The sequence below is a fragment of the Medicago sativa genome, chromosome 6, assembly GCF_051527215.1.
Source record: "Medicago sativa cultivar Bolivia chromosome 6, Bolivia_mono, whole genome shotgun sequence".
Classification (NCBI taxonomy): domain Eukaryota; kingdom Viridiplantae; phylum Streptophyta; class Magnoliopsida; order Fabales; family Fabaceae; genus Medicago; species Medicago sativa.
In genome coordinates this window covers 77,462,473-77,534,446 of record NC_140754.1, presented here as the reverse complement: position 1 = coordinate 77,534,446, position 71,974 = coordinate 77,462,473, and the positions used below count along the sequence as shown (strand labels likewise).

The window sequence follows — 71,974 nt, the reverse complement described above, 5'->3', positions numbered from 1 at the left end:
CAGTTTAAAAACATGGTCAGGATATTTAATATCCTCAAATCCAGGAGGTTGCTTGACATACACTTCTTCTTCTATGACACCATTTAGAAATGCACTCTTGACATCCATTTGATATAATATTATGCCATGATTAACTGCATAGGAAAGAAGTAACCTGATTGCTTCCAATCTTGCAACTGGAGCAAACGTTTCAGTGTAATCAATGCCTTCTTGTTGACTATATCCTTGTGCAACAAGCCTGGCTTTGTTTCTTGTTACTTCACCTTGCTCATTCAGCTTGTTTCTGAATACCCATTTTGTTCCAATAATGTTCTTGTGCTGAGGTTTGGGTACCAGATCCCACACATCATTCCTTTGAAATTGATTCAACTCTTCTTGCATAGCTAGGATCCATCCATCATCTGAAAGTGCTTCATCAACTGTTGTAGGTTCAATCATTGAGATTAGTCCAATCATTGACTCCTCTTGTCTGAAATGTGATCTTGTTCTTCTTGGACTATCTTTGTTTCCAATGATTAGCTCCTCAGGATGAGAAGACTTGTGTTTGAATGTGTTTCTGGGAGGATTTGCTTGATGTGAGCCATCTTGTGCTTCATCAGAAGCAGCTTCATCTTGCGCTTCTGATGTGGGTTCAGCTTCTGGACTATCTTCAGATTCAGCTATCTGATCAGGTTCTGGAGTAGCTTCAGGAACCTGTATCTCTGCAAAACTTTCACCTTGCTTTGAAGTTTTATCTTCAAGCTCCTTGTCATCAAATTTAACGTGCATAGATTCTTCAACACAGAGTGTTTCTGAATTATACACTCTGTATGCCTTTGACCTTTCAGAGTAACCTAAAAAGATTCCTCTTTGGGCCTTGGCATCAAATTTCTTTAGGTAGAGCTTGTTGTTCAGAATGTAACATGTACATCCAAATTGATGAAAGTAAGAGATATTGGGTTTTCTTCCTTTAAAGAGTTCATATGCTGTTTTCTCCAAAATAGGTCTAATATAGATCCTGTTTTGAACATAGCATGCTGTATTCACTGCTTCTGCCCAAAAATGTTTTGGTAAATTGTTTTCATGAATCATGGTTCTGGCCATTTCTTGTAAAGTTCTATTCTTTCTCTCTACAACCCCATTTTGTTGTGGTGTTCTAGGAGAAGAGAATTCATGGAAAATTCCATGTTTTTCACAAAAAGCTTCAAATGGCTCATTTTCAAATTCTCCACCATGATCACTTCTGACTTTCAAAATTTTTGATTCTTTTTCAGATTGAATTTGAGTGCAGAAGCTACTGAATACATCACACGCAACATCTTTACTCTTTATGAATTTTACCCAAGTCCATCTGCTGTAATCATCAACAATGACTAATCCATATCTACTTCCATATAAGGATGCAGTACTCACTGGTCCAAATAAATCAATATGGAGTAATTCTAAAGGTCTTGAGGTTGAAACAATGTCTTTGGTTTTAAAAGATGATTTCACAATTTTCCCTCTCTGACATGCACCACAGAGTTCATCTGAATGATAGTTGTTATACCCTAATTTTGGACCTAAAAAATACTTGTTCAATTCTTCTTTTCTTGCATTATAAGTCATCTGATATGTCTCGGATCAATTGCATCTTTCTCTGCATTTTATTTCAATGTTATTTGCAAAATTTACATGCAAGGGTATTTTAGTCATTTCCTATGTCAAAAATGTCTCTCAGTCTTTCAAAATTTTGTTTGAGTCTTTTCAAGTGGTGTGAATAAGTCTTTGTTTCATTCTATGTCGAAACCCTCGTCAAAAAATTGCATTTGAAGTCATTTTGAGTCAATTTTGCCCCTAGGGGCATTTTGGTCTTTTCATGTGTCAAAACTTTGTTCAAGTCTTAAAAATTGTCTCTGAGTCTTGTATAAGTTCATGCTTTAATTTCCTGTTAAAAATCCATTTTAAAATTTCATCTGAGTCATTTTTAGTCGTTTTAAGCCCCTAGGGGCATTTTGGTCATTTCACATAATATTTCTGATTCGTTTTAATCTGCTTTGTTGTTTTTAATCGTCTCATTTTACGTTATTTTTCAATTTACTTTTTCAATTCAATTTTAGTTTTAATTTTCATTTTAGTCCGCGCACTTTTGTCATTTACGTTTTAATCCCTTTTAAGTTTGTTAGAGTCCAAGTGCCATGTGTCCAAATGTTATTGGTCCTTAAGAGTTTGTTACAAGTCTAGTGCCACATGTCTCTATCCTATTGGTCCAAGGTCTATGACTTAGCCTATAAATTGGTCAAAGAGTCAATTCATTCATTCACCAATCATTTTTACAAAATTCCACAAAAAAAGAAAGTCAAAAATTTTTCTTTCTTTTTCCTCTTCTCTCTTCAATCACGTGTTCCTTTTCTTCTCCACCATAACCAATTTTCTAACCACCTCCCTCCACCACTCAACCACCATAACAACCCTCTCTCTCACCTCTAACTAACTAAAACCACCATAACCAATTCTTAACAACCTTCCACCTCTTTCCACCACCACAAACCACCACCATCTTCATCAATCTTCACCACTTCCACCTCCAATCACGTAAATTTTTCAGCCATCATCATCATCATCATCATCATACAACCATTATCTTCATCACAAAACCTTCATCATCATCTCAATTTCGAATTCATCATCAAGTTTCAATCCGAACCAAATCATGAACACAACTCGGAATTGCGGTATTCATCTTCATTCACAAACAACAATTTCAGTGCTGCAATATTAGACTCATTCCAAATATCAAAATCAGCAAGTTCGATTCAAGTTTAGAGGAACTGGATCGGAATCACAGCAGCAAGAGGAATCCAGAACAAAACTAGAAGCAATTTGTGAAAAATCAAGAGAAGGAACAAAGTCGTTTTCGTGGAGAATAAAGGTAATCAACCGTTCCGTTTCGCTGCGTTTTCATCCCCCATGCTTGCTTGATTACGTGCTCTTCTCTGTTTGAAATGATTGGAAAAGATAGATGCTAAAATAGATAGATCTAGAGATTATCTTTGTTTCTTGTTGAAAAGTAATTGCGGATTCGTAATCTATACCGAAAAGGATGTTCGAATACGTGTTTGGTTTTAAAAATGGTGGAGTTCCGAAATTCCGACGCGGCGGTGCCACCGCCGGCCACCGCGTCGGAAAACTGTTTCTGGCCGAAGAAGAAGAAGTAGGGCGGTGCTGGTTTTATGGAAATGAGAGAGAGGAGAGCAGTTTTTGTTTTAACGTGAAAGTCCTTTTTTTATGCCAAACCAATTTTATACTCCCATTTTTGTTTAAACCCTTAACCCATGGGTCCAAACCGACCCAGTAGGGTTTACCCAAGCCCATTGCTACTTCCTACAGCCCATAACTGTCTCATGCCATGCCTGCTACGTGAACCCCCCCTTTTCCTGCATGTTTCACTAATTTCTCGCTATTTACACCCCCCCGCATGTTTCAAAATCTTTGATAAAATTCCTAAAAAATTTTCATGTATTCTTGATCATTTTCTTGACATTTTTTTGGTGTTTTTATGTGTTAAATCTTGGTTAAAAAATATGTAGTATTTTCTTGTTAAAAGTTTATCATTTTTTGTTAAAAATTGTGAAGTTTTACATGTGTTTGTGTCTAAAAAATTCTCTAAAAATTCCAAAAATTTTCACACATATTTCTTGATAGTTTTGTGGTATTTTTGTGATAATTGTTGCATGTTAAAATTGATAAAAATATATGTGGAGTTTTCTTGTGATTTTATGTTACTTTTTGTTAATTTCTTGTGAAATTCTTGCATGTTCTTGATCCCAAAATCTTGCTATGGTATATTGACCCTTGATATGAGAATTTGCAATGTGTATGCCTCTGATTTGGTGCTATTCTTTACTGTTTTGGAGTTTGATTTGTTAATTTCTTGTTTTACAAGTCATGTAAATAATTGTTTGTGGAAATAAAGTGTAAAATATGCTTAAAATGTGTCATAATTCTTGGTGTAATATTGTCTTATAATTTTCATGTCATAGCTGAAATAAAACTTTTTGAAGATTGTCATGGCATGAAAATTATAGGCCTTATGATTGTGGGAATTTTATGACAAAGTTTAGGCATATTTTACCACTTTTGTGTGCTAGGATTTCTACTTTTTTTGTCAAGTTTCATTACTTTCCTATGCTATTTTACTTGCATCCATTTCAATCCTTATTATTCCTTGTGCCACTAACCATTTTGTTTCATGTTTCATGCATCTCCACAAGCTTACTTCATTCTTCCATTATAGTTTCATTTCTTGCACTTTAATTCCCATATTAATACTTAGAATGTAACATCTAGGAAATCTTGTATTTTACTTTCATGCAATTTTAATTTCTTGGCAAAGAGGCCATAGAATGTACCTAGGCCAATGATGTAAAGGACAATGGACTCTAATGATGTACACCGACACAAGCACCGACACATGCACACACTTCACTTTAGATAAATAGCTAGAATATGCATGTTTAGATGTATGTTTAGGATTGTATGTTTAGATGAATGCCTAGGCTTTATACCTAGAAAAACCAATTTCCAAAAAATATGAACAAACTTCACTCAAACCATTTTCCAAATAAACCTTGGGATCAAAATCCCATTGTATTTTCCTTTTTCATTTTCTTAATCAAATTTCAATGAAAATAATCATGTTTAGACCATATTTTGCAAATGACTAATTCAACCTCACAATTTCTTAATTCTCATGCCTTTAAGGCCTCTCAATCTCCATTCTTCAAAATCCCATTTTCAAACTTAAAATCAACCAACAAAAACAAAAACATTTTTGGAAGAGAACTACGGTGGATTTGATCCCTTAAACGGGTACGTAGGCAAGGAACAAAATTCCTTCAATTCAACTAAAATAAAAATCCAAAAACATTCTTCTCCCTCCAATTCTTCACTTAGAAACTCTTAGGTGTAAATAACATTTTCAAATAGCATTTAAAAATAAAGCGCGCGCGTAGAAATTAAAGACGGTTCCTATAGGATACTATAGTCGTTATGGGTGCCTAACACCTTCCCGTAGCGAAAACAACTCCCGGACCTCGATTCTCAAGGGTTTTGCTTACTTTTTCCCTTCCCAAGAAAAAAATAAGATATCACCGGTTTAAAAGGTTCAAACGTAATCAATGTTTGACACCCGAAAACCAAGATAAAACAGCTGGCGACTTCACTGGGGAGATTCGAGAGTTACGCCTAGTCTTTATTTCCACGCTTGTGCTTGTATTTTTACTTGTTTCTTTTACTTGCTTTCTTATGTGAATAAATGTTTAATTTCTTGCAAACGTGTGGGGTGAGAATATCAAAAGTCCTGCACCCGGGCTGAGTGAACTTAGGATTTAGGAGGGATATAATCGACAATTCATTCCGGGGGTTGCCTCGTGTTTTGGATTATGCGATCAATCCCACATAGCTGAGGCATTTTGGGGGTGATGTTGTCGGCGCGTGTTGTCGCGTTTAGGCACTTTACTTCTAATTGTTCTATGACGCTATGAACCGTAGATAACCAAACCCATCCATGGCCATTTTCTAGGATGTAGTGCGGAGGCTAAACCGAGTGTTGTCTCGAGTTTTAGTCGTTACGCGATACTACACTCAAGTTAGACCTTCCGCAGATAATCATGGAGCGAGTGTTGTCTCGTGACACCGTGATATGCGTCGGAGAGGTTGCAACTTGGGAGCCTTTTTTAGAACCCGGTTACTATCTCCTAAAGCCCTAGTTTCACCGGACACCGTGTCCACCCATAACTCCTCGACTTTGAACTTCAACCCACCATGTTTTCTCCGAACTTGAACATAATCATGCATTCATGCATACATGCATACATGCATAAACTTTTTCCATGCATTGTTATCGAAGGGCTTAGACAAGTTGAATTTGTACACATTGTAGGAATGAAGAGGACTAATTCCTACAAGTTCAAGGAAGTGGATTTGGCTAGTTTGAGAGATTTGGCACTCAAGATTGAGGATCCGACTGGTTTCCGACATCGTTACGGGGCTTTACTTCCTATTCTTCATACTAATGTGGATGAGAAGCTTGTGCACACTCTAGTGCAATTCTATGATCGGGACTATCGGTGCTTCACCTTTCCGGACTTTCAGCTGGTGCCTACTCTAGAGGCTTATTCTTCCTTGATGGATCTGTCTATTGCTAAGGGGGTACCTTTCTCAGGACTTGAGCCTCCTCTTACTCCATTGGTCATTGCTAAGGATCTCTATCTCAAGACCACCGATGTCTCCAAGAATCTTGTCACTAAGGCACGCATCCGAGGGTTCACTTCAGAGTATCTTCTTGGGAAAGCCAATCTCAATACCACTTGTCAGGACACTCTCGAGGCTATTCTTGCACTTCTTATCTATGGGCTTATTCTCTTTCCGAATCTTGATGGCTTCGTGGACATGAATGCTATTATGATCTTCCACTCCAAGAATCCGGTTCCTACTCTGCTAGCTGACACATACCATGCTATTCATGATCGTACTAGCAAGGGTCGTGGCTACATTCTTTGTTGTGTGCCTCTCCTCTATAGGTGGTTTATTTCGCACCTTCCGGAGTCTTTCCACGACAATCCGGAGAATTGGTCTATTTCACAGAGGATTATGGCTCTCACTCCTAATGAAGTGGTTTGGCTCACTCCCGCTTCTAGGGTTAAGGAAATTATCTTTGGTGGTGGGAAGTTTCTTAATGTACCTCTTCTTGGTACCCGGGGTGGAATCAACTATAACCCGGAGCTTGCTTTGCGACAATTTGGTTTTCCGATGAAAGATAAGCCCATCAATCTTGCTACAGCTCCTTACTTCTTTCACTACTCCAATGCTCCCACAGGCATAAGAGAGGATTTCATGGAAGCTTGGACTAAGCTTCGGAAGAAAGAGGTAAAGCATATGGGTGTAAGGTCCGGTATTGCTCATGAGGCCTATACACAGTGGGTGATAAACCAAGCTGAGGAGATTGGTATGCCTTACCCCTCTATGAGATATGTGTCTGCATCTGTTCCTACCATGCCTTTGCCTCTACTCCCACCTACCCAGGAGATGTATCAGGAGCATCTAGCTATGGAGAGTCGGGAGAAACATCAGTGGAGGTCTAGATACTATGAGGCTGAGAACTTGATCATGACTTTGGATGGAAAGGATGAGCAGAAGACTCATGAGGTCTTGACACTGAAGAAAGAGTTAGCTAAGGCTAAGAGGGAGATTGAAGAGAAAGATAGGTTGCTTATGAGAGACTCCAAGAGGGCTAGGGGTGCCCGTGACTTCTATGCACGATACTGCAGCTATGAGTCTGAGTCTGAGGATGATGCTTCCACTTCCTATGCTTGAGGACCTCCATTCCCTGTTGTTATTTCCATTTGTTCATGTTGGATTTGTCTTGTAAAACTATATGTTAGTTGTTTGATTCCCGTTTATGTTAATCATTGTTTAGTAATGTTTACAAGTTTTTAATTTGTCTGAAACCCTTCGATGACACAAAAAAGAGTCTTTTTGCATATGCATTAACACATTTCATGCATCATATGCATTCATTGGTCACAAAAAGCTTCTCTCGTGCTTACTGCCTCCTGGTTTTGTCCGCCGCAGTCTGAAAAGTGGCTTGTGCTCGCAAAGTGTATCAACCAGATAGAATTCACCAAACAAGATTTCACAAGAGAAGGATCATGGCTAACTTTGAAGAAGAAAATGCTCGGCTCCGTGCCGAATTGGCTGCTATGAAAGAAGACTTGGCTAAGGCTCATGACACTATGTCTGCTTTGCTGGCTGCACAAGAACAACCGGCCACATCTGTCCCAGTTTCTACTGAAGAAATTCCGTCTATCCCACTATCTACTGGGGCTACTGATGCTCGTTTTGTTATGCCCAATGGACGTCCTTATGGTCTCTCAGCTTACTATTCTCCTAATACTGCTGCTGGTGTCTCTGGTTTTGCTGGACAAGGACAGATTCCTGTATCTACTGCTATGCCTCAGGTGACTACTGTTGTTATCGACCCTATTGTACACACTGTGCAACAGGTAATCGATGTCGATACTCCGTGTGGACAAGATCCCGCAATGGAAGCTATGAGAAGACAGTTGATGGAGTTGGCTGGAGAACTCCGTGAGGTCAAGGCTAGCCGAGGAAACAATGGTGCTCCTGCTAAAGCTCGTGATCTATGCTTGGTGTCCCGATTTGAGGTTCCTAAGAAATTCAAAGAGCCAGAATTTGACAAATACAATGGGACTTCTTGTCCACACAACCATGTTATCCGGTATGTCCGAAAGATGGCTAACTACGCCGACAATGATGCACTAATGATCCACTGCTTTCAGAGTAGCTTGACAGATGATGCAGCAGATTGGTACACTAGTTTGAGCAAAGACAACATCCATACTTTTGAGGATCTGGCTGCCGCTTTTGAGAGTCAATATGAATTCAATACCCGTCTGAGGCCAAATAGAGACTCTCTTAAAGCCTTGTCTCAGAAATCAGATGAAACCTTCCGAGAATATGCTCAGAGGTGGAGAGGGGCAGCTGCCCGTGTTTCTCCTCGACTTGATGAGGAAGAGTTAACACAGACATTCCTGAAGACTCTGAAGAAGGAATATAAGGAGAGAATGATAGTCTCTGCCCCAAACAACTTCTCTGATATGGTTACAATGGGAACGCGTCTAGAGGAGGCCGTCCGAGATGGTATTATTGTCCTAGAGAAAGGTGAATCTTCAAACAGTGCATCAAAGAAGTATGGTAATGGTCATCATAAGAAGAAAGAATCTGATGTCGGGATGGTGTCTGGTAACCCATCTGCAGCTGCCACACAATTACCTATGCCTTATCATTACATGCAGTACTCTCAGCATCCTTTCTTCCCGCCATTCTACCAGCAATATCCTCTGCCACCGGGCCAACCACCAGTGCCCGTCAATGCCATCGCTCAGCAAGTGCAACAACAGCCTCCTGCTCAACAACAACAGCAGCAGCAACAGGGTCCCCGACCCAAATCCTCCTTTCCACCAATACCAATGCGGTATGGTGAGTTGCTCCCAACTTTACTGGCCAAAGGACACTGTGTCACTAGACCAGGCAGGCATCCGCCTAATCCATTGCCTCCCAGGTTCCGACAGGATCTAACATGTGAATTTCATCAGGGTGCTCAAGGCCATGATGTTGAGGGTTGCCTTGCTCTGAAGTATATTGTGAAAGACCTAATAGAAAAGGGACGGTTGACTTTTGAGAATAATGCTCCTCATGTCCTCGGCAATCCACTTCCAGACCATGCTGCTGTCAATATGATTGAGGCTTTTGAAAGGATTCCCGCTCCTCAAGAGGATCCCATGTTGGATGTCCGCAATGTCGTTACTCCTTTGGTGCCATTACATGTCAAACTTTGCCAGGCTTCTCTGTTCAAACATGATCATGATTCTTGTTCAGAATGTCTGCAGAATCCTATGGGCTGTTGTGTGGTGCAAAATGATATCCAGAGCCTGATGGATGACAAGTACTTGATTGCCAGTGATGTATGTGTGATTGTGCCAGTGTTCCATGACTCCCCTGTTGAAAGTGTATCTCAGATGAGAAATGTTGAGCCTTTGGTGATCAGGTTACCTGGTCCGGTATCTTATACCTCTACCAAAGCAGTTCCTTATAAGTACAGTGCAACCATGATCGAGAATGGAGTGGAAGTACCTCTGGTATCCCCAGCTGCAGTTGACAATGTTGCCAGTGAAATTACAACTCTGAGAAGCGGAAAAATCCGTCCACCCTTGTTTCAAAAGAAGGTGGTGACACCCATTGCCACAATAACACCACCAGTTGCTCCTCCTGTCAACAAGAACCCCGGCCCATCAGGCCAATCTATTGAAGAGTCCAATCTGGACGAAATTCTGAGGCTTATCAAGAAAAGTGACTATAAGATTGTTGACCAGCTGCTACAAACCCCATCAAAGATATCCATCTTGTCTCTGCTCATGAGCTCAGAAGCTCACAGGAAGGTGTTTATGAAGATACTTGAGCAAGCTTACGTTGATCACGAAGTCTCTGTGGAGCAATTCAATGGAATAGTGGGTAATATCACTGCTTGCAACAGTTTGGGATTCGGTGATGATGAACTCCCCGCAGCAGGGAAACATCACAACTTGGCTCTACATATCTCGGTGCACTGTGGATCTGATATGATATCCAACGTGTTGGTGGACACTGGATCATCGTTGAATGTAATGCCTGAGTCCACACTAAGGCAATTAAGTCATCACGGAATTTCTCTGAGGGGTAGCAGCTATCTGGTTAAAGCTTTTGATGGATCTCGCAAGGATGTTCTCGGGGAGGTGGACTTGCCAATTACCATTGGTCCCGAAACATTTCAGATTACCTTCCAAGTCATGGACATCAATGCTTCCTACAGTTGTCTCCTCGGAAGACCATGGATCCATGACGCTGGAGCGGTAACTTCCACTTTGCATCAGAAGCTCAAGTTCATGAGGAATGGTAAGATTGTCACTGTGCATGGTGAGGAAGCATATCTAGTTAGCCAAGTATCATCGTTCTCTTGTGTTGAAGCAGGGTCCGCTGAAGGGACGTCGTTTCAAGGATTGACTGTTGAGGGTGCAGAGCCCCGGAGGGCTGGTGCTAGCATGGCCTCACTGAAAGATGCCCAGAAGGCTGTTCAAGCAGGGCAAGCTGCTGGCTGGGGCAAGGTGATTCAGATCTTGGAAAACAAGCGTAAAGAGGGCCTTGGATTCTCTCCGACATCTGCTGTTTCAAAGGGAACCTTCTACAGTGCTGGGTTCATCAACGCTATTACTGAAGATGCTGCTGAAGGAGGTCATGTGCCTACATTTGTTATACCAGGAGGCACTGTGAGAAATTGGGAGGCCATTGATGTTCCCTTAGTCATGCATGCTTCCATGTAATGTGTCTTGTTGCTCATGTTTTTTGTTTTCAAAATAACAATCCTTTCGCTCTGCCCAAGGCGAAAGTGATATCATTGTAAGGGCGTGTTTGTTTCGGCATTGCCGTTTTCAATAAAAGTTGTCGTCTTTCTTACGACTCTTTGTTTTTTACTTTTTAGTGCCTTTTTCTTGGAAATAATGGTAATGCCAGAAAAAACCAAAACATCTGTATTTTCTTATTAATTTCAAAAATCTGCATGAAAAACTTTTTCTAATATCATCCCAATCATATTATGCAGATTGAACCATAATAAACCCGTTGAACACAGTGACCCTATGGTTCATCCAAATTTTGAATTCCCTGTATATGAAGCTGAAGATGAGGACGATGATGAAGAGATACCATATGAGATCACTCGACTGCTTGAGCAAGAAAGAAGAGCCATTCAGCCTCACCAGGAAGAGATTGAACTCATCAACCTGGGTACTGAAGAAAACAAGCGAGAGATCAAGATTGGTGCTGCACTTGAGCCAGAAGTGAAAAGGAAGATCATTCAGCTTCTCCATGATTATCCAGATGTCTTTGCATGGTCCTATGAAGATATGCCGGGTCTAGATCCCAAGATCATGGAACATCGGATACCGACAAGACCTGAATGTCCTCCTGTCAAACAGAAATTGAGAAGGTCTCGTCCAGACATGGCTCTTAAGATCAAGGCTGAAGTACAGAAGCAAATTAATGCGGGTTTCCTCATGACAGCTAAATATCCTGAGTGGATTGCCAACATTGTACCAGTACCAAAGAAAGATGGGAAAGTTCGAATGTGTGTCGATTACAGAGATCTGAACAAAGCCAGTCCAAAAGATAACTTCCCATTACCTCATATTGATGTGCTTGTTGACAGTACTGCTCAATCCAAAGTGTTCTCCTTTATGGATGGTTTCTCTGGTTATAATCAAATACGAATGTCTCCTGAAGATAGAGAAAAGACGTCCTTCATCACTCCGTGGGGAACGTTCTGTTATAAAGTGATGCCGTTTGGCTTGATAAATGCTAGTGCTACCTATCAAAGAGGTATGACAACTCTGTTTCATGATATGATTCACAAAGAGATTGAAGTATATGTTGATGATATGATTGTGAAGTCAAGTGATGAAGAGCAGCATGTTGTGTATTTAAAAAAGATGTTTGAAAGATTAAGAAAGTACAAGCTGCGGTTGAATCCTAACAAGTGCACATTCGGTGTACGATCTGGAAAGTTGCTTGGCTTCATTGTCAGTCAAAGAGGCATTGAAGTTGACCCTGACAAAGTCCGAGCCATCAGAGAGATGCCGGCCCCTCAAACTGAAAAGCAAGTCAGAGGTTTCCTCGGACGTCTGAACTATATTTCAAGATTCATATCTCACATGACTACTACTTGCGGACCAATTTTCAAATTGCTCAGAAAGAATCAGCCTGTTGTATGGAATGATGAATGTCAGGAAGCTTTTGATAGCATTAAAGAATACCTGTAAGAGCCACCTATCCTTGTCCCACCAGTGGAAGGAAGGCCTTTGATTATGTATCTGTCAGTGTTAGATGATTCAGTGGGTTGTGTTCTCGGTCAACAAGATGAGACTGGTAAGAAAGAGCATGCCATCTACTATCTGAGCAAGAAGTTCACCGACTGTGAGACTCGGTATACAATGCTTGAAAAGACTTGTTGTGCCTTAGCTTGGGCTGCCAAACGCCTGCGTCATTATATGGTGAATCATACAACTTGGTTGATATCCCGAATGGATCCAATCAAGTACATCTTTGAAAAGCCTGCTGTTACCGGAAAGATTGCGCGTTGGCAAATGTTGTTGTCTGAATATGATATTGTGTACAAGGCTCAGAAAGCAATCAAAGGAAGTGTCCTTGCTGAGCATCTTGCTTGTCAACCTCTTGATGATTACCAGCCAATTAAGTTTGATTTCCCTGATGAAGAGATCATGTATCTGAAAGCAAAAGACTATGAAGAACCACTGATCAATGAAGGGCCGGATCCCAATAGCAAATGGGGATTGGTGTTTGATGGAGCTGTTAATGTTTATGGTAAAGGAATTGGAGCCATCATTGTAACTCCGCAGGGGCACCACATTCCTTTCACCGCTCGAATAACTTTTGAATGCACAAACAACATAGCTGAATATGAAGCATGCATCTTGGGCATTGAAGAAGCCCTTGATCTGAGGATTAAGCACCTTAACATCTATGGAGATTCTGCACTTGTTATTAACCAGATAAAGGGTGAATGGGAGACTCATCATGAGAAGCTGATCCCATACCGCGACTATGCAAGACGTCTGTTGACATACTTTACCAAGGTTGAGCTGCACCACATCCCTCGGGATGAAAATCAGATGGCTGACGCTCTTGCTACTCTGTCTTCCATGTTTCGTGTGAATCACTGGAATGATGTGCCTGTGATCAAGGTGCAGCGTCTTGATAGACCCGCTCATGTGTTTACTATTGAAAATATGCCAGATCAAGCTGATGGAGATGTGAATGGTAAAAAGCCTTGGTACTACAACATCAAGCAATTCTTGCAGAATCGTGAATATCCACCTGGTGCTTCCAACAGGGATAAAAAGACTTTGAGACGATGGGCTAGCAGATTCCTTCTGGACGGAGAAATCCTATACAAGAGGAACTATGACATGGTCTTGTTGAGATGTGTTGATAAACAAGAAGCTGATAAATTGATGCATGATGTACATGATGGTACCTTTGGGACCCATGCTTCGGGTCACACCATGTCAAGAAAACTGTTAAGAGCCGGCTATTACTGGATAACCATGGAGCGTGACTGCCACAAACATGCCAAGAGATGCCACAAGTGTCAAATTTATGCTGATAAGATTCATGTGCCTCCACATGCTCTCAATGTTATATCTTCCCCATGGCCTTTCTCTATGTGGGGCATTGACATGATCGGAAGAATAGAACCAAAGGCTTCCAACGGACATCGTTTCATTCTAGTGGCAATTGACTATTTCACCAAGTGGGTTGAGGCTGCTTCCTATGCTAATGTGACCAAGCAAGTGGTTGTCAAATTTATCAAGAATAACATCATCTGTCGATATGGTGTTCCCAACAAGATCATCACTGACAATGGTTCCAATCTGAACAATAGCATGATGCAAGCTTTATGTGTAGAATTCAAAATTGAGCATCACAACTCTTCTCCTTACAGACCTTAGATGAATGGTGCAGTTGAGGCCGCTAACAAGAACATCAAGAAAATTGTTCAGAAGATGGTCACTACTTACAAAGACTGGCATGAAATGTTACCTTTCGCCCTGCATGGTTACCGTACTACAGTGCGCAGTTCAACCGGGGCAACCCCTTTCTCTCTGGTATATGGTATGGAAGCAGTTCTCCCTCTGGAAGTGGAGATTCCATCTCTTCGAGTAATCATGGAAGCAAAATTAACTGAGGCTGAATGGTGTCAAAGTCGGTACGATCAATTGAATCTGATTGAAGAGAAACGTATGGATGCTATGGCTCATGGACAGTTGTATCAAGTGCGAATGAAGAATGCTTTTGACAAGAAAGTCCGACCTCGAGAATTCAAGGAAGGCGAACTTGTATTGAAAAGAAGAATAAGTCAGCAACCTGACCCAAGGGGCAAGTGGACACCTAACTATGAGGGTCCTTATGTTGTCAAGAAGGCTTTCTCTGGTGGTGCTTTGATTCTTACACACATGGATGGTGTTGAACTTCCAAATCCTGTTAATGCCGATATAGTCAAGAAATACTTTGTCTAAAAAGAAAAGAACAGCGTGGTAGGTCGAAAACCCGAAAGGGCGGCCTAGGCAAAAATGCGCTTCCCGGTGGATCGAAAACCCGAAAGGGCGATCCAGGCAAAAGTTAGGGACAAAAAAATGAATATGAAAGAGCTCGCTGAGATTGTACGCAACTCAGGCAAGAATGAGCGCCTCGATGAGCCGAAAACCCGAAAGGGCGGTTCATGCAAAAATGAGGTTGATAAAAGACAAGTAACTATATCTGGCAAATCACCATCACCCCTTGGGGCATCTGCAACTGTCAATGATCGTCTTCATCAGAGGCTTCTGTACTTGTGAATTCAAAATTTCTATGAAATGTAGCGGTCATCGTGTTCAATGTATCACCAACCAATAAAATTACCATTTTCCAAGCTTTGTAAATCCGTGAAGTCATGCCTTCGGCTGACTTTCACTCTTCTACATCAATTTGAGCCTTTCTATTGTTTGAAACTCTATTTTTCTTCATGTCAATGTCCGAAACAAACATCTTTGAAAATTGAAAAATCTTTTCCTGTCTATTTTTGAAAGCAAACCTGAGCAACAGGGTACATTTCAATGAAACATGCATGAATGAATGAATGTCAATGTCTATTTCAATACATGTTACAAGCAGGTTACTCCCTAGGATGATCTGTGGTCAATGGCAAGAATGAAAAAACAGAATGAAAATGAAAAAAATGAAAAATACAAATAAAGAGCTCGCTAAGTTGAAAACCCGAAAGGGCGGCTTAGGTAAAAATGAGCACCCCGCTGATTGACAACCCATGAAGGCAATTCAGGCAAAAATGGGGCAATGAAAAGAATCTTTACTCCCCGGTGAATCGAAAACCCGAAAGGGCGGTTCAGGCAAAAATGGGGTTTGAAAATGAAAAAATGAAAGAAAGAAATATTGAAAAAGCATTGACCACAGATACGAACATCCAATGTTTACCCAGCACTGACACGCCTAGCAACGGCGACCTGTATCCAAGAATCTTCCAAAGGTCCCTTCTTTACAAGTTTTATTGCCCTCAGCCATGGTTTTGATACGTCTCTCAAACGACGGTCTCTCTAAAGAGGTTTTCCCCTGTGAATATGTCGCAGCACGAGCCACTACGTGCCCAATCTTCCAATGTCTTGTCTGCCTTTGTGAAATTTCTCTGCCAAATTGCCAACCAATCATGCATTTCAAGCATTCACACATGCATAATCATGCATTTTATGTGCTCATACATCCAATAATCTTGCTATATCATACATACATGTTGCATATCCAACTGACAGATGTCAATGTTAATGTCAATATCCAATGTCAATGTCAATGTTAATGTCAAATGCCAATGTCAATGTCAATATCAATGTCAATTTTAATGTCAAATGCCAATGTCAATGTCAATGTTAATGTCAAATGCCAATGTCAATGTCAATATCAATGTCAATGTTAGTGTCAAATGCCAATGTCAATGTCAATGTCAATGTTAATGTCGAATGCCAATGTCAATGCCAATGTCAATATCAATATCCAATGTCAATGTCAATGTCAATTTCAATATCCAATGCCAATGTCAATGTCAATGTCAATGTCAATGCCAATGTCAATGTCAATGTCAATTTCAATTTCCAAGCCAATGTCAATGTCAATGTCAAATTCAACTTTCAACTCAATTCAAATCAATGTCAATTTACCTTTGGGCCAACAAAAATGGTCATGTCTATTTTCAAATCAAGTCAATGACAATTTACCCTCAATTGGTATCTTGTTAAACCAGACTTTCAATTTGTATCTTGTTACTGGTCAAGTGCAAGGTTCAATCCAAAAAGAACCACTTGTACCTGCTTATATGTCTATGTTTCCGGTCAAACGGCAAGTTCGATCCAAAGAACAGTTTGCACCAACTTACATGTTGTGATATTGATCAAGCGGCAAGTTCGATCCAAAGAACAGCTTGTATCTACCTTTTGTCTATATTTCCGGTCAAGTGGCAAGTTCGATCCAAAGAATAGCTTGTACCTATCTTTTGTTTGTATTCTCTCGGTCAAGTGGCAAGTTCGATCCAAAGAACAGCTTGTACCCGTTTCTTGTTTGTATTTCCTCGGTCAAGTGGCAAGTTCGATCCAAAGAACAGCTTGTACCCGTATCTTGTTTGTATCTCTCGGTCAAGTGGCAAGTTCGATCCAAAGAACAGCTTGTACCCGTTTCTTGTTTGTACTCTCTCGGTCAAGTGGAAAGTTCGATCCAAAGAACAGCTTGTACCCATCTCTTGTTTGTATCTCTCGGTCAAGTGGCAAGTTCGATCCAAAGAACAGCTTGTACCTGTCTATTTATTGCCCGTTCTTTCTACCTTGATGTCTATAAATCCCTTGGTGGTGTGACACAGCCCGTAGATTCCGGTTCGATTGTCTTGCATTCATAAATGAAATGTTGCATGGCATTCATGTCTTTGAAAATCTGAAAACGTATTTTTATGTCCAAAAGCAGTGCAAATGTTAATATTTAAGTATCTTCGTCCCGTCAATTCTAAGACTTCGTCTCTTGACTCCCCGGACGAAGAAACTTAAATAGGGGCAGCTGTTATACCCTAATTTTGGACCTAAAAAATACTTGTTCAATTCTTCTTTTCTTGCATTATAAGTCATCTGATATGTCTCTGATCAATTGCATCTTTCTCTGCATTTTATTTCAATGTTATTTGCAAAATTTACATGCAAGGGTATTTTAGTCATTTCCTATGTCAAAAATGTCTCTCAGTCTTTCAAAATTTTGTTTGAGTCTTTTCAAGTGGTGTGAATAAGTCTTTGTTTCATTCTATGTCGAAACCCTCGTCAAAAAATTGCATTTGAAGTCATTTTGAGTCAATTTTGCCCCTAGGGGCATTTTGGTCTTTTCATGTGTCAAAACTCTGTTCAAGTCTTAAAAATTGTCTCTGAGTCTTGTATAAGTTCATGCTTTAATTTCCTGTTAAAAATCCATTTTAAAATTTCATCTGAGTCATTTTTAGTCGTTTTAAGCCCCTAGGGGCATTTTGGTCATTTCACATAATATTTCTGATTCGTTTTAATCTGCTTTGTTGTTTTTAATCGTCTCATTTTACGTTATTTTTCAATTTACTTTTTCAATTCAATTTTAGTTTTAATTTTCATTTTAGTCCGCGCACTTTTGTCATTTACGTTTTAATCCCTTTTAAGTTTGTTAGAGTCCAAGTGCCATGTGTCCAAATGTTATTGGTCCTTAAGAGTTTGTTACAAGTCTAGTGCCACATGTCTCTATCCTATTGGTCCAAGGTCTATGACTTAGCCTATAAATTGGTCAAAGAGTCAATTCATTCATTCACCAATCATTTTTACAAAATTCCACAAAAAAAGAAAGTCAAAAATTTTTCTTTCTTTTTCCTCTTCTCTCTTCAATCACGTGTTCCTTTTCTTCTCCACCATAACCAATTTTCTAACCACCTCCCTCCACCACTCAACCACCATAACAACCCTCTCTCTCACCTCTAACTAACTAAAACCACCATAACCAATTCTTAACAACCTTCCACCTCTTTCCACCACCACAAACCACCACCATCTTCATCAATCTTCACCACTTCCACCTCCAATCACGTAAATTTTTCAGCCATCATCATCATCATCATCATCATACAACCATCATCTTCATCACAAAACCTTCATCATCATCTCAATTTCGAATTCATCATCAAGTTTCAATCCGAACCAAATCATGAACACAACTCGGAATTGCGGTATTCATCTTCATTCACAAACAACAATTTCAGTGCTGCAATATTAGACTCATTCCAAATATCAAAATCAGCAAGTTCGATTCAAGTTTAGAGGAACTGGATCGGAATCACAGCAGCAAGAGGAATCCAGAACAAAACTAGAAGCAATTTGTGAAAAATCAAGAGAAGGAACAAAGTCGTTTTCGTGGAGAATAAAGGTAATCAACCGTTTCGTTTCGCTGCGTTTTCATCCCCCATGCTTGCTTGATTACGTGCTCTTCTCTGTTTGAAATGATTGGAAAAGATAGATGCTAAAATAGATAGATCTAGAGATTATCTTTGTTTCTTGTTGAAAAGTAATTGCGGATTCGTAATCTATACCGAAAAGGATGTTCGAATACGTGTTTGGTTTTAAAAATGGTGGAGTTCCGAAATTCCGACGCGGCGGTGCCACCGCCGGCCACCGCGTCGGAAAACTGTTTCTGGCCGAAGAAGAAGAAGTAGGGCGGTGCTGGTTTTATGGAAATGAGAGAGAGGAGAGCAGTTTTTGTTTTAACGTGAAAGTCCTTTTTTTATGCCAAACCAATTTTATACTCCCATTTTTGTTTAAACCCTTAACCCATGGGTCCAAACCGACCCAGTAGGGTTTACCCAAGCCCATTGCTACTTCCTACAGCCCATAACTGTCTCATGCCATGCCTGCTACGTGAACCCCCCCTTTTCCTGCATGTTTCACTAATTTCTCGCTATTTACACCCCCCGCATGTTTCAAAATCATTGATAAAATTCCTAAAAAAATTTCATGTATTCTTGATCATTTTCTTGACATTTTTTTGGTGTTTTTATGTGTTAAATCTTGGTTAAAAAATATGTAGTATTTTCTTGTTAAAAGTTTATCATTTTTTGTTAAAAATTGTGAAGTTTTACATGTGTTTGTGTCTAAAAAATTCTCTAAAAATTCCAAAAATTTTCACACATATTTCTTGATAGTTTTGTGGTATTTTTGTGATAATTGTTGCATGTTAAAATTGATAAAAATATATGTGGAGTTTTCTTGTGATTTTATGTTACTTTTTGTTAATTTCTTGTGAAATTCTTGCATGTTCTTGATCCCAAAATCTTGCTATGGTATATTGACCCTTGATATGAGAATTTGCAATGTGTATGCCTCTGATTTGGTGCTATTCTTTACTGTTTTGGAGTTTGATTTGTTAATTTCTTGTTTTACAAGTCATGTAAATAATTGTTTGTGGAAATAAAGTGTAAAATATGCTTAAAATGTGTCATAATTCTTGGTGTAATATTGTCTTATAATTTTCATGTCATAGCTGAAATAAAACTTTTTGAAGATTGTCATGGCATGAAAATTATAGGCCTTATGATTGTGGGAATTTTATGACAAAGTTTAGGCATATTTTACCACTTTTGTGTGCTAGGATTTCTACTTTTTTTGTCAAGTTTCATTACTTTCCTATGCTATTTTACTTGCATCCATTTCAATCCTTATTATTCCTTGTGCCACTAACCATTTTGTTTCATGTTTCATGCATCTCCACAAGCTTACTTCATTCTTCCATTATAGTTTCATTTCTTGCACTTTAATTCCCATATTAATACTTAGAATGTAACATCTAGGAAATCTTGTATTTTACTTTCATGCAATTTTAATTTCTTGGCAAAGAGGCCATAGAATGTACCTAGGCCAATGATGTAAAGGACAATGGACTCTAATGATGTACACCGACACAAGCACCGACACATGCACACACTTCACTTTAGATAAATAGCTAGAATATGCATGTTTAGATGTATGTTTAGGATTGTATGTTTAGATGAATGCCTAGGCTTTATACCTAGAAAAACCAATTTCCAAAAAATATGAACAAACTTCACTCAAACCATTTTCCAAATAAACCTTGGGATCAAAATCCCATTGTATTTTCCTTTTTCATTTTCTTAATCAAATTTCAATGAAAATAATCATGTTTAGACCATATTTTGCAAATGACTAATTCAACCTCACAATTTCTTAATTCTCATGCCTTTAAGGCCTCTCAATCTCCATTCTTCAAAATCCCATTTTCAAACTTAAAATCAACCAACAAAAACAAAAACATTTTTGGAAGAGAACTACGGTGGATTTGATCCCTTAAACGGGTACGTAGGCAAGGAACAAAATTCCTTCAATTCAACTAAAATAAAAATCCAAAAACATTCTTCTCCCTCCAATTCTTCACTTAGAAACTCTTAGGTGTAAATAACATTTTCAAATAGCATTTAAAAATAAAGCGCGCGCGTAGAAATTAAAGACGGTTCCTATAGGATACTATAGTCGTTATGGGTGCCTAACACCTTCCCGTAGCGAAAACAACTCCCGGACCTCGATTCTCAAGGGTTTTGCTTACTTTTCCCCTTCCCAAGAAAAAAATAAGATATCACCGGTTTAAAAGGTTCAAACGTAATCAATGTTTGACACCCGAAAACCAAGATAAAACAATAGTCAATGTCTGGTAGCCCTTTCACAAGTTGTAACTTACAAAGCTTAGAGATTAATCTCCAGTTAGCATGTCCCAACCTTCTGTGCCACATCCATTTCTTATCATTCACTGATAGTAGGCACATCACCTTCTGATCAGCCAGTTCAGAAAAAATGATTTTATAGACATTGTCAACTCTCTTTCCTTTGAACACAATGGATTTGTCTTCCTTGTTGATTACTGTACAGTTGGGTTTTTCAAAAAGCACATCATAACCATTATCACAAAATTGACTAATGCTCAAAAGGTTATGTTCAAGACCATCTACCAACCATACATTATTAATTGAGGTAGAGGAATTACCAATAGTTCCTGTACCTATGATCTTGCCTGACTGGTTGCCTCCAAATTTCACATTTCCTCCCTCTTTCATTGTTAGGCTGAGGAACATGGACTTGTCTCCTGTCATGTGTCTTGAGCAACCACTGTCTAGGTACCATGATCTTTGCTTTGGCACTGCTCTTAGACATACCTGCATCATTGACATTTTTAGATTTAGGTACCCATTGTTCTATGGGTCCTGGAAGGTTAGTACTTAAGGCTTTACTCTTCACTTCTTGTACCTTGTGCTGTGAGTTGGGTTGCTTCTGATTAACCATCACCTTAGGTTTTGGTACTTCAGAAGCAGTAACTATCTTCTTCTGAGACTTAGACTTCAGAACCCCAGATTTTGGTTTCACCAGACTCTGAGGAATAGGTTCTGATCTTTTCAGGATCCTGACCTTTGAAATCTTGGAATCAGATTTGATCATAGCCTTTGACTTAGAGTTCTTTGGCTTTGAAGTAATCTTAGCCTTAGGACTAGAAGCTTCAGGTTCTGATTGAGCAACAGTTTCCAACTCAGCCCCTTCTGGTACAAAGAATGTTTTCAGACCTTCCTTGATGCATTCACAACAAGATTTTAGATTGGTTTTCTCAAGTTTCACTTCTGGAAAACCAATTCCTCTGCCATTGTTCTTGTAAATGCTATAAATCATAGAAGCTACTCTGCTTCTGTCAATGCCAGATATAATAAAATCTTCAAGAGCAATTTCATGGTTACTTAAAGGTTTTTCATTACACTTTTCTTGTAGCTTCTGACATAAGAACCTGAGCTGATCTTCATATGTTTTACACATGAAGTCAAAGCCCCTAAGTCCTTGTTCAGAAGCTTTCAGATCCAATAGAGTTGATTTTTGCTGTTGTACCAAATCAGCATATTTTTCTTTTAAATCCTTCAACTCATTGGTTCTTACTTCAAAATGTGTAAGAAGTTCTTTAAGTGACTCAACAAGTTCATCTCTGGGAATTTTGGAATATACCTTGTTTTCATCTTCTGAGTCTGAATCTGATCCAGCTTCTGAAGTTGCTGTTGCTACCAACCCAACAGCTACCTTTGCATCTTCATCAGCTTCCTCTTTATCAGATCCAGATTCACTACCCAAATCATCCCAGGTAGCCATTAAACTCTGCTTAATCTGCTTCTTGAGTTTGCTTGGTTTAAATGTAGACCTCTTTGACCTGTCCTTTGACTTTTCTCTTTGAAGATCAGGGCATTCAGCAATGAAGTGTCCAGGCTTCTTACAGTTGAAGCATCCCTTCTGATCTTCTTTCTTTGAGCTTCTGGAGTTACCCCTTCTGGAGAGAAACTTTCTGTTCTTCTTGGCCAGATATTGAAGTCTGTTTGAGAGCATGGCCATTTCAGCAGCATCTGGTTCAGAATCTGAAATTGACTGTTCTTCCTCTTCAGATTCAACTACTTTGAGAGCTTTTGATGACTTGCCTTTGGATGGAAGAGCTATTGATTTACTCTTCTTAGTAGACTCATGTTCATTAAGACTTAACTCATGAACTTTGAGAGAACTAACAAGATCTTCGACACTTAAAGTGTTTAAATCTTTAGCTTCCTCAATGGCAGTCACTTTTGGTCTCCATCTGGCAGGTAAGCTTCTGAGTATCTTGCTTACATGATCAGAAGCAACATAGCTCTTCTTTAGAATCTGTAGCCCAGAAACTAAGGTTTGAAACCTTGAGTACATCTCCTCAATAGTTTCATCATTCTTCATCTTGAATAACTCATACTGATGTACGAGCAGGAGAGCCTTAGCTTCTTTGACCTTCTTGCTCCCTTCATAATTTGAACAGAGAGAAGCAAACATAGCTTTAGCAGTGGATTTGTCACTCATCTTCATGTATTCTGCTTTGGGTATGGCAGTGACAAGGGCTCCTCTGATAATATGATGCTTCTTGTAGAGTTTCCTCAGTTCTGGAGTATGTTTCTTTCTATCCACAACAGCTCCTTCTTCATCAAGGACTAAATCACCAACACCATCTTCCAGAATATCCCATAATTCTTCATCTAGGCTCATGATGTAACTGTAAAAGTTGGTCTTCCACCAAGAGAACTCTTCAGCATCTCCATTGAACTTTGGAACTTTTCCAACACTAGATTTCTTACTGTCACTATAATCATGTGAGACATGTTTATAGCTAGTTTCACCAGAACCAGTAGGAGGAGGAGTAGACATGTTTTTCTCAGATCTTTGACTGTTGCACGGTTAAGTGTTACACAACAGACCAAGGCTCTAGATACCAATTGAAGGTGAGAAAAACACAAGAAAGGGGGGGGGGTTGAATTGTGTTTTGAAAAATTCTTCGTTTCTCCTAAAAACTGAACACACTGATCAGAAGCTAAGTGAAACAACTTCTGAAGTGATAATCAGAATCTAAATGCAGCGGAATAAAACAGAGAGAGAGAAGAAGAACGACACAAAGCAATTATACTGGTTCCTTCCACAATCCGGAAGTAGTCCAGTCCCCCTTGCACTTCCAAGGAGATTTCACTATGAGTAATATCTGATTACAAATGCTCAAGCACACAAGCAAGAGACTTCCTTTGCTCAAGCACACAAGCTAGAGACTTCCTTTGCTCAAGAACACAATCAAGAGACTTCCTGCTCAAGCACAACTGCAAGAGACTTTCTAACTAAACAAAATTACACAGAAAATTGTTTAAGGTTGAACACTTGATATACAATCAGAGGTGCTCACAATACAAATCAGATACAGACTCAATGGACTTAAGAATTTCTAAGATATGACTTTGAGACACAGAAATTCTAAGTGAATGCAGAACAATTTCAGCAGAGGTTTGGTACTTGTGAAAATCTTGTGAGTCTTTCGTTCAGCGTTGTTGCATTGCCAAAACTCTAAGTCTTCACTCCTTTATATAGAGGTGTGAAAGAGACGTTGTGAAATTGCCAGCACACCAAAGAGTCGTTGTTGAAGCTTGATCTTTCACCAATGATCTTTTGCCTGATTTGGTTGTTGTCCTACGAAGAACCAATTTGAAATCCATTCCTTATCCAAAGGAACATATATGCAGGCGAGACCGTATTCTGGAGCTGTTTTCTTGTCTTGTAGCGTGGACACAAAACAGAGTGGTGGAGAACGTGGTTGTACAATTCGTACAAAGTACAATGTCAACGCTTTCGTCCAAATTGCAAGCACAAGCCTTCAAACACCTTTGAAATGACCGTTGCAAAATTCCACTAATCCTTTGTTTGTGTTTTCGAATCCAATAGACAGATTTTACATTTCAATTCTTGAATCTTTTGCAAATCCAGTTGAGATTCAGCTTCTGGTGAAATAGCTTCTGATGAGGCAGCTTCTGATGATGCAGCTTCTGATGATATGACTTCTGCAGCTTCTGATGATGCAGCTTCTGATGATATGACTTCTGGACTTCTTGTCTTCAGGAGCACTATTCTTACTTCAGAAGCGTCTTAACTTCAGGAGCACTATCCTTACTTCAGAAGCGACTTAACTTCAGGAGTGCTTTTTCCCTTCAGTAACAAGTTGCCTTCAGGAGCGTCCAAGCTTCAAATTTTTGTTGTTTCCTTTGCTCTTTATTTGCTCATTCAGAACCAATGATGATGTAACTTTATAATTATGGTCCTGTACACTTGAACAAATATTAGCTAGTCCAATTTACAATTTTTAATACCTTGTTATCATCAAAACTCTTTAAGGTTCATCGTTAAACACATTTTGTTCCAACATAGTTGTCACATATATACATCATCAAACATCTCCACATAAATCATAACAACTATCCACAAGGGATTCATGGAGCAATTGGCTCTTAAAAACATTTCCAACAAAGTTCGTCTCTCAAAATCACAACATTAGAAATTATTGAGCATTTAACCAAAACCAAGTAAATTAGTTCCAATGCCTCAACTAAGTATACCTTTAGGCCACATTTCATCGGCCAAGTGTGACGAAATCATGAAAAACTCAAAGTTCGTCTTACTTTATCACTTTTACAAAAGAATCCCAATTTTCAAAGCAAAACGTGTTAGGACTTGATGAAACCAATCACAACCATTTTTAGGAATCACATAAACATTATACAACCTTAATCCTACCTCAATTTCATGAGAAAACGAGTTTTCGGAAAATCGACGTTCTTGGACTATTTTTCAAAAGTTTAAGTTCAATTCACAAACCAAGTCCAATTCAATTCAAATGACGTTCCAGTAGGATTAAGTGCATAAACAGAGGTTTAACAAGTTAAAAGAAACATTTTAGAAAGCTCGGATTGGTCCCCAAGTACACGAAACAAAGAATCAAAAATGGCTGAAATAGGCACATCTCGCTTAAGCAAGGGTCTGCTCGCTTAAGTGACCAAGCTCCAGTAAGTACTGGGCTAGCTTGCTTGCGGCTCGCTTAAGCGAACTGCGTCCAGAACGTCCTGGGCACGCTCGCTTGCAGCTCGCTTGGAGCTCGCTTAAGCGAAGCTTCAAAGTTCCAGGCAAAAATGTTTCGGGTTCCAACCCCTTTTCGTCCCAAAATCCCAATTTTGATCATCCCAAACCCCAAAACTTAATCCCAAAGATATTTACAGGTCATATATGTTCCAAAACACTTAAACATGCACAAGTTTTGAAATTAAAGCATCAACACAACAAAATTCATCACTTCACCAAACTTCCACAACTTTCAACAACAACAACAATTCTCATCACCAATTCATCAATTCATGATACCTAATGCATCAATTCATCAACAACACATGTGAAAACAATCAACAACAACATTTGAACATGAATTCATCATCAATCTAACAACAACGACATTATTCATCATCAATTTCATACAAAAACTCATCATGTTCATATCTACCCATTTTAACATACAAATTCAACAACAACAACACAATTATCATTCAATTCATGTATATAACCATATCATCATAATTAAGCACGAATTCCTACAACAAAATCTCAATTAACAACTTAAGCAAAGAATTAGGGATAAACTACAACTATTGATCATGCTTGAATTCTAACCCCCTTACCTTAATTCTTCAAAATCAACACTAAGGCTTCACTTTAGCTCCAATCCTAGCTCCAATCCTTGAAGCTTGACCTCCCTCTAGCCTTCTCTAGATCCTTCTCTTCAAACCCTTTTCCTTCTCTCTATCTCTATCTCTTCTCAATTGTAAATGTTGGCAAAAACCTCATTTTCTCTACCAACTAGAGCTTATATAGGTTCTACATAATTGGGCTCAACTCACAACACCTTAATGGGCCTAACCCATTTCTATTCTAACCAAAATATTACTACTCACTTAACGGTAAAATGTAATACTAGCGGTCACCTACTGGTAATAAAATAAATTACTACAACTCCCTAGCACTTAGTAAAATAACAACTCTCACTAAGCACTAAAAATAATCCTCAACAAAACTACTAAATTACCCCTAATCCCAAAATGACCAAAATACCCCCAAGTCCAAAATGACTAAAATACCCTTCTAACACCGAATTCTACAAATCCCAACCAAAAATATACACAGAGGCAAATAATCACATAAGAGCACATATAACACACATAAATAAATAATAAAATAAATCTAGCGAAAAATCGGGCTGTTACATTTTAGCTATTGTTGATGATGGTGCAAGTTGCTAATCGATTAATCCATATGATGATATTGTTGTTGTAAGCTTTTCCAGAAAAAGAAATTAGAGAAAAAGCTCACGTGTCTGACTTTCTAATTCTTCTTTTTTTTCGTTTATTAATGCCAGCTTGGAAATAGACTAAAATAAAACAGTAAATAATATGTGGCACCTCACTTAAGTGATGTGGGCGCCACATTTGCGTTGAATTGATCAAAATTGATTTGGTGGGCCCAAACTGCAAAAGGGAAATACTTAGAGGGATGGGTTGTAATTTATTTATTTAGAGGGCCAAAATCACAAGATCGTGATACTTATGGGGTCAAAACTGCTATTAAGCCAAAATTTTATGAGGAAAAACAGCGGGGCAAAAAAAATGACATAGGCAAAAAACCTCGTTGCAATATTCCATGTCACGTTAACGCGTCATATGTGATTGGGCATTTGGTGGACCGAAATAGGAAAAATATCAAATTACAAGAATATATCCTATGTTTTGTTGTTTACAATGGCTATTTCCTTAAGTATAAATTTTTAAAACGAACAAAATCTCAAAAACCAAAACAACGGAACCTTAACCTAGAAAATCAATTTTTGAGCTGGTGTTTAGCAGGTAGCTCTATAAAAATAGAGAGAAAGGATATGCAATGTTTCATATCATTTTGAAGATGCCTCGATTAATTTTTATTTTTTGACCAAAACATAGAAAATTGCAATCTTGTTCCGGGTAAGCATATGATCACAGGTCAATTAGCATTCTCCAATTTCGTATGCACTTACAAATCAGCATAAGATTCTCAACCCCGAAACTTTGGAGTTTTTAAACGAATGACTAATAAAATAGTGATTTTTTTTTAAGGAATTCATGATTACATGGAACAATAATTCATAATTAAATTGTCTCTCCTTCAAAAAACTCCAAACTTTGTAGTGGAGGTATTTTTAGAATGCCTTGATGATTTGCAAATCCTTTCTATGTACTCCCTTCAATCTCAAATATAAGCAAAAGTTGCGTAAAAAAATGAATACATGTGGTTCAAATTTTGGACTAAATACATCAACATTTGTTGACCTAACTTTTTATTATGTTTCACACATAAATTCTAATTTTTTATGTGTGAGGCCTTATTTTATGTGCAATTCCTTTTCTGAACTTTATGTCTACAAAAGAAAATGTTCCAATTTTTCTTGATTTCGGCTCCTTAATTAAAGTTAGAAATAAATTGAAGTAACAAAGATTTTATTAGGAAAAAAAGCGAGGAAAAATAAGTGACATAAGCAAAAAAAAACCACGTTGCAATATTCCATGTGACGTCTACGCCTCATATGTGGTTGAGCTTTTGGTAGACCAAAATAGGAAGAATATCTAATTACAAAGGTAGAACCGTTGTTTTATTGTTTACAATGGCTATTTCCTTACTTTGAGTATATTACAGGGGTCATTTATCAACTAACCCTAGAAGGAATAATATGAGTCTTTCACTTCTAGGAATGAAGTTGATTTTTTTTTTTTTTGAGAGAAGAATGAAGTTGAATTTATCATTTGAATTTTCACCTTTTTAATAAACTTCTCTTATATTCAATGACATACATGACCATCATTTCATGATAATATTGGAGGTATTTTCTTTTCCTACTTCAAGTGGATATTAAATGACATAAATAATTTTTCTCTAACTCTCCTTTTGTCCAACTTATACTAAAATCAAATTAATCTCACAAACTTTAATCATTGTCCGAAGTTTTAGTTCTTCAAGAACTTAATCACACATCTTTATCAACAATGGTCAAGGAAAATCATTTTTTTTTAACTCCTTTAGAGACGCTTGGATATTAAATTGTTAGTTTCTCAGAAACAATATCACATATAATCTTTGTAATCAATAATAAAAAAAATCATTCTTTGAGCAATTTTTCAAATATGCATGAATATTAATTTTTAAATTTTTGTTATTTTTGTGAATTCGTGACGCAAAATAACACCAAAAACTTAGATTTGTGGTTCAAGTGTAAAAGGCTACTAATAACCAAAACAATTATAAGCAACAACAATATATGTAGATCTAGCATTCATTAGAGTTCAAGACTTGATGCATTAATTTATCATCAGAGCTTTAACTTTTGTTAACCTTCTTCAGATCATAGTTTTATCATCAGAGCTTCTTCTTGGGTACTGCATACGTTCCACTGTGTTCAAAGTTTGGTGTTTTAAAACCATAGGGATGACTTCAGAGTCAGAATATAATTTTTTGATCATGCATACTTGAACAAATATTAGAGTAACCAATTATTCTTTTATACATTGTTATCATCAAACTCTTAAAGACATTTCTTAGAGATGCTCTTTTAAAATGTTAGTGGATGTTTTATTCATGTGTAGAACAACTTAATTGTTAAAGGAAAAATGATTAAATAGACATCTACTAATATTATTAAGAGTAAAATATGCACGAATCAGCCTAAAATATCGAGAGGATCAATTTAATAAGTTCTTGAAGGTGGGAAGTTGACAATCGAGTACAACATCGTGTGCTGCGATTTAAGTAAATCTGTATAGCAAAATTATTAATATGATGATGATGATGATGATGATGATCATCGAAGTAACAAAGATTTTGAGGTAAAAAAGCGAGGAAAAAACGGCATAAGCAACAAAAAAAACATGTTGCAATATTCCATGTGACTATTCACCCTTTTAATCAACTTCTCCTTTATTCAATGGCATACATGACCTTTGTTTCATGATACTATTGGAGGTATTTTCTTTTCCTACTTCAAGTGCATATTAAATGACATAAATAATTTTTCTCCAAATTTCTTTTGTCCAACTTATACTAAAATTAAATTAATCTTATAGACTTTAATCATTGTCTAAAGTTTTAGTTCTTCAACTACTCAATCACACATCTTTATCAACAATGCCAAGAAAAATCAATTTTTTTACTCCTTTAGATATGATTGGATATTAAATTATTAGTTTCTCATAAACAATATTACATATAATATTTGTAATCAATAATTAAAAAATCATTCTTTGAGCAATTTTTCAAAGATGCATGAATATTAATTTTTTTATTTTTGTTCTTGTTGTGAATTTGTGACGCAAAACCACACCATAAACTTAGATTTGTGGTTCATGTGAAAATGGCTACTAATCTTTATCTTTATATATATAAATATATAAATCCTTATTTATTAATTTTATTAGGTCTGCAGCAACTTAACCTAATAATTTCCCTCTAAAATGTTGTATTAGGTTAACAACAACTAGGCTTTTGACCCGTGCGTCGCAGGGGTTTTCTCGACTATAATAGAGACCAATAAATAATCTTTAACCCGTAAGATCATTGATATGGTAGAAAATATTTTCTTCAAAAAAAAAAAGGCAAGCGGATAGGAATGAAATTGGTGTGCAATGCATTTTTTTAGATGGAATTTGTTAGGTTAAATAATTGCAAACCTAATAAAGCAAATGAGCGAAAAAATTTGGTTAAGTTACTGCAGACGTAACAAAATTAATAAATAAGGATGTAAAAAAAAGGCATAAAATTAAAAAAAATCCAAAGAAAAGTGTAAAATTCTTGACAAAAAAAAGTATAAAATAGAAGGATCATACGTGATCATTGATATGGTAGAAAATATTTTATTCAAAAAAAAATGGCAAGCGGATAGGAATGAAATTGGTATGCAATGCATTTTTTTAGATGGAATTTGTTAGGTTAAATAATTGCAAACCTAATAAAGCAAATGAGCGGGAAAAAATTAGGTTAAGTTGCTGCAGACGTAACAAAATTAATAAATAAAGATTTAACCTAACAAATTCCATCTAAAATGCAGCGCACCAATTTAACCTAACAAATTCCCTCTAAAATGTCCTCGTGAGCTTAGCTCAATTGGTATGGACAATGCATAAAAATATGCAGGTCCGAGGTTCAAACCCCGGCCACCACCAAAAAAAAAAAATTCCCTCTAAAATGCAGCAATCCTTAATATTTCTCCTTTTCTCCTCATTGCTGAGCTTTTCATTCCTATCTTGTTGTGTCATCGTTTGTATATATGTATTGTTTTTGTAGACTATATTATTCTGTTGAGCTTTTCATTCCTATCTTGTTGTGTCATCGTTTGTATATATGTATTGTTTTTGTAGACTTTATTTTTGACAAGTTGTTGTATTTAATACGTTTACAAACAGAATACCCTAATTTCCATGCAAACTCGGCTACCCTAATTTCCATGCAAACTCGGCTATATATAGGAAACCCTAAACCGTGTTTTCTTGGTTAAAAGATTTCAAACAATAATATGCTATGTCTGCTAATGATTTTTATTTGTAAATTTAAATCATTCTAAATCAAATATGCTTATATATGTGTCTGTGCAAACGACCTTATTTAATACGTCTAACCCGGGCAACGCCGGGTCTCTAACATAGTATATATAAATGTTAGACAGTGCTCCAAGTTTTCCTATCTTGTTGTGTCATCGTTTGTATATATGTATTGTTTTTGTAGACTTTATTTTTGACAAGTTTTTGTATTTAATACGTTTACAAACAGAATACCCTAATTTCCATGCAAACTCGGCTACCCTAATTTCCATGCAAACTCGGCTATATATAGGAAACCCTAAACCGTGTTTTCTTGGTTAAAAGATTTCAAACAATAATATGCTATGTCTGCTAATGATTTTTATTTGTAAATTTAAATCATTCTAAATCAAATATGCTTATATATGTGTCTGTGCAAATGACCTTATTTAATACGTCTAACCCGGGCAACGCCGGGTCTCTAACATAGTATATATAAATGTTAGACAGTGCTCCAAGTTTTCCTATCTTGTTGTGTCATCGTTTGTATATATGTATTGTTTTTGTAGACTTTATTTTTGACAAGTTGTTGTATTTAATACGTTTACAAACAGAATACCCTAATTTCCATGCAAACTCGGCTACCCTAATTTCCATGCAAACTCGGCTATATATAGCAAACCCTAAACTGTGTTTTCTTGGTTAAAAGATTTCAAACAACAATATGCTATGTCTGTTAATGATTTTTATTTGTAAATTTAAATCATTCTAAATCAAATATGCATATATATGTGTCTGTGCAAACGACCTTATTTAATATGTCTAACCCGGGCAACGCCTGGTCTCTAACCTAGTATATATAAATGTTAGACAGTGCTCCAAGGTGCCCTATGTCATACCCTAATTTTGGACCTAAAAATACTTGATCAAAATGCTTTTCCATCTTTGATATATGTCTATTACTCTTGAGAGACTGCCAATTTGCTATTGTTTTACCCTGATATTTTACCATACTTTACCGTCTTGAAAATATTTTCAACTGTGTATTTGTCTGTGTTTTCTTGCATTTCAAGCCATCCAAAAGGGTTTTCTTACATTCCAAGACATTTGAAATTGTCTCTGATCAATTGCATATTTCTCTGCATTTTATTTCAATGTTAGTTGCAAAAATTCATGAAAAACGGCATTTTAGTCATTTCCTATGTCAAAACTCCTTTTAATCTTTGAAAATTGTCTCTCATTCTTTTTCAATTAGTTTGAATAAATCCTTGCTTTAATTCCATGTTAAAATCCATTTCAAAAATTGCATTTGAGTCATTTTGAGTCAGTTTAGTCCCTAGAGGCATTTTGGTCATTTCACATGAAATTTTGACAGAGAGAGGTTACTTTAAAGTACCTCATTTTGTAGTTGGTTCATTTTAGTCCTTTTTGTGTTTTTTAATTGTTTCACTTTACGTTATTTTCCACTTTACATTTTTTTACCCAATTTTATTTTTAATTTGCATTTTAGTCCTTCATAGTTTTAAAAATTGCATTTAAGTCCTTTTGGTTTTAAAATTGCTTCTTTTGGTCCTTTTTCTTAATTACAGAACAGTCCCTATTTGTGTCAAGTTTTTTTTTTAGTCCTTTTTTTCAAATTGCAGTTTGGTCCTTGTACTTTCAAGAATTGCAGATTAGTCCCAAAGTTCCAGGAAATTGCAGAAAGGTCCTTAAAGTCTTAAAACTCAGCCAAGCCAAGTTCAAGTCCACGTGCCAGCATACCATTGGTCCAGAAGCTACACATGTTCTCATCATCCTTAGGCTTCCTTCGTTTGGTTAACAAGTCTTTCATGAACTTAGCATATAACGGCATTTGATCAAGAGCTTCGCCGAAAGGAATATTCACCTGAAGTTGTGAGAAAAGTTGCATGAACTTCTTGAATTGACCTTCATCCTTTTCTTTCTTCTTGGAAAGGTGAGGGTATGGAAGCTTCACATATGATGGAATAACTTGTGGTTTATCTCCATCTTTCAAGATTTGACTCTTCAAACTTCCTCAAAATTGAATCTTCATCAATTAACTTCTCACTTTTTTCTCCCTCTATTTTTTTCTTCCTTTCGTTTTCAACTACTCCATGATCATCTTCCTTTTCAACTACACCCTTTTCCTCCACCTCAACTACATCATCAACCTTCTTTGGAGCTTTTGGAACTAAAGGTGTCAAAACCTTTTTGCTCCTCAATTCAATAGCATTACAAGACTCATTCTTAGGGTTGTCTTTCGTGTTACCTGAGAATCCGCCTTTGTTTTGTTCAGCCAATTGCTTAGCTAATTGCCCCAGTTGAGTTTCAAGCATCTTTCTAGAAGCTTCATTGTTCTTTCTTTCAGCTTCTTGACTCTTCTTCATCTCTTCAAAGTTGCCTTGAGTCATCTTCATAAAATTCATCATAGTTTCCTCAAGAGCTGATGGCTTTCTTTGTTGTTGTTGAGGAGGAGTAAGCATCTGAGAATTCAAAGCGTTGTTATTTGAGTAACTGAGATTTGGATGCTTGTTGATACCTGAATTGTAGTATTGGTTTGGCCTTTGATAGCCTCCCATGAAGTTAGCTTCCTCACTTGATTGCAACCACTTGTTGTTGCTTATGAGCCAAAGTGAAGCCTTGAAACTCCTTAGTTAGAGCCTCGATTTGTTTGTTCATAGCTGCTTGGTTGGCAAGGATAACAGTTTGTTCACTCACCCCAAACACTCCTCTTTCCTTCTTCTTAGCTTCAGCACGATACTCATTTCCAGCCTTGTTTTCGATCAAAGCCTGGACTTCATGATCAGTTTTGCTCTTGAGACTACCTCCCGCGGAAGCATCTAAGAACATTCTAGTGTTTGGTGTTACCCCCTCACTGAAGATTTGGAGGTATTGTTTCTCGGTGAACTCATGATTAGGGCATCTCTTAAGAAGTAAGTTGAATCGCTCCCAAGCATCATACAATGATTCACCTTCTCCTTGCTTGAAGTTAGAGATCTCCATCTTCTTTTCCCAATATTTAGACATAGGGAAATATTTCTCTAAGAACTTCAGCTCTAACTCTTCCCATGTTTGGACAGTCCCGTTTGGTATTGTTAGCAACCAATCTTTTGCTCTTCCCGTCAAGGTGAAAGGAAATAGCCTTAGTTTCTTTTGTGCTTCGGTCACGGTGGCTGGTTGCACACAAAATTCACAAGTTTCAGCAAAGCGGCTCAAGTGTTCATGAGGACTCATAGCTTCAGTCCCATCGAATTGCTTGTCCCTCAAACCGTTAAGGACAAATGTCTTGATGTCGAAAGCGACAGGGTTAGCTGGTTGAAAGGTATGGGTCAGTTGACCGCGATGAGTCGCTAACCCGTAGCCTCCTAACTTCGGTCTTGGTGGTACAACTCCTTCACCTTCCATAGTTGCAGATTTAGGAGAAGCAGATGTTTCAGATTCAGTTGAGAGTGACTCCGGTATTTGTTCTCGAACACCCGGTGGAACGGAATGAGCTAACCTTTGCGACCGGACAGCTTTCCGAAGTGCTCTAGAAGTTCTTTCAATTTCCGGATCGTACTCTAAGTCGTCAGAGCTCTGTTTACCTCGCATAAACAGCAAAATACCTTAGTAGCGCTGCACGATAAAGAGTAATCAAATGAATACTGAAACAGAAAAATAAAAATAAAAAAAACAGAAAATTAAATTGCAAAAACCCTAGATTATAACGTAATTGCCTTGTTGAAATAAATCAATAGTCACCGGCAACGGCGCCAAAAACTTGATAGACGTTTGGCAAGTGCACCAAATACTATCGAAGTAGTAAAAATATCGATCCCACGAGGACTGTTTTTAACTTCAATAATTCAATTGCGTTATAAAAATAGGATGTATAAAATTTATTTTGTTTCGCCACTAGGCAGTAGATTTGGTTTGATTTTAATTAAATCAAGTAACAGAAAATAAAGATTTGATTAAGAAAATATGGAGAGAGATGAGATCAGATCCGTCAAATCCTCTAAGTTCCCCTAATTGGTCTACTGCACCTATTTGTTATGAATCCTCTTCTAATTTACGATGATTAACAAAATAGCCCTAATCAATCCCTTGAGTTAGGACCCTCTTCTTAAACTACAGCCCCTAATTCCTTAGGTGGTCTAATAATTCTTGAAGGTTTTACCGAACGTTAACCTATTATCACTAACAAACGATTATCTATTCCTAGACTAACCCTGTTTATTAGAACAATTCAATTAGGTCTAAGTCGAAAGCCATGGTCAGTGGTCATTCGTTCTCACAAAATCAAGTTATATGTGATCAAGATATAAAAAGCATTAAGAACAATTGAATTGAATAAACTAGAATTGAATTCATAAACAAAATAGAGTTTCATAGCAACATGTGTCAATTAGGGTTACAAAGATTCATCTCGGATCTAATCTGTAAGAGATTTAGCTACTCATAATCAAGTTTACAAATAGCATAATCAATGATTAAAATAAAACATACATGAATTGGTAAAAGGTTGAAGAAATTGCCCTTCTAGCCGTCTCCGATGTCTCAAAATCGCACTTTGCTCTCCAAAATCGTCACTCTTTTCTTCTGGCTGAGTGCAGTATTTATAGAGATTTTGGGCCTGACCTAATCAAAATCGCGCCGCGCAGTTGTAATTGGCGCTCCGCGATGTCCCTCAAACAGGGACATATGCAAATGTGTCTCAAAAATCGCGGCAAGGCTGTATTTTGGCGTGGCGCGATTTGGTCTGGAAGAACTTCAGTTTTTCATCTTTTTGCACCCCGGAATAGTTAAAATTGCATGAGAACTCTAATAAAATGTCACAATAAGTCCTAAAAATTACGTAATGACAGCATGTCATCACTTTCCGTAAAATGAACTTAGATAATATGTTTGTTCAACGCTAACATCTATGTATGAATGATTATGATTACGTATGATTATGATATGATGTTAGACATGTACAAGTTTATGCAATAGATCAAGTTATGAATGTTAACTGAATACGATCTTAGGTTTCCCTAATCGTCCGGTATAGGAATCATGTCTTGAATAAGAATGTAAAGTCTCGATGCGTCTAGCGTATTTTGAGTTAGCGGTCTTAGGTTCCCCTTAACCGCCATGACACGTATGATGTAAGCAAGACCTATGACAAGTTAAGATAAACCTATGACGGATCTAGTGTGCACGACCGTCTAGGCAAGCATGACCACACACGTATAATCAACAGGCAGGTTGTATTGTAGACACGTGGTGACCGTAGGTTTCCCCCGAGGTTACCTATAGCCTAGGGCTAGGTAGAACTCACTGAGACATTATGTCTCATCCCAATCCTTATTTGTTTCAGATAAACAGGTTGGTATGGAAAGCTAGTAGCCGGATGGATATTCCAGCAAGTGCTCGTTCGTACCCGCTGCAGGATGATATGGATTACAAGGATGCAATTACTACATTTTAGACAAGTTATATTATATTCTTGTTGTACGAACACTTATGGTTGTATAAGATATGCATTCAAAGTTTTATTGTTGTATTTTGATGTATACAGTATCAAGTTAATGCAGATGCTAATCTTTCTAGATACGTTTAGTGTGGGCGTTACACATATCTTGCTGACCAAGCAACGCGCATATCTGTTCAAAATCAGTTGTGTTATATTCCTAAAGGTGTGATTATATTTAAGGGAATATTTGGATATGTTTGGAAGTTCCTAAATATTGTCCTACATATTAGGACTTTCCTTTTTGTCACTGATTCTGGTGATGTAGATCAACTGAACGATCTACAATTTGTTCTGAATCCCAAAAAGATTATTGAGCTCGTATTGCTTCAGTGTAAAAGGAAGACTTCAAGACCTAATTGAGCATTCAAGCCATCATTCTAAAAAGATTAGTTTTTTAGGGTTTTGAGTCGTTTTCTTCGTGTGTCTACTCTTGTATCGTGTTTGATGCAAGTTTAGTAATGTTTGTTTATTGTGAGCCTTTCTTGTATCTTCTTGATACATGTTAAGGACTGTTTATTGAGTTGTAACTCGTTGTGCTACACCAAAGCTTTGAAGCAAGGTTGTAGTTTGTGTTTGAAGGTAACTTCACCATTTGTGTGTTTGAATCTGATAATCATAGGGGTTGTGATTGGTTGTAGGATAGTGAGATGGGATCTCAAATCTAGGAGTTCCTAGGTTGAAGTCTAGACGGGTAGGTCATAGGTCTTAAGTTGTAAACGAGGAGTTAGCTAAGAACTTTAGAATAAGGACTACACTAGTGGATTTCTTTCCTGGCTTGGTAGCCCCCATAGTATGTGTGTTTGTCACCGAACTGGATTAACAACTCTCTTGTGCCATTTACTTTCTTGTCATTTATTTTCATGCGTTTTATTTGTTTATTTGCATAATGTTGGAACATTAAACAGAACATCTGCTTTCTGTTCATCTGAAGTTGGAACATCGCATAGAACATCTTAAAACTAGTGTGCTAGAATTTCAAATTCCTAACAATTTCAAACAATTCATAACAATTTCTAACAACTCCTAACAATTTCTACCACAAATCAATCAATTATACTCTAATCAACATCTAACAATTCAATCAAATCTCATAAACATCTATCCCTATAAAATAAAAAATCATAAAAACTTAAATATGTGGCAATTTATCCAAAAAATCTTATAATTCAATCAAAAAAGCAAATATTATAATTCAATCAAAAAAGCCAATGCAATAGGATAGTAAGCACTTACTTGATTTTGTGTTTGTAATTGGCGTTGAATGGCTTAAGGATGGAGAAAATCGCAACAATGGAGATCAAATCCGCATATGTATTTTTGGAAATTCCTATGAAGTTGTTCTGTTCTTATAACAGAACCCAGATTGAGTTAATTCACGCTGACTTAAGTCACGCTGGGATATACACATGCGTGAGTTAACTCAGGTGAGGGTATTTTGGATAGTTTGGTTGGAGTGAGCGTGAGTTAACTCAGGTGAGGGTATTTTGGATAGTTTGGTTGGAGTGAGCGTTTTATGTTGGAAAGAAATTCCTATGAAGTTGTTCTGTTCTTATAACAGAACCCAGATTGAGTTAATTCACGCTGACTTAAGTCACGCTGGGATATACACATGCGTGAGTTAACTCAGGTGAGGGTATTTTGGATAGTTTGGTTGGAGTGAGCGTTTTATGTTGGAAAAAAAGCAATATTCATATTTCATATTCTTTTTGTTAAATAAGCTTGGATCTCATCCCAAAAGCTAGCTCAAAGGAGGAGGGAACTCAAGTATATTTATACACTCGACAGCCCGGGAACCTGAGCGATGTGGGACATACAACAAACTTCAACACTTTTATATATTATTATCATCAAAACCTTAAAGACATTGTTCTAAAACTCGATTCCTTAATTAGAAATGCTCTTTTAAAATGTTAGTGGATGTTTTATTCATGTGTAGACCAACTTAATTGTTAAAGGAAAAATAATTAAATAGACATCTACTAATATTATTAACAGTAAAATATCGATAGGATCAATTTAGAAAGTTTTTGAAGACGGGAGTCCAACATTTTTTTTTTGAGGGAACAATCGAGTCCAACATCGTGTGCTGCATTTTAAGTAAATCTTTATCTCAAATTTATTAATATGATGCCTATCCATCCTCGTGTCTTTTTTTTTTTTAGAGATTTTAACTGCTTGATTATATACATTTTTTTTCTTTCAAATGTGAACATCTTTTGAATATATATATTGAAAAAAACATGTATTATTTGGAAAAAAAATATTAAAAAAAAAAGAAAATGAAGAGGCAAATCGTATATATATTATATAATTAATATGATGCCTATTCATCCTCGTGTCTTTTTTTTTTTTTAAATTGCTTTGGATTGGAGATATCAATATTTTAAGTACATATGTGCTGTCAAAAAAATTAAAAACTATACGTGCTTAGGTGTATTTGGGAATATCATGTATTGACAAGCTCTTGTGTACAGGTTGTTTTATTTTGACCACACCAAGCACACCTTATGCTTCATGTGTGTCTTTATGCTAATATTGTATTAGTTTTTTATTAATATTTGTATGGTATTAATTAACATGTCTGCATTGTCTTGAAAATGCAGGTAATCATCATTTGAGTCTTTTGCATAGACACCTTTGTGAAGGCATTCTTTAGATTTCTAGATCAAGCTACCATCATGGAGCTTCACAACCCTTTTTCTAATATCACCTTCATGGTCTCCTTTCTCTTCCTTTTAGTGCTATTCAAAATAGTTAAAAGGTGGAGTTGTAACAGTTCCCCCAATTTACCACCAGGACCACCAACACTTCCTTTTATAGGAAACCTACATCAGATTATCAACAACTCACTTCCCCATCACTGCTTCAAAAATTTGGCAGCTAAATATGGACCCTTAATGAGTCTAAAATTAGGAGAGGTACCATATGTAATAGTTACTTCACCTGAAATGGCCAAAGAGATTCTGAAAACAAATGACATCACCTTTAGTGATAGGCCAGACTTTCTTATGTACAAAATATTTAGTTACAATGGTACTGACGTTGCTTTCTCTAAATATGGAGAACACTGGAGGCAATTACGAAAGATATGTGTTTTAGAGTTATTAAGTGCAAAGCGTGTCGAATCATTCAAGCCCATTAGAGAAGAAGAGGTGTCAGGCCTTATTAAATCAATATCTGAAAGTGAAGGATCAGTTGTTAATCTCACTCAGAAGATTATTTCAATGACATATGGGATCGTGACACGAGCAACTATTGGGAAAAAGAACAGACACGAACAAGTGTTCATATCAGCAATTAAGGAACTTGGGAGTTTGTTAGGAGTAATGTGTATTGCTGATTTGTATCCTTCTATTAAAATGCTTCAAAGGGTGGTGAGCAAGGAGAAGACCAAACTTGAAAAAATTCATAGAGAAACTGATATAATATTGCAAGACATCATCGATGATCGCAAAATCAATCATAGAGAAGTAAGCACGGATGAAGATATAGTTGATGTTCTTCTCAAGATTCAACAGGAAAATGATCACTCGCAGCATCTCTTGACTGATGACAATATAAAATCAGTCATCCTGGTTAGTCAACAACTTAACATGTTAACACATTTATTTTCAAAATTCGTAGACTGGTTTATAAATTTGCTTGTTTAAAAGTAAGCTTCTACGGATTAATGCTAATCAATTTGCAGGACATGTTCACTGCTGGTACCGAAACATCATCAGATGTTCTGTTATGGGCGATGTCCGAGATGGTAAAGAACCCAAGGGTAATGTATGAAGCCCAAGCTGAGGTAAGAAGAGTGTACGACATAAAGGGGTATGTGGATAACACAGAGTTGCACCAATTGAAATACTTAAAGTCTATCATCAAAGAAACAATGAGGCTACATCCTCCGGCACCATTGTTAATTCCAAGAGAAAGTAGAGAAAGATGCCAAATCAATGGGTATGAGATCCCACCTAAGACAAGAGTCGTTATTAATGCTTGGGCTATTTCAAGAGATCAAAGAAATTGGGTTGAAGCTGAGATTTTTAAACCTGAGAGATTTCTCAATAGCACAATTGATTTCAAAGGAACAGACTTTGAATTCATACCATTTGGTGCTGGAAGGAGAATGTGTCCTGGTATGGCATTTGCCTTACCCAATGTTGAGTTGCCACTTGCTATGTTACTTTATCACTTTGATTGGAAGCTTCCCAACGGAATGAAGAATGAAGAGATAGATATGACTGAAACATTTGGGCTTACTGTAGGAAGAAAACATGACCTATGCTTAATTCCTATTACTCGTCGTCTTGGATAAGTATTTCCTGAGCAAACAAGTGCAGAAAGTATTTTAGTTTTATTGAATTTCTTTCATCACATTACAATTGGAAAACAATTGAAATAAAGATAGCAAATAAAATTCACCTTTCCCACAAAGGAGTATGATGTTCCTAATAAAGTTTGTACTGCTAATCTTTACAAAATGTCGTACTAAATTTGTCTGTTATATTTGTACCAAAAATATATAATGTGATAAAACGTAGTTCCACACTATTGAAATGTCTAAAAAAAATTCACCACCTGAGCTAAATTTAAGAGATTAGTCATTCTCTTTCTCAATAGATAAATAAATATATGTCTATCTATCTATCTATCTATCTATCTATCTATCTCTTCTCTTACTCATAAAGCTTAACTGGTCAACATTTAACATAATTTTAACCTAATCACTTTCGACGGCAATAAATGTTGGCCGTTGGATGGATCAAAACTTAATCTCAGCCTTTGATCTCAAACCTAAGATTTCCCTCCTTAAACTCTTTTAGAATCTCTAATGACTTATTTACCCATAAATTAATCTTTTAATTACCTTGAAATATTGAATTTGAATTTCCCAATATAATTCCTCTTTTAATGACTATCAATGTGTAATTAATTGGTATAAATTTTCATAGTAAACTATTATGTAACGCCCACACTAAATGTATCTAGAAAGTTTAGCATATGCATTATCTTTAGTACTGGATACATTAAAATTTACAACATAAAGACTTCGAATGAATATTATACACAACAAATCACGTTCGTACATAATGTAACACAACACTATCTATCCAAAGCTTAGTAAAACACTCTTGAATCCATAAGAACATCCTGCAGCGGGTACGAACGAGTCCTTGCTGATTATCCACTCGGCCACAAGCTTGCTACATCCTTCTAAACCAACCTGCGGATCTGAAACAAATAAGGTTTGGGATGAGACATGTCTCAGTGAGTTCTACCTAATCCTAGGCTATAGGTAACCTCGGGGAAAACCTAGGTTCACCACGTGTCTACAATACAACCTGTCGGTTGATTATACGTGTGTGGAACATGCTTACCTAGACAGTCGTGCATGCTAGATCCGTCATAGGTTCTTCGTGACATAACTCATAAGTCTTGTCTTACATTCTACATGGCATGGAGGTCAAGGGAACCTAAGACTGCTACGTCAAGATACGATAAACGTGTCAAGACCTAGTCATAAGCTATTCATGACATGATCCTAAACTGGACGATCGGGGAGATACTAAGACCGTCGACAGTATATCTTTATAACTTGTTCTATAGCATAAGATTGTTCTTGTCTCATACCATAACATAATCGTTGTAACACCCATACTAAACGTATCTAGAAAGTTTAGGATGAACGTTATTCTTAGTACTGGATACATTAAAATATACAACATAAAAATTTTCCGAATGAATAATATTTACATCAAGTCACGTTCGTATAAATAATAATACAATACATCTCATCCATACATAAAAATACATCCTTGATGTCCATAATGTCCTGCAGCGGTACGAACGAACCCTTGAAGTAATATCCATCCGGCTACGAACATGCATAAACATCCTGCTTATCTGAAACAAATGAGGATTGGGATGAGACATAATGTCTCAGTGAGTTCCCCTAAATCCTAGGCTATAAGCAACCTCAAGGGGAAACCTACGGTCACCACGTGTCTACATTACAACATGGCGGTTGATTATACGTGTGTGGAGATTTGCATATTAGACGGTAGTGTTTACTAGAGCCGTCATAATCTTGTCTTAACTTGTTAGGCTTCACTTCCTATACATGTCATGGCGGTCGACGGGAACCTAGAACCGCATTGCCAAGAATACGGTCTACGTATCAAGGCCTAAACTTAACATATCATAACATGATTCTAAACCGGACGATTAGAGGAAACCTAAGATCGTCGTCGGTGTAACATTCTTATCATGTTCTATTCACATCTTGCACTTGTCTCCTAGCATCTAATGCTTTTGCTCTTAAACATGATCGTACATGAGTTCATTCATAAACATATTCATAGTCATAGCATGCATAAACGTATCTAAGTTCATTCATTAGGTTAGCGTTGAACAAACAATCATTATCTTGATTCATTTTACGGAGAGCCCCGGGTGGAGTAACCCGAGAACAATCCCATACATGACCGATGTACGTACATCGGACTCCCTCGGTGTCGTGCGGGTCCCTTGCGGCTTGAACCGTTCCCCTTAGGTCGAGAACCTCCTGTATCCCCCTGGCATGGATAACAAGAGACACGAGCACCTACGTCTTGTTACTCAGTGACATGCGGGTCCCTTACGGATTAAACCATTCCCATCATGAGAACCCCTTGTATCCCCCTGACGTGGATAACAAGAGACATGCCACCTACACTTATTAAGTCATAGTCTTGTCGTACACATAAGTTAATCATATACATACTTGCTTATTTACCTCGGAACCTTGTTCGATCCGATTAGCGGTAACTTATACTTGTTCATGTACATACTTATCATGGTGGAGAGATTAGCTAGTCAATCCACGGCTTACTTACTTGCTAAGTCATACTTGATCATATGCGAAGAGAATACACTTCGCGTCATATCATTCTAGGGATTCATATCCTATACTTGCCATACTTATCATTCGTGCTATCTTTCTAGTTCTCAACACTATGTCGAGGCTCTACATTCATTCCCTTTCTTAATTCACCGCAACCCGAGTAAATCGGCTTAAACTCTCTTGAATCACTCTTGCCATTCATGTTAAGATTACCATGATTTTCATTTCAAGAATCGTTTGATGTTATGTGCGTTGCCTAGATGTTGTTTTGGGGTTATAAAGTTGTAAAACGTTGAAAGAAAAGCTTCGGAATGCACCACCGACCCCACATAGAGCCAACAAGCCAAAAGCATGTTGGCTGGTCCAGAGACCTGCGCTATTAGTGCCCCTGGGGCGTGGCCCTGTCTGAAGAATTTCGCTATTAGCGAAATTTTCGCTAATAGCGTGGTTCTTCGGGTCTGTGGTACTAAAATTGCCATTTTTGACCCAAAACTCGTCCAAATCGATCCTCCAATTTCTCCGGTCCTGGCATTATTAATTTATAGAGTTTTAACTGTATATATGTATGATTTCAAGTTAGGGAATATATATGTCTGATTTCATTTTTATTCTTTATTTTGTTGTATGAAATATATACATCATATAGTTAATTAATGAATCGATTTAGTTTTTTAAAACACTATTGTATTCCGTTAAATGTTTCTAATAATATAATCAATTTGATACCTATATATGAAACTCTAAAAAACCCATGCATCGAACGGGTTAGAGTCTAGTAACCAAAATAATTATAAGCACCAACAATAGATCTAGATATCTAGCTTTCATTAGAGTTCATGACTTGGGGCTTGTTTGGATTGACTTATTTTTGAGCTTATTAAAAATAGCTTATTCAAATCAATGAGCTTTTATGTTAATTCTTAAGTTGGCACTAACGAAATTTGTATCTCCAGAAGTTGTTTTGTTATAAACTACCTTGCGAAGCTTATGAATAATGCATAAAAGCTTATTTATTTGCATAAGTTGTTTTATATAAGCTGAAAAATAAGTCAATCCAAACAGGTCCCATTATGATCAGAGCTTTAACTTTTGTTAACCTTCTTCATATCATAGTTTTATCAACCGAGCTTCTTCTTGGGTACTGTATACTTTCCACACTATTCAAAACTTGGTGTTTCAAAACGAGAAGGATGACTTGAAAGTCAGAATATAATTTTTTGATCATGCACACTTGAACAAATATTAAAGTAACCAATTATTCTTTTATGCATTGTTATCATCAAAACCTTAAAGACATAATTCTTAACCGATTAAAATATCGATAGGATCAATTTAAAAAGTTCTTGAAGACGGGAAGTTGACAATCGAGTCCAACATCGTGTGCTGCATTTTAAGTAAATCTGTATCGCAAATTTATTAATATGATGATGCCTATTCATCCTCGTGTCTTTTTTTTAAAAAAAATTGCTTTGGATTGGAGATATCAATATTTTAAGTACATATGTGCTGTCAAAAAAATAAAAAACTATACGTGCTTAGGTGTATTTGGGAATATCAAAATATGTGCTGTCAAAAAAATAAAAAACTATACGTGCTTAGGTGTATTTGGGAATATCATGTATTGACAAGCTCTTGTGTACAGGTTGTTTTATTTTGACCACACCAAGCACACCTTATGCTTCATGTGTGTCTTTATGCTAATATTGTATTAGTTTTTTATTAATATTTGTATGGTATTAATTAACATGTCTGCATTGTCTTGAAAATGCAGGTAATCATCATTTGAGTCTTTTGCATAGACACCTTTGTGAAGGCATTCTTTAGATTTCTAGATCAAGCTACCATCATGGAGCTTCACAACCCTTTTTCTAATATCACCTTCATGGTCTCCTTTCTCTTCCTTTTAGTGCTATTCAAAATAGTTAAAAGGTGGAGTTGTAACAGTTCCCCCAATTTACCACCAGGACCACCAACACTTCCTTTTATAGGAAACCTACATCAGATTATCAACAACTCACTTCCCCATCACTGCTTCAAAAATTTGGCAGCTAAATATGGACCCTTAATGAGTCTAAAATTAGGAGAGGTACCATATGTAATAGTTACTTCACCTGAAATGGCCAAAGAGATTCTGAAAACAAATGACATCACCTTTAGTGATAGGCCAGACTTTCTTATGTACAAAATATTTAGTTACAATGGTACTGACGTTGCTTTCTCTAAATATGGAGAACACTGGAGGCAATTACGAAAGATATGTGTTTTAGAGTTATTAAGTGCAAAGCGTGTCGAATCATTCAAGCCCATTAGAGAAGAAGAGGTGTCAGGCCTTATTAAATCAATATCTGAAAGTGAAGGATCAGTTGTTAATCTCACTCAGAAGATTATTTCAATGACATATGGGATCGTGACACGAGCAACTATTGGGAAAAAGAACAGACACGAACAAGTGTTCATATCAGCAATTAAGGAACTTGGGAGTTTGTTAGGAGTAATGTGTATTGCTGATTTGTATCCTTCTATTAAAATGCTTCAAAGGGTGGTGAGCAAGGAGAAGACCAAACTTGAAAAAATTCATAGAGAAACTGATATAATATTGCAAGACATCATCGATGATCGCAAAATCAATCATAGAGAAGTAAGCACGGATGAAGATATAGTTGATGTTCTTCTCAAGATTCAACAGGAAAATGATCACTCGCAGCATCTCTTGACTGATGACAATATAAAATCAGTCATCCTGGTTAGTCAACAACTTAACATGTTAACACATTTATTTTCAAAATTCGTAGACTGGTTTATAAATTTGCTTGTTTAAAAGTAAGCTTCTACGGATTAATGCTAATCAATTTGCAGGACATGTTCACTGCTGGTACCGAAACATCATCAGATGTTCTGTTATGGGCGATGTCCGAGATGGTAAAGAACCCAAGGGTAATGTATGAAGCCCAAGCTGAGGTAAGAAGAGTGTACGACATAAAGGGGTATGTGGATAACACAGAGTTGCACCAATTGAAATACTTAAAGTCTATCATCAAAGAAACAATGAGGCTACATCCTCCGGCACCATTGTTAATTCCAAGAGAAAGTAGAGAAAGATGCCAAATCAATGGGTATGAGATCCCACCTAAGACAAGAGTCGTTATTAATGCTTGGGCTATTTCAAGAGATCAAAGAAATTGGGTTGAAGCTGAGATTTTTAAACCTGAGAGATTTCTCAATAGCACAATTGATTTCAAAGGAACAGACTTTGAATTCATACCATTTGGAGCTGGAAGGAGAATGTGTCCTGGTATGGCATTTGCCTTACCCAATGTTGAGTTGCCACTTGCTATGTTACTTTATCACTTTGATTGGAAGCTTCCCAATGGAATGAAGAATGAAGAGATAGATATGACTGAAACATTTGGGCTTACCGTAGGAAGAAAACATGACCTATGCTTAATTCCTATTACTCGTCGTCTTGGATAAGTATTTCCTGAGCAAACAAGTGCAGAAAGTATTTTAGTTTTATTGAATTTCTTTCATCACTTTACAATTGGAAAACAATTGAAATAAAGATAGCAAATAAAATTCACCTTTCCCACAAAGGAGTATGATGTTCCTAATAAAGTTTGTACTGCTAATCTTTACAAAATGTCGTACTAAATTTGTCTGTTATATTTGTACCAAAAATATATAATGTGATAAAACGTAGTTCCACACTATTGAAATGTCTGAAAAAAATTCACCACCTGAGCTAAATTTAAGAAATTAGTCATTCTCTTTCTCAATAGATAAATAAATATATGTCTAATCTATCTATCTATCTATCTATCTATCTATCTCTTCTCTTACTCATAAAGCTTAACTGGTCAACATTTAACATAATTTTAACCTAATCACTTTCGACGGCAATAAATGTTGGCCGTTGGATGGATCAAAACTTAATCTCAGCCTTTGATCTCAAACCTAAGATTTCCCTCCTTAAACTCTTTTAGAATCTCTAATGACTTATTTACCCATAAATTAATCTTTTAATTACCTTGAAATATTGAATTTGAATTTCCCAATATAATTCCTCTTTTAATGACTATCAGTGTGTAATTAATTGGTATAAATTTTCATAGTAAACTATTATGTAACGCCCACACTAAACGTATCTAGAAAGTTTAGCATGTGCATTATCTTTAGTACTGGATACATTAAAATTTACAACATAAAGATTTCGAATGAATATTATACACAACAAATCACGTTCGTACATAATGTAACACAACACTATCTATCCTAAGCTTAGTAAAACACTCTTGAATCCATAAGAACATCCTGCAGTGGGTACGAACGAGTCCTTGCTGATTATCCACTCGGCCACAAGCTTGCTACATCCTTCTAAACCAACCTGCGGATCTGAAACAAATAAGGATTGGGATGAGACATGTCTCAGTGAGTTCTACCTAATCCTAGGCTATAGGTAACCTCGGGGAACACCTAGGGTCACCACGTGTCTACAATACAACCTGTCGGTTGATTATACGTGTGTGGAACATGCTTACCTAGACAGTCGTGCATGCTAGATCCGTCATAGGTTCTTCGTGACATAACTCATAAGTCTTGTCTTACATTCTACATGGCATGGCGGTCAAGGGAACCTAAGACTTCTACGTCAAGATACGATAAACGTGTCAAGACCTAGTCATAAGCTATTCATGACATGATCCTAAACTGGACGATCGGGGAGATACTAAGACCGTCGACAGTATATCTTTATAACTTGTTCTATAGCATAAGATTGTTCTTGTCTCATAACATAACATAATCGTTGTAACACCCATACTAAACGTATCTAGAAAGTTTAGGATGAACGTTATTCTTAGTACTGGATACATTAAAATATACAACATAAAAATTTTCCGAATGAATAATATTTACATCAAGTCACATTCGTATAAATAATAATACAATACATCTCATCCATACATAAAAATACATCCTTGATGTCCATAATGTCCTGCAGTGGTACGAACGAACCCTTGAAGTAATATCCATCAGGCTACGAACATGCATAAACATCCTGCTTATCTGAAACAAATGAGGATTGGGATGAGACATAATGTCTCAGTGAGTTCCCCTAAATCCTAGGCTATAGGCAACCTCAAGGGGAAACCTACGGTCACCACGTGTCTACATTACAACATGGTGGTTGATTATACGTGTGTGGAGATTTGCATATTAGACGGTAGTGTATACTAGAGCCGTCATAATCTTGTCTTAACTTGTTAGGCTTCACTTCCTATGCATGTCATGGCGGTCGAGGGGAACCTAGAACCGCATTGCCAAGAATACGGTCTACGTATCAAGGCCTAAACTTAACATATCATAACATGATTCTAAACCGGACGATTAGAGGAAACCTAAGATCGTCGTCGGTGTAACATTCTTATCATGTTCTATTCACATCTTGCACTTGTCTCCTAGCATCTAATGCTTTTGCTCTTAAACATGATCGTACATGAGTTCATTCATAAACATATTCATAGTCATAGCATGCATAAACGTATCTAAGTTCATTCATTAGGTTAGCGTTGAACAAACAATCATTATCTTGATTCATTTTACGGAGAGCCTCGGGTGGAGTAACCCGAGAACAATCCCATACATGACCGATGTACGTACATCGGACTCCCTCGGTGTCGTGCGGGTCCCTTGCGTCTTTAACCGTTCCCCTTAGGTCGAGAACCTCCTGTATCCCCCTGGCATGGATAACAAGAGACACGAGCACCTACGTCTTGTTACTCAGTGACATGCGGGTCCCTTACGGCTTGAACCATTCCCATCATGAGAACCCCTTGTATCCCCCTGACGTGGATAACAAGAGACATGCCACCTACACTTATTAAGTCATAGTCTTGTCGTACACATAAGTTAATCATATACATACTTGCTTATTTACCTCGGAACCTTGTTCGATCCGATTAGCGGTAACTTATACTTGTTCATGTACATACTTATCATGGTGGAGAGATTAGCTAGTCAATCCACGGCTTACTTACTTGCTAAGTCATACTTGATCATATGCGAAGAGAATACACTTCGCGTCTTATCATTCTAGGGATTCATATCCTATACTTGCCATACTTATCATTCGTGCTATCTTTCTAGTTCTCAACACTATGTCGAGGCTCTACATTCATTCTCTTTCTTAATTCACCGCAACCCGAGTAAATCGGCTTAAACTCTCTTGAATCACTCTTGCCATTCATGTTAAGATTACCATGATTTTCATTTCAAGAATCGTTTGATGTTATGTGCATTGCCTAGATGTTGTTTTGGGGTTATAAAGTTGTAAAACGTTGAAAGAAAAGCTTCGGAATGCACCACCGACCCCACATAGAGCCAACAAGCGAAAAGCATGTTGGCTGGTCCAGAGACCTGCACTATTAGCGCACCTGGGGCGTGGCCCTGTCTAAAGAATTTCGCTATTAGCGAAATTTTCGCTAATAGCGTGGTTCTTCGGGTCTGTGGTACTAAAATTGCCATTTTTGACCCAAAACTCGTCCAAATCGATCCTGCAATGCACCATAACCATCCAGCAACATATATTGACTTTAAATAACATATTTCATGGCAAACTAACATGGAATCAAAAAGAATTGATCAAGAGAACATTAGGGTTCTAAATCCCTCATAAACATAAATCAATCGTTTCTAACATGAATTTACACAACCAAAGGTAGGTAAACTATCTATGGAACTCACCTAATCATGTTTCTTGCATATCTTCAAGCATCAAGCTCAAACCCTAGCTTTTGATCCATTCTTGATCCTTAGTTTCCAATCCAAACCATGCTTTAATCTTTTCCTCCATGTGTATCTTGCTTGCCAAGCTACCATAATCCATGTTTTAGAGGAAGTTTGGATGATTAAGAGAGGAGAGGAGGGCGCAAGTCTAGAGAGAGAAGGAGGAGAAAAATATCTTCCCAAAGCCTAGAGAGAGAACTGAAATGGGAAATGAGATATTTTGGTGCCAAAACCACTTTTATACTCCCTTGCGCGCAAATACTTAAATGCCCTTCGTCTTAGTCGTGTTTGCCTGACACTGATACATAAGTCCATACTTGACTGATATCACATAATAATATCTTCCGTCGTACTTAACATTTTCCATCATGCCCGCTTTTCATGAACATTAGTCCTCTGATACATTTAACCGACAAAATTTCCATTAGCTGACGAGCGGGATGTTACACTCTACCCCCCTTAAAAAAAATTTCGTCCTCGAAATTTAGAGATCACTTACCACTCATCATGACAAAATCTTAGCATCCTTGGTCTAAGCCATTCATATTATAATCATACATTATCATGAAGTTCATTGTATAATTTTCTCATTTTGTTTCTTAATCCACATGCAACTGAACATAGCCTTCTTGATCTTAAATATCACTCAAATTAGAGTTATCTTAGTACATCATGATTTGGAACTTACCTGGCTACACATAGACTTATTGTCTCGGATTCATATCTTACCCGCTTAACATAAACCATTCATATAATTAACTGATCATTAACTTGGACACTCAGGATTTGCCTTTTAACTGGAGTCCTACCGGAAACTAGGTTTGCCCTGCAGTGCTTACTTGAACATAAATATCTTATCATGTACACATAATTCATATATCATCTTACTTATTGTACCTTGAGACACATGTCTCTCACACTCTTTACTCATCTTGACGATTCTACTATTCTTTCTTCTCTTTTAGAGTCTCAAGATATCCTTCGATTTCATAACCATTCTCTTGCATTGAATACTCTTAACATATACTTGTGCGCCTCATAAGACTTATCGAAAAACTTTGTTGTTTACTTCAACACATCTTACTTTCTATAGCATTCGCATACTTTCAAATGTCGCTTCTTGTTAAATAATAACAATATTCGTTCTAACATATTGCTTTAAGAAGTTTTCTAAACATGAGTATTCGGATCCTTGGAACGAATAGAGACATAATCTTTTAAAAGAAATTTGTGAAAAGTGTCATGTTAAAATAATTTCATTTCCAAGTCCCTCAATACCCATTTTGAATTTAGGAGTTTTTAAATCATAATTCGGAATCTTCATAGCAAGTATCGTGATCATTTAACAAGTTTGACACAGGAGGGTATGCACTTCATCGTGCATAACTCGTGATTTATATCTCCTTCCATAATGAAATTCTTGAACTTCAAAAGTAACTTCCTTCTTATTCTTTCTTGACTTACATACACATCTTGGAGACTCTCATTATTGCATAACATAAATCATATAGGATCCTTGACCCTCATAACATTATATCATTTCCTCGTTCTAAGAACAATAAACTTGAATCTTCAAAACATCATATCTGGTTACGATTGCATATTGTTACCTTCTCTTGCATGACACTTCTTCTTTTAATACCGGCTCTACACTTGACAATTCAATCATTACTTTGAGTCACAAGAAGGAACCTTTCGACTCTTACATATATTTCTAGCCCTTCCATAATGAAATTCAATCATAGTACATACTCTTCATTTGTTGTGACTCTAGCCCTTCCTATATTACTTTGGTGAAGACACATCCATTATACCTTTACCATATCTTTCATGGACTGTATTAGTCTCTTTCCGTACTTAATATTTCGTGAGCTTCTCGCTTGTCCCATATGAGCATCATCTTCTTGAACCTTTCTCAAAACCTTTTGTGTGGCAACCTTTGCCATACTTGCACCTCACAATACCTTGTAAGATTGAACCTCACGGTAAACTTGCCGCATTAACATATTATTTTACTTGGGGAAAGACCTTACATTCCCACTGTTTGGGTTTACCTCATGACATATTCCTATCATACTTAAACTTGTTTCTGAGCAATATTGAATCCTCATAGTAGATTCATCATAAATTATACATGCCTTTCTTGATCTTGCTTCATTGCATCCTTGTATTCTCGCATACTATGTCTTGCGTAATCAACTAATGCTTGCTCGTTAATTTCTTTCTTTAAGAAAAGTTTATAATATAACACACGGGTCATTGGTGTTGACGATTTCTCATCATATACAATAAACATATTGAATTCTGGGTCCTAGTCGTTACCTTAATATTCAAGGGACGAGTTGACAACATGACTATGCCATCAAACCTTGTTCCAGGTGAATTGAACTTACTCTATGCGAGTCATGACCGACCGGAACCTACAGAATTCCAATTTAAAATCTATAAACATCAACTCCAATCACCCATATGTGTCTACCTTTCTAAAATCTTGTTAACTTTTTAATTTAACATCTTAACGGGCTTTAGCAATTCAATTAGGCAAAACATAGATCCGGGGGAATACTCATAACTTCATTAAACCTGAAAATCTTGTGACTTCACTTAACTCTTTATCCGTTCCATAAGCCAAAACCTTAAAACTCTTGACTCGAGCTCTTCACTAGCTCTTGCCACATGTCATTAACTCCCAATGTTACCTTAAACTGGATTGTTTCCGTTAATACTTGTCCATGCATTCTCTTCCTTAGAAATCATAGAAGGTGACGTGCATTCGATACTTGTTGTTATACAGAGTGTTTGTTACATAAAAGATTGTGAAAACAACTCCCAATCGCTACAAACGCTCTAGAGACGAAATGACAGTTTTCGGAAAAACTGAAAATTTTGCTCCAGGTTCGCTATTAGCGAAATCCTCTGGAGTGATTTCGCTATTAGCGAAATTTTTGCTATTGGCGTGTTTTCTTCAACTCAGTTTTCCAAAAATCATATTTTACGTAAAAATCTTACTTCCTCAAGTAATCTAGTGCACATCATTCATTCTGGTCATCATAAAAAAAAAATTTATAACTGCTGCATGGCAAGCATTAACATCATTCGATTTAATTCATGGCACATTAGAAACTAATATCTTGTTCATCATGTCACTTAACATGAAACTTCCACATAAGACCTTAACTTTATCCGTTACGAACGCCTTAACTTATTCCTCTGACGACTCATTCCATGTTAGAACCTTATTCACCCCGAACATTCAGATCTGTAACTTTCCTTCTAAATGCCGGAACGTCTATACTCTTGATCCTGACTCGTTCTGGACTCTTAACACACTAATTCCTAAAGCCACCTTAAACCATATCGATTTCGTTGATGGTTGCCCATGCCTTTTTCCTTGAAAATCTTAGGGTATGATATGCATTCATTACTTGATGTCATAAAAGATTTTCGTCACATAAAAGATTATTGTGAAGACATCTCCCCAATAGTCATTGCAAACCATAGGAACGAACTGGTAGGTTTCATAAAAAAATGGGAAGTTTCGTTCCGGTTCGCTATTGGTGAGCTTCTCCAACTCTATTTTTCAAAAAAAACATTCTTTGCATGAAATTTATATTCTCAAGCATACGATGCACATCATTAATTCCTATCATCGTGAAATATTCTACAACATATGCATGTCAATATCAACCTTTTTTCGATACAATTCTTAGCACGTCGGAAATCAATGCCTTAATCCTGATAACATAAATCTTTCTCCACTACGAATAGCTTACCTCATTACGTTTCCACTTACGCAACTTTCCGAACATACATGTCCTTAACTTCCTTCACATATTGCTATTCCTGAGAGCTCGCTGACTCCGTCAACATCTGTCGACTTTTCCCTATCTTGTAGCCTTATCCTGACATTCCAAACTCTTTACTTACAGGTATACGAAGTACTACTAGCATATTACCCAACATTGTCGGAACATCCTGTCTTAACGTTACTTTACATTCCCGGAGGATTCATACTTCTACTTGCTTAGTTCACCGGCCACCTACTGGCACGATCAACCTCTTATCAATACTCATTCCGAGTTCTTACTTCTGAGTTCACACTTTCCAGTGTATCTTCATCACATACTTCATTCCTCCTGGGTCCTATTTAGCTCTCAGGCACCCATTCTATTCGTCGAATGCTAAATTGAGTTGATCAGGCTCAACTAACATCAACAACTAGAACATTTACCCGGAACCCAATGGTCCCACTACTTTAGTTGTAATTTAATGACCCATGTCACGATCTGAATCGACCATCTCTAATACCAATTGTAACACCCATACTAAACGTATCTAGAAAGTTTAGCATGAACGTTATTCTTAGTACTGGATACATTAAAATATACAACATAAAAATTTTCTGAATGAATAATATTTACATCAAGTCACGTTCGTATAAATAATAATACAATACATCTCATCCATACATAAAAATACATCTTTGATGTCCATAATGTCCTGCAGCGGTACGAACAAACCCTTGAAGTAATATCCATCCGGCTACGAACATGCATAAACATCCTACTTATCTAAAACAAATAAGGATTGGGATGAGACATAATGTCTCAGTGAGTTCTACCTAACCCTAGGCTATAGGTAACCTCGAGGGAAACCTACGGTCACCACGTGTCTACAATACAACATGCCGGTTGATTATACGTGTGTGGTCATGCTTGCCTAGACGGTCGTGCACACTGGATCCATCGTAGGTTCATCTTAACTTGTCATAGGTCTTGCTTACATCATACGTGTCATGGCGGTTAAGGGGAACCTAAGACCGCCAACTCAAAATACGCTAGACGCATCGAGACTTTACATGCTTATTCATGACACAATTCCTATATCGGATGATTAGGGAAACCTATGATCGTATTTAGTTAACATTCATAACTTGATCTATTGCATAAACTTGTACATGTCTAACATCATATCATAATCTTACGTAATCATAATCATTCATACATAGATGTTAGCGTTGAACAAACATATTATCTAAGTTCATTTTACGGAAAGCCCCAGGTGGAGTAACCCAAGTACAATCCCATACATGACCGATGAAAACCTAGCTAAGGTACATCAGACTCCCTCAGTGACGTGCGGGCCCCCCCTGATGAGCTTATCCCGTCCTCACGACACCTACGTCTTACATACTCATTTACCACGGATCCTTAAGCGATCCTATTTGTGGTAAACTACACATACATCATAGTCTTAATCATACATACATGAAGGGTTAAACCTATACATGCTTGCTCGTTACCACGGGTCCGTGATCTACCCGTTTAGCGGTAAACTACCTACATAGACATTCTCATCATAGTGAAGGGTTTAACATGCTTAACATGCTTAACATGCTTGCATGGTCTTTCTTATTCATGTGCGAAGAGAATACACTAATCACTTCGTGTTTAAACATACTTGGGACTCATGCTTAGCATTCTAGTACTCAACAAACTATGTCGATGCTCTACATTCATTCCCTTCCTTAAAGATTAGTTTGCTACCCGACTTATATCATATCATTCTCTCGTATGCGAATACGTTAAATATTTGTTTCATTCACAAGAAAACCTTTTAAATGATTATCAAATGGGACCTTGGTTTGAGGGGTTTACTTTAATAAAAACATCAACGAGAAAACCCGACACGAAGCCGCCCAAAAACTGCCTGGAACGAGCCAACAACAAGTTTTGATGCTGTCAGCTCACCATGGCGAGCACTTGCTCGCCCCAGCGAGGACAGTCCAGAACTTGTAAAAATGGCATTTTTGGCTCAAAATCCTCAAAACCAAGTGACCCAAAGCATATTTTAACTCTATGGATCATAGAATACCTGAAAAACATTCATACAGCAAGTATTTACATGTTTAGCAAGCATGACATGAAAAGGGCAACTAATCACAATACATGAAAACCTAGTTTTTTCATGTTTTCCTTACAAGATCAAACACATAATCCCAAAGGGGTGGGTAAACTATCTATAGAACTCACCTCAACATAATCTTGCAATATCTTCAAGCTCTAAACTTCTTAGCTTCAAACCCTAGCTCTCGATTCAACATATATCCATAGCCTTAGCTCATCAATCCAACTTTCTCTTTGATTCTTGGCCATATAGAAACCATAACATGCACAAGTTCATGCCCCAACTCCCAACTTTACCAAAGACCAAAACCCTAGCCTTGAATCTCTTCTTGTGAGTGAAAGAATTGGAAAACAAGCTTAATCCAAGTTGCCAATCTCTTATAGGATCATGTAGGAACCAAATCTTGATCATAAATCATTAAAGGAACGAGGTTTGATGAATTGGTGAGGATGGGAGAGTGAGAGAGAGACCGATGGTTAGAGAGAAGGAGGAGAGAATTTCTTCAAAGAAGAGAGAAAGAACAAGAAATTATGAAGATTTTGTGCCCAAAATCACTTTTATACCCCTTATGCGTGAAAGTACCATTTTTCCCTTCGCCTTAAACGTGTTTAATCCAACACTGATACTGAACTCATGTTTGACTGACATCACATAATAAACATTTTCCGTCATAATTACTTTCCATAGCATTAATCCTCTGGCACGTTCGACTGGTAATAGTCCATTAGCTGATGAGTGGGATATTACAATATGGGGACGTGGATTCCTTATTAAGATAAAGCGCGCGTACAAATAGGCATGAAACTAGGCACACTGAACCGTGCCAGGATGTTGGAACATCGTATCCAACATCTTACATAAATGCCTAACATATGTTGGAACATAGTATCCAAAAACACAAACATGGATATTTGTTTTAGAAATAATGCAGCTAATACAAATATCCAACAATATCCCCCTTTAGTAAATTTCTGGCAAAAACAAATTGAGGCCATTTTAAATAAAGCAGAGGGATACACATCTTCCATTTCCTCAAACAGCATGAACAGACACCTGTGAATAAACAACTAGCACACAAAGTCTAAAGAGATATCTTAGATACACTTCTTCAGATCATCATAAACTCATATCCATGAAGAAGGAGCAGAAAAACAGTATCACTAAAGAGATTCAAAAGTGTGCGTAAAACAAAGGAATACCTTACACAGTCTTCAGTCATAGCTTGAACCAAATAGACATGAAGAAAGAAACAACATACTCTTAACAGAGTCTGAGTTAATAGATAACAAGGTATTACTTACAACAGAGATATGCAGCAGCGGATAGTAGCATTATCTCACAAGAGAAAAACAAGAAAAGGAAAAATAAATTCCTATGCTACAGTCATCAGATCAGGGATAAGTAAAGTCCCATACAGGTTTGGATGTTCCAACATCCTTCACCACATCAGACAGGAGTATTTTTGACACATTAGCAAGGGAAAAAATAAATTTCCCATACCTATAGAGTACTGACATAGATGTTTAAACATCCTACTCCACATCCTGTCAAAGAGTCTTGAATATATTTCAAGCACACAAATCAAAGTATCACTCCCCCTCAAAATAGAAACCTATGAGTGACTAGTTACAGGAATATTCCACTACTCCCCCTGAACACATGCATATTAAGGAAATTTGAAACCCAAAACTCCTAATGCATAATTACAGGAAAACTTCAGGGCCAATCATTATTTCAGGGAACATTCAACAAAACAGACTTTAAAGTCACACAGACATGTTCCAACATTCTATAGAACATTAGCAGGGAACATGCAAAAAATGAAAATAGTGAGAACTAAAAAATATTCCCAGAACAGGCATCAAGATGTTGCAACATCTGTGACAACATCCACAAGAACCAGAGATAGTTGCAAAATAAATGCAACCATAGATAGGCATATATGCAAAATAAATGCAATATAGCACAAACACAGGCATATGAAGAGAATATAGATATAAACATACCCATTACTCCCCCCTTTTTAGCCACAAAATATGCCAACAGACAACAATAAAACAAAATTTATAAATTCACCAGAAATTACTAGAACCAAAAAGTGCATAAATTCAGAAGAAAATAAAGCAATGTATAAGGGTTACAAACCACATCACATGAGTGCTTAAAAATATCCTAGGCTATGCCCAAACGTTGGACATTCATACCAAACGTATTCCACCCAGCTCCTTGTGTCTTTGGGGCAGATTCCTTGATTGATTTCATTCAGTTGATCCTTCAGACCTTTTAACGTGACATTAATGTACCGAACCTTGAACAACTGAGGATTTCCACCGTTGAAGGATATTTAAATATTGAACAAATTGGTCATTGTTTCAGATCTACACCATAATAAATTAAACAATCAATGAAAAACTCATTCAAACATTTCATTAAAAATTTGGAGTGCAAATTATACATAAACCTTAAAACTCATAACTACAACATAAACATGCAAACACTTAAATAATTGAACAATATAAATCATGTACATGTAAACATTGTATCATTTCTTTCCAAAAGAAATCAAAATTTAAACAAACCCTAAAATAAAAAATTTATAATTTAAGAGGAAAAATATAACATATAAACATAAAAGGTTAATGGTGTTTGATTATGAAAACTTACTTGTTATTTGAGTGTTGTTTGATTTGAACTTGAAGGAATTTTGGATTTGGGTGATTTGAGAGAGATTTTGGAGATGTTAGATGTGAAAGAAGAAATAAGGAAATGAGATGATGTCTGATTATTAAAAGGACATTCAACGTGACTTAACTCACGTTGGGTTCATCATGACTTGACTCACACATGTGTATAACCCAACGTGAGTTAACTCACGTAGTGTTTAACACCTACGTGAATTAGCTCACGCTGGGGGCATTTTCGGAAGTGTAGTTGGGAGTGAGCAAAACATGATGGGAGAAGAGCAATTTTCAAAGAATAATTAGTTACTCTAATATTTGTTCAAGTGTGCATGATCAAAAAATTATATTCTAAATCTGAAGTCATCTTTCTGGTTTTAAAACACCAAGCTCTTAACATAGTGGAAAGTGTACAGTACCCAAGAAGAAGCTATGTTGATAAAACTATGATACGAAGAACGTCAACAAAAGTCAAAGCTCTTATCATAATGTATCAAGTCTTGAAATATAATGAAATCTAGATCTAGATCTATTGTTGTTGCTAATAATTGTTTTGGTTATTAGTAGCCATTTACACTTGACCACAAATCTAAGTTTATGATGTGATTTTACGTCACGAATTCACAACAACAACAAAAATTTAAAAATTAATATTCATGCATCTTTGAAAAATTTCTCAAAGAATGATTTTTTTTATTATTATTATATGGGATATGGTTTATGAGAAACTAATAATTTAATATCCAAGCAACTATAAAGGAGTTAAAAAAACATTATTTTCCTTGGCATTGTTGATAAAGATATGTGATTGAGTTTGTTAATACTTTTTTTTTTTTTTGAGAGAGAGTTTGTTAATCTATACCTATTAATAAAGGCAAAACATAATTTTGGTGTAGCCTATTTTTTTACCCATTTTACCCCTGCCAATTTTTCAATATTACAAAAAAATAACAAACGTTGGAAGTGGAAGTAAGTTACCATATTTAAAAATCTTATAACTGCTCTTTCAACATACACCAAAAATACGGATAAAGAGAACATTGATGAGGAAGAAAGCAAGGAATGAGGAAACTTCAAAATCACATTTTTCTAAAATTCTAGAAAGGAAAATTGCCACTATGGGGTCAGCGCAAACTCTTTATAAATCTCTTATCGATTTCTGATTTTTTTATTCCTCTGATTTTGCTTATCCGGTTTTTTTCTTAAGGATGAGAAATTTTTGTAACATGATTATCAAACCGTGTTGGAATCAACCACTCACTTATACCTATTTTGAGGGTTTGCATTCTGATTGTTAGGAAACATGGCATCCATGGATGAAAGGAGAGAAAAGCTTAACTAACTCTTTGTATTGATGAATATGAAATATTACAATGAGTAAAAGTTATCCCACTTATGGGGAGGTTACAACTATATATACTAATAGGACTAATACTAGTAACTAAACTATATATCTCTAATAGTCCCCCTCAAGTTGGAAGGTGATCAAAAACACATCCAACTTGAAATGAGAAAATACAAGGAAAGATGTCGGAAATACATCGGCTAAGAAAAATATCAAACAAGTGCTCATCCAACAAGAAGCAACCACAACTCAAGGTTGAACCAATTGAAGAAAGAAGCATCAAAGCAAAGCTTAACCACCATCCGGTAGAAGCCAATATCAACAAAGCCAATTAAGGTACAACGCTTAACCATCAAGAGTGTTCAATCAGTCAAGATAGAAGCACAAGACAAGAAAAACCAAATGCAAGGAAGGGCCATAGTCTGCAATGGAAGGAGGTCATATGTTGAACAAACTTCACACCAAAGGTACCATGAATCAACAAGACCAAGGTTCCAAAGATAAAAGTGATGCCCTTCAATGCTGAGCCGAGACAAGAAAAACAAACCAATAGAGATGCATAGCCATGTGATGTGTCTTCAAACCATAGAAAACAAAACCATGTTGATGCATTCAAACCATAGGCCAAAACTAATGCTTCCAATAATGAAGCACTCCAAACAACGATCCAGGACAGAAACCGACGAAAAGTGATCAATCCAAGAATCTTCCAACAATCCAAAACTGAGCCAGAATCATAAACCTCACCAAATACCAAACCAAGGGCCTGAAAGTGCCATGTAGAGCGAAGGTAACTCACAATTAAAACCAAACTGAATAATCACATTGCAAGAAGAATTATGCAGCCCAAAACAAATGCCTTCAAAGAACATGATTGTAGAAAATCCAATATAACCAAGGCTGATCAACGCACTATACAAAGAGTGGAAGTAACAATTCGAATGTGTTGGCAATGACAACCCAAACAGCTTATAGTAAACATCCAAATCAAGGTATCTTTGATCAACAACCGGCAACATGCAATATTGAACAAATATAATAACAAATCTGCAACTATTTACTATTCTATCACTTGTTTCTTCACAGCAAACTCTCCATTCCAGTATAGAGGTAAATCAAATCCATAGAATTTCCAAACAATACAAGGAAACTAAACAACCAACTAAATCTCAAACTCAATCATGATATAAGAGTGTTTCACCATATCCAAGAACAACATTTCTATCAAGTGCATCTAACACATACCTGGTGGAATATCTTTGCACATAATAGAACCAAAATTGCACAAAAGGGAGTAATGGAATGTATAACACACTAACACAGAAGGCATAAGCAAACAGCGGCGGTGATGATCGAAAGAGTTGAATCTCAAGCTGCCACGGCCGTAGTTGAACACATAAACCAGAAGACAAAAACACCATTCACATTGATCAAAAACCTTCACCACTTTCAACAAAATTAGATAGAACAAGAATCCCATCGGAGGCTAAAAACGAAGAGGCCGAAGTGGAGTAACCCAAATATGTTTCCAATCCCTCACCAACAACCAGTTATTGTAGCCTTTCAAGTTCTACTTGAATCATAATTTTACTTTCGGTCAAGACTTTCCACAAACACCTTGTGAACAGAATTGTCACAGATTGCAAGAAACAAATCGTAACACAAAGCTCAATCTCAACTTAAAAAATTACCAAAAGCAGAATCTCAATGAGATAATCAAACCAAGACAATTTGATCGCTAGAGAAGGAGAAAAGGGAAATTGAATCATTCATACACAATTGATTCTGGAATTCTAGAACCCTAAAAATTGGTGAAAATGACGTAAAGGAAATCCCGACGAAATCGTAAACTGTGACAAAGTGTGCAGTAAACAGAATCATCACTGCAAAAATAGGAACAAATCAAATCACATCGCAGAGATTCTGAAACTGGAAATTTGGATTGATCAAGAATTCGAACAAGAATGTCGAATTGAACAGGAAACTGAATGAGAAAGTGCATCCGAATCAAGAAACCGAACAAGCAAAGAAAGATATCAAAATCAAAAAACAAAAATAGAAAGAGAAAGGATCGATTCAGTCAGAAAGTGAAATCGATTGAGAAGGAAAAGGAAAAGAGTGAAGAGAAATCGGACAAACAGTGAATCAGCCTAACACAATACACAACACTCGCTTTAGGCTTGGAAATACTTTAACCATGAACAGAAATGAAGTTTAGGAAGATCCAAGTGAAGACGAAGGTACTGAAGCTTTCGAAGACAAAGGTATTGAAGCCTTTGTAGAGAAGGGTATTGATGTTGTCCGAAGAAAAGTACATCCTACAACGCAAGCAGACCAAGGTCGAGAAGGAAGTGTTGAGCATTTCTTGCAAAAGCTTATGAAAATAAAATTTGAAATGCCAACACAAGAAATGTTGAAACAGAGTCCTTGTTGCATGCAAATGTTACAACACCTTGTGAAGCTTAAGACACACCCTACTGCAGCAGAATGGATATCATTAGCTAGAGTTTACCAGACCAACACTAAAGCTGACACCAATATCAAGATTAAAGATCCTGGAAGCTTCTATGTTCCAATATCTATTAATGGTGTATTCTTGGAGAATGTTTTATGTGATTTAGGAGCTAAAATCAACCTGATGTCGCTTGCAACATTCAGAAAAATCGAAGGACTCGTGATGATATCAGCTGAAAAGCTAGCAAGGTAGCTGACGGAACTGAAGAAGAACTAGAGGGAGTAATGCTAAATGGGAAGGTTGTAGTAGAAGACGTCACGTTCCTAGCAGACATAGTTGTTGGTCTATATGGCCAATAAGATTATAAGCTAGAGGGGGTGAATAGCTTTTTGAAAATGTTTTTCGGAGTTTTGATCCAAATTGATTTCAAATAAATCGACTATTGGAATCATGCGCAAACAATCACAACAATACGCACAAAGATAAATCTATGTGCCATAAGATTCAATGTAGAATTGAGTGATTCACAATACAAATCTTATTTCAATCAAACTTTAATGTGCCTTGTACAATTTGCAAAACTTAGACAATTTCAATACCATACCTATATGAACAATAATACTAAGCTATCAATTGAAAACACAATGCATATGAAATTGAAGAATTGAATTGAACTTGCACTCAATTGATCTAAGCAAATTATTTAAACCTAATTCAATGAATTAGATTAACTTTTGATGAAAAACAACTTAGATCAACCCTAGCAATAATGAAAAATAAAGAGGACAAGGAAGAGAGATAACACCGATATTTTTACAGGTAAATTCGCTCTGTAGCAAACATATAAAAATTGTAACGTAACATTTATACCATCAAATTTACAAAAATAAGTAACAAGAATTGTTCGGACGAAAGGACAATCCATGTGGATACAATACTCTACTTATCACTTTATTACTTGATGAAAACGACTAGTACACTTGCCATTAGCAAACACGCTAAGTTTTAGTTTACATCAACGACCAGAATACTTTGTATTCAATGATGACGATTATGATACAGTTGTATCAAGTGATTATGATTTGTACCACATGCATTTAGAGTCGTGTCTAGCTAGGTGCATTGAATACATTTGATAATTGGTGAGTCGTGTCATATTTGACTATGTGCTTGGTGATTATGTGCATTGGTGAAACTTGGTGATTTACGTAATCGGTGAGATATGTGAATTGTGTGGAAATGTGTACATGTTGATGTTTGTTATTTTTTGTGATACTTGTACACTTGGTGATAGTAATGAAATGTGAATTATATGCATGTGATTTGGTGATTTCTTTGGTGACGATGACTTCTTTACTTATACTTTTGAAGTGATGAATTGTATTTGTTGATTTGATTAAGCTAAAAATGAAATGAGGTGAGAAATTCTTGTATGGGTAAATGTTGTTAAGGTGTTAAACTATTGATGATGATTTTTCTTGCTATGCTATGATAGAATATGATAACATGATTTGTATTGAGTTGAAGATAATATTCATGTGGAGTTAGTACTATAGGAATGTTGAGTATGTATATATGATATGCATGAAGTCCTTGAATGCTAATGTTTGATTATATATTATTTGTGGAATGTTATCTAACCCCTAGTGGTCGTTTGGTTGACCGCATGCCTATTGGTATGAATGGGTAGACGGCTTGCAAGATTAGTTGTTTTGCTTGTGAGTATGCTTGAGGCAAGCTTTCGAGCTACCTCGTTTCTTGCTTTGGAGTCTTAGTCTAGGGCTCTTATTAGGATGTTGGTCCTTTGTTGTTACTTTCATGTTTTGATGAGAGTATTACTCAGTATATTGAGATTTGATATTTATATTTGGTGATGTATTATGATACATGTGACATAACTATTTTGGAGATTTTATTATCTGTTGATGAGATATTATGATATTATTCTGATGCGATGTATTGAAAAATTTATTATTCATATTTTGGACTTATTGAATATATCATCTAAATCCTTTGTAATTGTATTATTTGCGTGATTTATCGCTTTGAGAGTTTAGGGTGTTACACTGTGTTTATTTTTATTGTGTTTAGTTTATTTTCTTGCTTGTTTACAAGTTGTGAGGTTGTGATTCCTAATCTTATAATATATTTTTAGTACTCATGTATAGTACAATTTCTTATTCTTTGAACACCTTGTGCTTTGAATAATTTAGTAAGTTTTAAAAATATAAAATTGTGTCGTCAAAGTTTCCACAATGAATGTAAAATATAAATATCATTACAAATCAAACTTCATCAAAACTCATATGCATTACAAGATAATTACTGTTATGACACAATCTTTAAATTCAACAAAATAAATTACACATGTGGTGGTTTTTTTTAAGAGTAAAAAAACAAAGAACGTAGAAAGAACAAAATAAATACTCAAATTTCTAAAGGATTGACAAGAAAATCATTAATATATGTCTTCATTAGTCCGTCAGAGTGAGTGTAGTTATCTGTATCTTTGTAAAAAACCTCAATAAAACGCGAGAGATTGAGAACACACGTCAGAATAGGTAACGGAACTTCAGTTGGCTTAAGACATTCCTGATTTATATCTTTCCAAGCGTTGTCAATTTTATTTTGGCATTCTTGAATGGCAGCTTCCCTATTCATAACATATTCCCTCATATAACATTCCAAGTACGAAGAAACATGTCCTCTTTTCTGCTCAAACTGTTTATCAAAGTATATAAATCATATTAGATTCCTTCAAAAAAAAAATCATATTAGATAAATTAGATATATCAAGAGTCACATTTCTTCATTATGTCAACTTATTATATTAATTTTTTAAATGTTTTTCAAAAATTACCTCGCTTGACAGAATTTCATCCCTGAGCCTGCAATGTATAGCAGCAGCATTAACAATTTTTGGATTGTTAGTTACCCAATCAAAGATGTCTTTTGTCGCTATGTTTCCCATTCCAATGTAAGAACTCGTAGCCAACACTGGGTAACCACTTGATATTGTTGATATGTGCATGTACTCCTCTGTTGTTGGTATATAGTTAGCATTCTGCCATCTGGCCTCACTCATATAAGCTTGGATTATATTTTTGAACTGTCATTAGTATACCATATAAAATAAATGTTAATAGGTTGTGTACCAAAAAAAAAACTATGTAATTAAATGATGTTAAATTGTATTAGCAATTTTTTTTAGTTTTCATCTAACCAGTAATTAAAATGTCAAGATATATCTTTCGTAAAATTAATATTACAAAGGAGCTCTTTTACGACAAAACAAAATTTATTATCGTTATTACTACAAACTGAGTTCATATAACCATGGACAATAAGTTTTTTGCATTAATTTTTATTCTTTGATAGTAGAATTTTGTTTAACATTGCATTTAATCAAATAACCTCATGATGATACATTTTTCTTTGTCAAGTCATCATGATGATACTTTATCATGTTAATGAACTCAGTTAATAAAATTCATGGATAATAAGTTTTTTACGTTAATTTTTATTATTGATAGTAGAAAACTTTGTAACATTACATTCAATCAAATAACTTCATGAGGACATTTTTCTTGGCCAAGTGATTATGGTGATACTTTATCATGTTAATTCCTAAAATGATGTAAAAATGTTTTAAAGTTGAGATTTGATATGATATATGTATTTATATTGATAGTATGTGCAAATAAAATCCTAAACTTCCATTTGATAACCACAAAAAATTTAAATGAAATTTTTGTTCAATTGTTGAATAAATTATTAATCACTAAAAGAAACAAATTTTAACTAATGCTTTATTATTACTAATAACACTAACAATAAAGCAAAACTCTTACTTCTTTTAAGAAGGGGTCAAGGGTGTATTCTCTTCCTTCTTTCTTCATTTCTTGCTCTATCTCTTCATAAACATCGAAGAGTGATTTATAAAGCAACTTCATGTAATCTGGAAGATCCTCCAAGCAATTAATATCCCACCTAAAAATCATTTTGATTGCAATATTAACCATTACTCTATTAAAAGAATCATATCGCGTACAAATACATTTGAAGAAAATGTCTATATTTCTTGAAAAAAATTGACTTAGCGACCAAGATTGAAGATGGATATATTGAAGTTATTATTAAAAAAATTCCAACTCTAAACTAGATTAAAGATAAACTTCATATTCTTTATCTCTAAAGTTTGGTCACGAATTCAATTATTCTTAACAATAATATTGTATGATGTGCTAACCTTTCAATTGCCTTAGTAAAAAGTTCTAATTCATCAATAGTTCCATATGCATCATATGTGTCATCAATGTATGATAAAATGGAGATAAATTTTGACATCATTTTCCTTGCTTGAGAATATTGGGGATCAAAATATACGGTCATAACCCAAAAGCAACATTCTACTACTCTATCTCGTGCATACGGTAGTTTTTGAGCAATATCCAACTCCTTCCACCACCTGTATATCAAGACAAAAATAGTATAGGAAATTAGTATAATTATTTTTTGAACTCGATTTAATATACTTTTGTATTTTGATGTATGCTCAAGATGTACTTACTTGCTAATGTTTCCAAATTCCTTTTGATGCAGGCTTTGGAGCATATTAAAATCCAATTTTGCCAATGCAAGTAGAATTTCATTATGGGATGAATCTTGCTCATAGATGGAAATGTAACTTCTTGCCACTAGCCTAGGCAAGTTTTTGCGGAGAGATTGTCTTAAGCTTTGTTTTACTTGTGTTGCAAGAGAAGGACTCAATCGGGTGGCCATCGACTCAAGGTGACCAGAAGTAAAAGCCAAAGCCTCTTCCAATATTTTTTCACCATGAACCATCATATGTGAGGCTTCATACAAGTTTAACATGCCCTCAACATCTACGACCAATGTTTCACTGAAGTTTCCTTGCTCGTCCTTGAATTGGTTGAACACATCTAGTATTTTTATTAGGCAACCACAATAATATTAAACAACAATTATAGACATATTAATTTATATATGTGTGTGTGTGTGTATAAATAAGAAACTAAAGCAAGATTGAAAAATTGATTATGCAATCTAGATAGTGTATAGTGTGCTTCTCTAGTACAAAAAAGGTTCTTACTTAATAGGATCCTGCATGTATGCCATTAATATTACTTTATAATCATTAAGTGTTTATTTCTATGATATAAAAAAAATATTATTAAAAGAGAATAATTAAAAGAGATGAGGATATGAACATTACACAGATAAGACACTCCTATTTTATGTAATTTTTTTTCCTATCTTTTATAAAATTCTCTTTTTACTAAAAGTGGTATACCATTTTTTAGACATTCATATTAGACACACACCCATGACAAAGTCAAATACTACCTCCGTCCCTAATTATAGGACCCTTTTGAGAAATTTTTTTGTCTCTTTTTATAAGACCTTTTTGGTATTTCCAAGTACATTAATTAATTCTTTACCAACATACCCCTATTTATTTATATCTTTTTCTTCAATCAACATTAAATATTACATTGAAAACATAAACTAACTCTCTCTTTTAAAGGATAAAATTGTAAAAACAATACTAATTACTAACAAATTTATTACACTTATCAATTTTCTTAATATGCGTTATTTTTTCAAAAGGGTCTTATAATTAGGGACGGAGGTAGTATTACGTAGTTAATATTGATTTTACGATTAGATTTTTTTAATGTTTACCGATCTAATTTGTTTTACTCAATTAGCGATCCAAATTAAAAACATAATAAATGAATCATTAATGGGAATAAGTTGAGATATATATACCAGGTGAAACGTAAAGTCCATGTTGCCTCAACACCCTAAATAGCACAGCAAGAGAATGAAGGTTGTCTTTGAGAGTTATTTCTCCATTTTGAACATAACTCTTGTAAATATGCTCCAAAACTTGGGAATAGATCATCTCCAGTTAACTTTTTCTCCTGTTTTCTCCTGTGCCAATCCTAACCATCCATTTTTAGATCAACGGCAGCTAATAAAAACAATTAATAAAATGGATTTTGGCTGTTTCCCTTCTTTCTTCCTCACGAGACCCCCTTCCTCACAAACCCATCTCTGCACAATCATATACCTTATTCACAATTAGTTTTCTGCAAAATCCAATTCGTACCCTAAGTCACTTTGCAATCTACAAGAATTTCAATTATGTTATTTGCCTTGCTTTGCTTTGTTGTTATAAGATTCTAATTTTTTTCTGTTATAACTTCGTACCCTGTGATCTTAACATCATATCAGTAGTATTTTGTCCAACTTTTCATATTAGTTTCATAGGCAGCAACTGTTATTATTTGCAAGCAATTTGCTTCCAAGTAATTTACATAAACTGCCAAGACATATAGGCATGGGATGCCGCTAGTTTAATCACATGTTCACAGCTCCCCTCAACCTTCGCAAATCGCCGTTGTCTCGCCGCGAGTCGCACGATCTCGAATGGGTTGCCGCCGCCGGTGTGAAGATCTGAATCATGGAGTTGCTGGCGATCGTGAAAAAATAGGATTGAGATGAGTTTGTGAAGAAAACAAGAAGAGATAACGATAACGGTGACGGCGATGGCAATCAAGGAGCACGTCGGTGGTAATCAATGGAGCACGGCGATGACGTTCATTAGGTCTGTGTTGTTATGGAAGATGAAGTGGTTTCTATTTTTCTCCAGGAAGCCAGAATGTGAAAAGGAAGGGAATTGAAAATGAGACATTAAAATGAATGAAGGGCTAAGATCAATTAAGGTGTCATTAAAAGAATGGACGGCCAAGATTATTCCACAGGAGAAAACAGGAGGAATTTTCCACTGGAGTGGATCCTCTCCCCCAAAAGCTTGATTAATTTCGTCTTCAAAATGATAGCTCACACCCAAACGACATATTGAATCAATCAAGTTGACTTTTTCCATGGGTTTCTCTGTTTTTGAGACAAGCATTTGTCTAACCTCCTTTTTTAGTTTATCAATTTGTGCCGCAGTATTCATATCAGGTTCCTGTATGTATTCAAAACATACATATGATTTTAGAATAAATTGATAAATGACACTTAATTGTTGTTATGGATCAACCTATGGACTGCATTTAGCAAAATGAGTCTACATTATTGTCATTCATGAGAGTAACTTGAATCCTGGGCTAATATTAAGTGGTTAGTATTCAAATATGTGTGTGCTATCTATGATGTAAATCCTAGAATATCAAGTTTCATTCCTATTGATTAAAAAAAAAAAAAACCATTTAAGGTTTTGTTATGCGTTAGATCTATCTACTCTTCAATCACTTTTCATAATATATATAACCTTGCTGTTGATTTAAAGAATTACGTACCATAGAATCTGAAGCATAAGGAATGAAAAAATCTCCCCAAACGCTAGGGTGGAAATCTGCAACATTTCTTTGCAAAACCGATTTCTCATTAGGATTGATGTAATCTGCTGAAGACATACTTAATATTTCAAATGAATAGGATGCTTAATTAATCAATGGCTCTTCTTCAACTCTATGGTTTGGTTGGGGAAAGAAGAGGTCTTGATCGAAATTTATAGTGGATCAATTAAATGCATTAAATCTATTTAAGATGTATACTACTAAACTATTTAATTCAAATCAAGAGAAAAAACATGTGTACGAATTCTAAAAATAATTTGATCAAGAAAAGTTAAACACATAGCGTCGTGTTTTTTTGAAGGAACACATAGCGTCGTTTGTCAAGCCTTTTTGACCAACTATTTTATAACTTAATTTATTGCACATGTTATATGCACAAATAATTACAAAAGATAATTATTTATTATAGGATGCACATATAATTTAATCGATACCACCACCAAAGAAATATAATTTAATACATACCACCACTAAAGAAATATAATTTAATCCGTACCCATATGCTTAAATAAAATTGCTGGTGTGCGCACAGAATGTTTGAAACTTGAAGCCCAGCACCAGCGATAATTCTCATAAACATGTGATCTTAATACACATAAATAAATAAACAAGAAGTCCATATTTTCATGTTAATGGCCATGGATATTATAATGAATACCCCAAGGACATATTTTGAACCGTCATAATATTCCTAAAGGCTTAGAAGCCCTCCAGAAAGGCTCTAAGACCTCCAGAAAGGCTCAGGCGCCCTCCAGAAGGGCTCCTGAGACTCTGGCGCGCTCGCCTTGAGGACACCGCCCTTCTAGGCTTCTAGAAACCTCTAGAAACCGCCTAAAATACATAAATACCCCTGTTGCTTGGGAACCAAGCAACCGAAACCCAAGCCCATGACAGACTATAAATACTACTCTTGAGGGCATTCTCAAGGCATCCAATAATCAGTCTAAACCCTAGAATCCTAGTATTCCTTACCGTACTTTTTGCAAGTAAGGTAAAACTAACCTTGACCACGTTTCTGAATCGTAAATCGCGATTTGGAAACCCTAAACCTAAAACCTCCTGGCCATTTCGGAAAGAATGGCCGGCGAGGACCAAACCATCGTCTGTTTCAATGGGGCTATCAATCACCAGGTGCTATCGATTTTAATTCTCAACGAATTCAGTTTCAGTGATCCTATATCATTATTGTTAATTATTTACTTTTGATTCCTCGGTTTTATGTGTTCCTGTGGTATGCGTATGATTTGTCGTCCTTGCGATATGCATATGATGTGTTTATGTGCTTATCATCCTTGCAATATGTTTATCGTTCCCATGGTTTTGTCGGATTCGGTCAATTTAAGTACGCAAGTTACCTCTGGTTTTTTCTATTTTCATGTTAAAAAATTTGATGTGCTTCCCGTCTTTTGTTTTATTAATAGTTTACGATAGAGTTTCCGTTTCGACAATTGCAATTCAGATTCAGTGTTATTAAAACTATGCTATGTATTACATGATAATTATGTTATGTAAAAGTGAGCTATGTATCTACCTAATCAGCACCGCCAATAAAAAGGAGATTAACTTGTAACATAAGGGAGTATGGATTATTATTATTGCTTTTCATGTGTGGGACACATAAACCGTTTTCCTAATTAAGTCAGTCAAAGATATTGCTAGGTTTATTAATGGTTAAAGCTTTCAAGGATGTTTCACAAACTCTACCCACTTCTGCACTCTCTGATTATGATAGCAACAAATTACATGTGTTTTATTTCTTTTGTTCATTTAACCACTATCTCTCTATACTTTGACAATGACCAGAAGCTTTTGGATTTAATTGACATGAGTGTATGTAGAGCGTTATTCTTGTTGACACCCAAGTTCA

General features: G+C 36.3%; 3 protein-coding genes and 1 non-coding gene across 4 annotated transcripts; 3 read left to right on the top strand and 1 right to left on the bottom strand.

The window, feature by feature from the left end:
• Positions 1–34,085: 34,085 nt before the first annotated feature.
• Positions 34,086–34,191, top strand: LOC146916994 (small nucleolar RNA R71). The gene has a single exon (XR_015017256.1). It is a non-coding gene; the product is annotated as a small nucleolar RNA R71 (small nucleolar RNA).
• Positions 34,192–39,276: 5,085 nt separating this feature from the next.
• LOC146916993 (cytochrome P450 71D10-like) lies at positions 39,277–41,099 on the top strand. Its single transcript, XM_085718842.1, has 2 exons — positions 39,277–40,252; positions 40,366–41,099. Exons 1-2 carry the CDS (start codon positions 39,356–39,358, stop codon positions 40,978–40,980), a joined length of 1,512 nt encoding a protein of 503 aa, XP_085574968.1. The 5' UTR covers positions 39,277–39,355; the 3' UTR covers positions 40,981–41,099.
• Positions 41,100–45,315: 4,216 nt separating this feature from the next.
• On the top strand, positions 45,316–47,138 carry LOC146916992 (cytochrome P450 71D10-like). Its single transcript, XM_085718841.1, has 2 exons — positions 45,316–46,291; positions 46,405–47,138. Exons 1-2 carry the CDS (start codon positions 45,395–45,397, stop codon positions 47,017–47,019), a joined length of 1,512 nt encoding a protein of 503 aa, XP_085574967.1. The 5' UTR covers positions 45,316–45,394; the 3' UTR covers positions 47,020–47,138.
• Positions 47,139–64,969: 17,831 nt separating this feature from the next.
• On the bottom strand, positions 64,970–70,306 carry LOC146916991 (putative terpene synthase 2). The gene is made up of 8 exons (XM_085718840.1): positions 70,048–70,306; positions 69,558–69,713; positions 68,507–68,630; positions 67,284–67,656; positions 66,963–67,181; positions 66,565–66,703; positions 65,574–65,822; positions 64,970–65,434 (listed from the first exon to the last, which is right to left on the bottom strand). Exons 1-8 carry the CDS (start codon positions 70,162–70,164, stop codon positions 65,141–65,143), a joined length of 1,671 nt encoding a protein of 556 aa, XP_085574966.1. The 5' UTR covers positions 70,165–70,306; the 3' UTR covers positions 64,970–65,140.
• Positions 70,307–71,974: the final 1,668 nt, after the last annotated feature.

Coding starts and splice junctions, on each gene's coding strand:
- LOC146916992 (XM_085718841.1), top strand. CDS start 45,395: ATGGAGCTTCACAACCCTTTTTCTAATATCACCTTCATGGTCTCCTTT. Junction 46,292..46,404: donor ATATAAAATCAGTCATCCTG/GTTAGTCAACAA, acceptor ATCAATTTGCAG/GACATGTTCACTGCTGGTAC.
- LOC146916991 (XM_085718840.1), bottom strand. CDS start 70,164: ATGTCTTCAGCAGATTACATCAATCCTAATGAGAAATCGGTTTTGCAA. Junction 68,631..69,557: donor ATTTTGAAGACGAAATTAAT/CAAGCTTTTGGG, acceptor ATGATCTATTCC/CAAGTTTTGGAGCATATTTA. Junction 66,704..66,962: donor TTTACTAAGGCAATTGAAAG/GTTAGCACATCA, acceptor AATGATTTTTAG/GTGGGATATTAATTGCTTGG.
- LOC146916993 (XM_085718842.1), top strand. CDS start 39,356: ATGGAGCTTCACAACCCTTTTTCTAATATCACCTTCATGGTCTCCTTT. Junction 40,253..40,365: donor ATATAAAATCAGTCATCCTG/GTTAGTCAACAA, acceptor ATCAATTTGCAG/GACATGTTCACTGCTGGTAC.